We start from the raw sequence: 65,481 nt of genomic DNA, 5'->3' as shown, positions 1-65,481 counted from the left end.
AGCCACCCTGCTTTAGGTCAGAATTTAGGGTTTTGAGAAGCAAAGTTGATTGGAAGATCATTTCCTGGGTCACTTAGGGTGACTGTAGGCCTATCAGAGTATTATAGTGGTTCGAATATGGATGGCCGCCATAGTCTCATATGTTTAAATGTTTGGTTCTCAGTTGATGGGCTATTTAGGAAGGATTGAGAGGCACGGTTTTGGGGGAGGAGGTAGACCCTGCTTCACTTCCCTAATCCCAGCTTCTGTTTGTTGCCTTGGTATGAGGATTTAAGTGAGATGCGTTCCCAGCCAAGGTCCACCTTCTTCCCTCTTCCCTTCCCTCCCAATGATAGGTCATTCAATTGTCCCCCTCCCCCCCAAAGCAGAGTGTTAGGTAAGGAGTCCAAGTCATCAGCCTCTAGTGCTTAGCCAGATGTAGCACTACACAATATCACCACAGCCAGAGGCCACCAACAGTTAAGGGGAGCTAGCGCTGTGGGGGCAGCAGGAGATGGAGAAGCCTTAAATCAGAGCCTCTGCTGGAGTACACCTGCTGATGTGTGCAAGTAGGTACACCTGTGTGAAGGGATATAAATGGAGATGTTCATGATCTATTTCAGTTTGATGCCTTCAGAGGTTCAAGTAACATAAACAGCTTCAAATGTCCTAAGCAGGAAGAGGATTTACTATAATAAGTGCAGTCTTCAGCTGAGCTGATTAATCCAGAGGATCTGCTGTGTCATCAGAGACCCACGATCTCAGTTATATGTCTGCCATGTCACTTCCAGTATATTCTAGCTGCTCATAGGACACTCATAGGATGATGATCAAATTGGGCAATGTCCTATGGAAGTGTAAAGGACTCTCATTAAGGAGAAGGAAACTTCCCCAGAGTTCTCCTGGTAAACTGGATAATAAGTTATATGTCTGCTCTTAATTCAAGCATTGATAAGAGCAACGGAATTGGCTTGATTGATTCACGCCAGTCCATATTGCCAAGGGAGGGAAGCAACATGGAATCAGAGACAGAGACTAGAAGGTTCCCGGGAAACTGTTTAGGGTTGAATTGCCTGTAGCTAGCCTGGTGGGCCTCTCGTATAAGGAAGACAAGCTTGGTGCCTTCCTATCTAGACCAGGCCGTGGCAAGCCTAGACAGATGTCCTACCAGAATTCACTATTGAATGCACTCTACAGCTCGGGAACTAGGTATGAGGGAGACGGGATGGTACCACGGATGGGAGAATGGAAAGAAAAACACGTCCTCCCCACTCTTCTTACCAGAATGGGTAAGGGAAAAATGGAACCATTCTGTGTCTCTTGTTCTAGTGTGTTGCTACTATGTATGTCCCATCTGCAGTGTGAAAGCCATGGAAGTGACACTGGCCAGCTTGGGAAGATCTGAACATCTGAACTCCAAGAGCCTTGGCTTTAGGTTCTAGTAGTGTGTTGCTGATGGCAATATTAACTTATATTTCCTTCTGCCTCACCTTTTGCTGGAGACCCTCAGGCCACATCAATTAACTGCCAGAAGACTTTCTAAACTAGCCTTAGGAACAGACAGGCACACAGAAGCCCAGGAGCCTCTTCCCAGCCATGCTTACAGCCCAGAAGCCATCCTGCTTGACCCCTACTCTGCTAGTAGCTTCCTGTGTTTTCCTCTAAGATTCTGTCTGTCATGGCACCTTTCAAAAATTAACAGTCATTCCATCAAGTCTCCTCCTTTGAGACCGGGCGCCTTGTCCATCTGCCTCTCCAGAACAGCTCCAAGGGCAGTCACTGCTGCCCATGCTGGCCTTCCACTGCCATGATTAGAGCCCAAAGAAACTGCTGATTTGGGCCTTGCGGCGATTGGGAAGCCCGCTTTCTGCTGGGAAATGAGGGGCAGCTTCCCAAGAGCCATTGAGTAGCAGGGCAGGAAAGGAAAAAGTCTGGTGCATAAGGCCACCTGCCTGGGACTGTGACATTGGCCAATGTCTTACTCTGTAAGTGTCCCCTCGTAGGGTCAGACACTGCTGCTCACTGAGCATGCAGAACTTTTTATGAATGGTGAGACTAGGAGGGGTAATGCTCCTTCTGTTCGCCTGGTGCATGTAGCCGCAGAGAGGGAAGTGTATCTCCACATCTGGTTGCTCAGGGGAGGCGGGGTTGACTCAAAACAGATGTTGGTGGTTGATTTCATGGACTCCCCTGTGCATTTCCTCCAGGGTGTCTGGATCAAGATCAAATGCCTTCATGAGGTTTAAGACAACCGCCAAGGATGGCCTGTTGCTGTGGAGGGGAGACAGCCCGTTGAGAGCCAACAGTGACTTCATTTCCCTGGGCCTTCGGGATGGAGCGCTGGTGTTCAGGTAACTTCCGCCCAAGCTCTGCCTTCAGCGGCACCTTGAAGTCTCTTCTCTGACAGTGCGGATTGTGCTGAAGAGCGAGGCAGGAGTGACCCCCAACACACTCTCCTGGAGGTGGCAGTTGTCAAAGGCACCAGCCTCATTTGAGTCTCCTATTTTTCCCCATCAGCGACATCTATGCCTGTCAGGCAAATTCACACCACTCCCCAATTTTGCCAATTTATTCCGAGTTTTATCTACTGTCGTACTTGTTCGTGTGTGTGTGTGTGTGTGTGTGTGTGTGTGTGTGTGTGTGTGTGAAGTCTCTTACTGGGTTCAGGCTGCCATGGCACACTGGAGTAACTTCAAAGGGAACTGCTTGGCGAAGTCGCCGTATTTACTGCCTGCCTCTCTGCGGATAGAGCAATTCTGTGCAGGCTGTTGTCCTGTGTCCCTGCTGTATGCTCCTCACGTGTGGACTAGAGGGCGTGGAAGTGACACTGGCCAGCCTGGGAAGATCTGAAAATCGACTCCTCCGGGAACCTTGGCTTTAAGTTCCATCTGCCTGACTGAGCTCCACAGCCTTAGGGCACGTGCTGTTGTGAGGACAATGAAATGCAGATTCCTGTCTCCACGGAGCAACCCAACACCTGGATCTCCATAAATACTTGAGCAGAACTCATAAGGCCATCCCAGAAGCTCTCTGACTTCCTCTTTTAAGGATTCGCATCTTAAATTAGTTGTATTTGTGTGTGTGTGCTTGTCTGTGTGAATGGATGTTATTTTATTTTATTTTTGAAACAGGGTCTCACTACGTGGTCTTGGCTGACCTGGAACTTTTCTATATCTATCAGGCTGGCCTTAAATTCGCTGAGCGCTGCCTGTCTCTGCCTCCCTAGTGCTGGGATAAAAGTGTGGTGATATTGTGTTCCCCAATATATCGTGCACTCTAATAAATTTATCTGGGGTCAGAGAACAGAACAGCCACTAGACAGACATAGAGGCCAGAAAATGGTGGCACACACACCTTTAATCCTAGCCTTCTGGAGGCAGAGATCCATCCAGATCTGTGTGAGTTCAAAGCCACACTGGAAACAGCCAGGCATGGTGACTCACGCCTTTAATCCTAGGAATTGATGGCTGGAAGCAGAAAGGTATATAAGGTGTGAGGACCAGGAACTAGAGTTAGTTAAGCTTTTAGGCTTCTAGCAGCAGTTCAGCTGAGATTAATTCTGGATAAGGACTCAGAGGCTTCCAGTCTGAGGAATCAGGATCAGCTGAGGAACTGTCGAGCTGAGGCGGCTGTGGCTTGTTCTGCTTCTCTGATCTTCCAGCATTCACCCCAATACCTAGCTCCAGGTTTGTTTTTATTAATAAGAACTTTTAAGATTCGTGCTACATAAAAGCATTTACCATGCCTGGCCGGCAGTTCTCACCTCTTTTAAGTTAGTTTATATGGCTCTCCAAGTTGTCAACTGGATGGCTACACAGTAGCTAAAGAATCACTTGGACACTTTCTCCCCATCCTTCTCTTTTCTAGAATGAGTGGAGAGCTCAGTTTCTAAAGGGCAGGGGCTGTCTTGTTAAATGTGAAAAACCAGGGCATCAAGATTATGGAAGGTGCTTGCCACCAAGCAACAACCCCCTTGGGGAACTTGTTAAAAATGTCAATCTCTAGGCCCCAGCCTGACCTGGCTGCGTTGTAACCAGGAGGTTCAGATGCCTGCTGGGAGCCTCTGCTCTGGCTCTGGGTATTTTCCCCAGGGTGGGGGTTGTTTGTTAAGCTTTTACTCCCTTCGTCTTAGTACTCCCCCTCTCCAGTGAGAACCCCCAAGAGTACGGTAAATAATAAGAAATTGACAGGAAATGTAACAGAGAGAGAGAACTGACCTACAGACATGATGAAGACTGGATTCCAGGGCTTTGGCCCCTCCTGTGTGCTGTCCTGTGTGCTGGGGCTAGTGGAGGTCCTGCCGCCGTCTAGATGAGGTTAACATGAAGCTGTTTAATTTGAAGAAAAGACATTTTGAAAGGAAATGTGACTCTAACGCCACACCTGCTCTGTGATTCAGCCCGGTGATGGGGGACATTGTAGCAGTACGTAGCTGAAGAGCAGATGTTGAAAAGCAAGGGGTCCCCCGCTCCTCTCCAACTGTGCCTGCTCCCCGACCAGTGACCCCATCACCGTTCCCCACTCCTCATTGGCCCAAAGGTCAGATGAGGAGGAGCTCTTCCCACCCTGTCGGCTGACTGCTTCAAAGCCATTTCTTTGTGGTTTTCCTGTGGTTAACCTCACCCGGGCCTCAAGTACTTGATTGTACCCAGAAAGGGGAACTAAAACGGTAGCTAAGTGGAGGGTGGGGGTGGCCCAGCTCCCCCTCCACTGCCAGCTGAATTCAATGCATGGAGACCCGAGAAAACTGGCCACCGGCTGTCACCAACTCAGCTCTCACTCCAGGCTCTGGAAGAATCCCTGTCAGCCCCTTGTCACCCCTACCACCCTTCTAATAGCTTGTTCCAGCTTAGATGCATACCCTAGGTTACCAATTCTGTCTTGAGTTGCTGCAGCTGTCTGGGGGATTTCTTGTGTTCTGTGTACACTTCCGGGGCCCGGGCGGGGCTACGATTGGCATCCACATCTGGAGCCACCCATCACTGCTCACCGGGCACTTTCATCTGGGTGGTTTTCCTGCTCTATCCATCCATCCAACACAGAGGCAAGGGAAGTCTAGGCCGGGCTGGGAACAGGCAGGATTATGATAAAGGCAGGTGATCTAAAACAAACCAGCACACACTGAAGAGCTTGTCCCAAAGGTAGATTCCTGGGCTTGCCCACCCCCAGGCTTTGATGGAGTTAGTGTGGGTGCACACTGGGATCTTATTAGCATCAAGCACCCCCAAGTCTTCTAGAAAGCACACCTTGAGAAATAGAGTCTGAAGGATCTTTGAGGTTCCACACACTTGATCCCCATGGCTGTATGATCTCACGCAAGTCATTTACCTTCTCTTAGCCTCTGGCTCCTCTTCTGTGAAAGACAAAAAGGCTTGTTGGGAGAATTTTGTGAAAATGAAATGAAGTCATTTTTGTAGAGGCCCAAGTGCATGGTCAAACACAATCAGTTTTTAGTGATGACGAGAATGCAAATTCTTACCTCCATCAAGTGTTTTCTGGGCTCTGCAAGCCTCGGCCTCTGTGAAATAACCTAGCAATGAGGCCTTATATAACAGCTCTGCAAAAATGTAGTCACTTACATATTGTAAGGTCCGGACCTTACTAGGGAAGGTGTGGCTGAACTCAACTCTAATCCCAGCTCTTCCAAGGTGGAGGCAAAGAGATCAGGAACTCAAGGCCATTTTCAGATTGATAATGAGTTCTGGGCTGTGTGAACTCCGTGAGTCCTTGTTTCAAAAAAAAAAAAAAAATCAGAACAAAAGTTTCTGGCCTCGAGGATGTTGCGTCAGTGAGGCCTAGCTAGAGTGTACACTATTCTCTAGGATGCACAAACCTACTCTCAAGCTTGCAATGTCTCTATCACAGATGGGAGAGAAATCCTGAGATAACAGGATGCACTCTAACTTTCTACACTCACTCGAATTCAGGTCCTTTGCTCTCACTTATCCTGGGAATTCCTGCCAGAGAACTGGGGTGAGCAGGGTAACGGAGCTCTCAGCCCAACACCCTTAGTTCAGAAGTCGATTTGAGCTCAGAGAAATCCAAGTGCTTCTCCGAAATGAGCGTGACTTTCAGTTTTACCATGGTTTGTTTCGTTCTAGTCTGTCATGTGTGGAACACAAAACCAGTCAGGAAGCTTTATAAATGTCACGAGATGCTCTTCCCCACTTATTTGGACCACTTAACACTTTCAGGCACCAGAGAAGAGGAAGAGGTCAGACATTAGGAAGGTACCCTGTACCATGGTTTGAAAGGGATGTTACCGAAAGTGTTACCACACGTGCGGGGCCTGAAGACGACCAAGTAGTTTTCAAAGGCCAGACTCAGAGTCACTTCTGGGTTGTCCACCTTGTTGGCTAGCCTGTCAGTCATTGGTGCACGTCAAGTTAGGTGGCTTGGGAGAACCTAGTCACAGCAAGAGTCAAATAACATTGATGGAGCAACCAGGCAAGCATTTATTCATTGCTTTTATGGCTTGAAAGCAAGGCATAACTTCACAGCAGTGCACATCTGCTCAATGGACAGCCTGGTATATGTATATATAAAGATGTATATATTATTTGTTTCGTGTGCTGCATATGCATATATGTATATATGTCTATGCATATAAAACAAACAATCCAGGGAGAGTAGGAACAGGTGGCTCTTTGCAGGGCCTGAAACTATTGAGACCGGGCTGCAAAGGGAGGTCATAAAGAAACCCACGATGTTGGAATTTTTGTCTGCCAAACTCTATTTCAACTCCCTTAAGCATGTTCTTTCCCTTCAGGTGAGTAAGAGAGTTATTGACTTCAGAAAAGAATGACGCTCACCCTTGTCCCACCTGGTTCTAACACAATGGAAATGTTTTCGTCACGGGCACACTGACTGGCACATTCAGGTGTAGCTCCCTGCAGTTACACGCAGGTCACCTGAGTGTAGGACCTGGGCATTCTTGACACTTTAGTTATGTGTTTACCACTTCGGGTCCACTCCCCCACAGGGCTCCCCTCTCCTCAGGGTGCATTTTCAACCTCCCGAGTAAGTGTCACCAAGACCCACGTTTTTTGGTACAGTGACATCATTTGTTTAGTTCCTACTGGGTGCTGTGTTGGTTAACCTTCCCTGTAGTCCTGCAGGGAAAGTGTCTTACCTGTACTTGATAGAATTAGGCGAATCGCCTAAGGTCACAGAGCTGGTAAGTTGACCTGCCCAAGGATCCAGGCAGGTGTGTAGAATTTGAGTATCCATGACATGTCACTCATGCTAATGCTCAGCAAAGCTATATGCAATAACTTAGCCCACCCACTGGCCCTGCTTCATGCTCATTCCCCTTTAATTATTTAATTATTACATTTACTTCCCACACTGTGCATGTGTGTGTGAGCGTGCACGCGCCATAGTGACATATGGAGATTAGAGGACCTTCTGGCTATTTTATAGGAGACACTTGATGTGGGAAAGTGGACTAGAAAGTGGTGCAGATTTTAGGGTCGGAGTGGCGGCTCTGTCCCATGGTTTGTCAAGCCACCACAGCTTCTATTCATGGTTCAATGCTGTGGCCGTGTTGTTTCTTTGAGACTTTGTTATGAAATGAATGAGCAATAGAACTTTCTCTGGGAAAACCAAGTGCTTTCTATTCTCACTCTGTTCTCAGAACAAGGGTCTCCAGAGCTCTGGGGGGAATCAGCGTTTCATTTGAGCCTTCCTCTCCCCCCGCTATCATGTACAGAGAACTCCCCTCTCAGGATGAGGGCAAAGCTGCCCCTGTGGACCCCACTCTCTGGTGGCCTGAGTGCGTGGTCAGATTGTGTTACCCAGGGAAAGCCTAGGCAGTTGGCTCCCTGCCCAGGCTAGAGTAGTCACTCACTAAATATTTGCTGGATGGAATTAAGTTAGAATAACTGAGTAAACAGTGGGTCATGTTTTCTGAGTCCTTGAGCATTTCAAAGTATCCAGGAGTTAAAATGCTACAAGGTAGAGCTGACATCAAAGGAAGTGAGGCAGAGGATACGAGAAATTCAATTCTTTATCTCGCCTCTGGTTTCAGACAAATTCTCCTCAACTCTTTAGAGTTCAGCTTGCTCCTCAATAATGTTTTTTCCTTCTTAAAGTGAAAATGTTGCATAGTTTCCTAGGACTTTTGTAATAAATTACCATGAATTTTATAACACTGAAGAAATCAATGTTTATACAGTTCTGGAGACTAGGAATCCAATATTCAACATGTTGCCGGCACCGCTTCCTTGGCAGGATCAAGGGCGGTTCTTTTGGTGCTTCTGGCTGGGGTTCTGGTGCTGGCTGGCAGTCCTTGGTGTTTCTAGCTAATAGATGTATAGCTGCAGCCTCTTTATCACCACATACCCTTTCCTTCCATGTGTCTCTGTATCCAAATGTCTTCCAGTAACAGTACCAGTCATATTGATGGATGGTCTCTCTCACCCAGTGTGGCTTCATTTTTAACTAATTGCATCAGACCCTCTCTCCAAACAAAGTCACATTCTAAGGGTCAGGGTGGACAGGAATTTCAGGGAAACACTGTGCAAGCCAGTGCATATGATAAACTCTTCTCACTCGTCCCAATACTGTAGCTACGGATGCTTCCATACATGGGCCTGAATCACCCTGATGACCTTACACTATGTGAAGGAAGGCCCTCACAAAAAGGCAGCTGTCATGGGATTCTGCTTAAGTGGGTATCTACATTAGTCAAAGCCAACAAGTAGGAGAGTGGTGCTCAGGGCCTGGGGAAGGGGGAGCTAGCGCTCTGCGGCATTCATTTTGTAAGATGGGAAGTACTGGAAATGTTAGTTACCCATGAATATTCTTAACATTCCTGAAATGGACACTTAAAATGGCTTAGATGGGTGAGTGTAATGTTTATCCTCCCGCCACTGAAAATTGAAAAACTCATTCACTCATGTGTGAACCTGGAAAGAGACTCCCTTTTGTGCCAGCCTTTTTTACTTGGAGTTAAGGACATTGCATTCTGGGTGAGCTTTTGTAGTGAGAGCCTTCGTGAATTGGCAGCTTCCTGAATGTCTGTGTTTCATTGATTCTTTTCTTGTTCTTCCCTAATACCCTTAGCTACAACCTGGGCAGTGGTGTGGCTTCCATCATGGTGAATGGCTCCTTCAGCGATGGCCGGTGGCACCGAGTCAAGGCTGTTAGGTAAGCACCTACCACGTGGGAGACAGAGCCAGGCTACAAGAGGGTGGATGTGTGGCCAGCTTCCTTTCGGTCCTGCTGTCCTCTAACCCAACTTTACCTGGCAGCCTCATGTTGCCATCAAATCCCACCCATGCCCGCTACTGACACCCAGGGGCAGAAACTGAACCCCTGCATCTGCTCTGAATGGAAGGAGATGGCCTGGAGAAAACACTCAACAAATTGTATTGTGCATATTCACTTAACATAATTCACATACTACATAAGAACATTTTCATACAAGTATCTAATGTATGCTGAGCACATCCCTGCCATATGTCCATCCTTCCCTTACCATTGGCCCTCCCTTTGTTCCCTTAGACAATTTCATTTCTGCTTCCATGTCACATGTCCATATGTGATTTTATTTATCTATAAATAAAGAGACCACAAAAGAGGAAAAAAAACATCATATTTGTCTTTTTGAGACAAGTTTGATTTTGATTAATATGATTATCTCCAGGATCATACATTTTCCTTAACAATATAACTTTTTCCTTTCTTTATGGCTGAAAAAAACCATATATATATATATATCACATTTTCTCTAACCATTCTTTGGTTATTGGGCACCTGGGTTGCTGTAACTTAGTTATTGCGAACAGCGCTGCAGTAGACATTAATGGACAAGTTGACATGTAGGGTTGGAGTCTTGGGGTTTTACCAAGGAGCAGTACAGCTGGTTCATCAGACTTATTGGGGGATCACCATATTAATTTCCATAATGGTTGAACTAGTTTACATTCTTACTAGCAATCTATAAGAGATTTGGTCCATATCATTTGGTCCAAAAAATTTCCTTTTGGTCCATAACCTTGTTAGCATTTGTTGTTGTATGCAGAAAGCACCTTTTAGTAGCTCAATTGGAGAGGGGCCTTAAAAATCTTACCAAGTGAAAATCTGAGGGCATGAAGACATTAAAGAGTGCTCTAAATGTGCTTGCATAGGCAATCCTCCCCTTCATAAGAATGTTTTCTGAACATGAGAAGTCACGTATGTTCACCTAGCCCCCACGACATAGCCGTGCCCTCCCAGTGCCAACTGTCATCCTGACTTTTGATCAACCTCGGGCAGATTATTCCTATGTCTTTATAATTTTGCTATGTGTGTCCTTATTCCTCACAATACATTTTCGGAAATCAAAAAGCAAGTCCAAATCAGTAATGCCAGTACCGCAAGTTAAATGAGCCCAAAGTAAAGGGAAGCTGAATGGAGATTCTGATGGCAGCTCCCTGAAAATGTACGATAACTCTTGCTGTACAATCAGCAGGTGATGGACAGTGTGAGGCCCGGGGGCCATGGGCACTGAACATTGTCAACTTCCTCTTCTGTTTCCCGGTAGGCTGTGTTAAGATCGTCCTTATTCAGCCCCCTGCCCTAAGCACCTAACGGTGCTTGCCTTGGAACCTCAGAAGGTGTTAAGACACAAAAGCAGACCTATGTTTATCTGCTGCCAGGCAGCCCACAAAGCCCAGATGTACGTGTAGGGATTTTAACAAAGTCCCAATTCTAGTTGTTGAAAAAAACAAATGTTTTTCCATAATGCATATTTACACATTTGGATCTCATTTTTTTTTTCTAGAAAACAAGTCAAAATGTAGAGTCCAACCTAACTTCAAAATATTCTGAAATGTTCACCTTTGAAATGACTCATTTCTCTCTCAATCATTTACAACGGAGGTTGCACTCAGACATCTCCAAAGGAATGTGAAATGCTTTGGTTCTCAACTCCAACCACATTCAATCACAACTGCTGCCCCAGGAACATCAGGGAATATACCCTGCTTATAACCTTGGGTCAAAATGTTTGGTGGAATAGTCACACACTGTAGAAGAATTTAAACTTTGACCGTGACTGTGGTTTGATTGTGTCTATGAAGATACACAATGGTGAGGATACCAGTCCCTTCCTAGACATCTAAGGAAACATGTTGAATGCATTTCCCAAAACTGTGTAAATTGCTGTGGGCAGAACCTAGATCAAAAACATTTCTGTTCACCTCGTGATGCAGCCCACACACAGGGATTTTCAGATGTTTGGGAGAAACAATGCAGTGGAATGTTCCCTCAGAAGAACTTCATATGCCAGATCATCAAGCTTGGCATGTATAAATAGCTCAGTAGACATATTAACATTGACATCCTCCCTATTGACATCATTGATCTCATTTTTAGTAAGCCTTGGGTTACAGTGAGGGCTGAATAGGAGATGAGGCCAGGAGCTCGATGGGTTGGAAGTGTCTGTGAGTTGTGAGCAGACAGGCCTCATGGGAACTGGGTCAAAGCTATAGCTATCACATATGGCAAGAAGGACTGGATTGGTATCTTAATTCTCTGTGGAAGGCTCCAGGTCAGAGACAGCAGAATGAACAAAAAGGGAATCACTAAAGGGAGGTGGGATGCTATGTGCTCTGTGTTGCTTTGGATGACTTGTGGTCTTGCAAGCATGACACCTAATAGAGTAGAAGAAATGTCTCATTTATCCAACATCTTATGCCATATAATTTAGACACAGTGCTTTACAACAGCTCATATTCATAGGAATTTAAGATCTGTATTTTTTTTCATTTTTGTGGGCAGAAACAATCATATGATAATACATGTGTAACCATAGCAGCACGCCCCTTGGCCAACCTCAATAGAGCAAGATGTGTGTCAGGTACTCTGCTCTGTGCTTTGCATGCATACCAGACGGTTTCCATAATAGCTTTGGAAGTTGATCTTAATTATTACAATTTCATAGAAGGTTATTTTGAGCCATACACTATTCCAACACCTGAGACACATCATTGAGGAAAACCAACACTTTGCCTTGGTGGTCTTGCATTCCTCTGGGAGGCAACCAACAATGGGTAATAAACAATGAATTATGCATTAGAAGTTAACTATACTTTTTTCCAATCTAAGATGCCATTGATTAGAAGGTATATAATTCTCATAACTGATGAAATCAAGTAAGTGGGAATAGTTTAGAGTAATGGGGGGTGAGTGGCAGGGCAAGCAAGACAAAGTGGGAAGGCCATTGCCCATCAGAGCATCAAGGCACGAAGGTCTAAAACTTATTTTTAAAGTATAGAGGACACAGCAGGAAGAAATTCTTGAAAACTCAATGAATGAAGAGCTAGTATCAAGAAGTGAGCCAGGGCTGGTCCTGTAGCTGAAGTTTCCCTGTGTTCCACCTGACCCAGGGTCAGGACAAATCTCTCTCACCTGTCGGTCCCGCAGCTGCTTGGACACAAGTAAACACACAGAGGCTTATAATATTTACAAATGGTATGGCCATTAGCTCAAGCTTATTATTGACCAGCTCTTTCACTTAAGTTAACCCATAATTCTTATTTATGTTTAGCCATGTGGCTTGGTCCCACTTCCCATGGGGCTGTAAAAGCTGGCAGTGTGCGTGCGTGCGTGCGTGCGTGCGTGCGTGCGTGTTTCACAACCTCATTGCTTAGCACACGGTAGGTACTTTTATATCTCTAAATCCGAATGATGGAATTAACACCAAAGATGGTAGCTTATTTCGTTTGGTTTTGGTTTGCTTTGCCTTTGCAGAGATGGCCAGTCTGGGAAGATTACGGTGGATGACTATGGAGCCAGAACAGGCAAGTCACCTGGCATGATGAGGCAACTTAACATCAATGGGGCTCTGTATGTGGGTAAGTGACCTTGACTAAAGCTCAGTCTGTCGGGGCTTTTCCTCGGGAGACCTTGATTTGTTGTCCCTGGGCTGTGTACTCAACAGGTTCAATCAAATACCTGGAAATCAGGAAGCTGTCCAAATAGTCCATTCTCCCATGTTCTGAACTTGTGACTCATGGCCGAGGAGGCAGGAAGGGACTCACTCACATTGCTTTTGTGCTCTGGAATCATCCACCAGGAAAACCTCGCTTTTCTTGTTTATAGAACAGGAACTTTCTAAGTTTAGCCACATGAGTTCTCTGTGAGGAAGGAGGATCCGGCTTTGTGTCCTCTCTCAGAATAGAATGAGTAGAACTCCTATAAATGGGTAATAATCTGAGACGCAGACAAAAAAAAAAAGCATGAATTAATACCTTTTGTGATTTCTAAGTGAGCTTAATTGAAAGCAGCCAAGACAGTACCTGTTGTTGACATTATATAACATTTCAAAATCTGCTGGAGAGCTGTTTGGCTTTAAGATTGTCATTTGAGCCAGAAATCACATCTGAGATCAGCCTTTTTAGTGTTCAGAGGTATATTCAGTCGATCAAATCAACATAATACATGTGATGTCTGGACAGTTAGGCCTTGGCCAGGGGACATTCAAGTGGACCATAAAGAATCTCCCACTAGTGACACCTCTTCTTGCCTCCTTCTCTCCCTCCCTCTTTGCCTGTTTGCAGGTGGAATGAAGGAAATCGCTCTTCACACCAACAGACAGTACATGCGAGGCCTCGTGGGCTGCATCTCCCATTTCACACTGTCCACTGATTACCACATTTCCCTTGTGGAAGACGCTGTGGATGGGAAAAACATCAACACTTGTGGGGCTAAGTAACACCAGCTGGCCTTGTCCAAGGGACATAGCCTCTATCCTGAACATCCCAGGGGCCCAGAGATCCTGCCTGATGCTGCACACAGAGGTCTGGGAATCAGGTGTGGTTCCTGTCATCAAGGACAAAGTACACCCTGATGGGAACCAAGACTGGAGGCCCTGGATGGCCTTCTCTGCAAACGCTCTGTGGGCCAAGCCCAATGAACTACTGTGGATAGGAAGCATTGGACTTTGTGGTTCAACATATAGAGTCTGTGAGAGATCATACATCGCATCAAGTTCCAGGGACTGTCTGCTGTAACTCAATGGCTATGTTGTGTTAAAGAATGAGAGCAAGACTGAGTGAAAAAGAGAGTGAGTGAGCAAGAGAGAATCAGAGAGAGAGAGAGAGAGAGAGAGAGAGAGAGAGAGAGAGAGAGAGAGAGAGAGCCCACAGAACAGTATTAAAATACTTCTGCCCTTCCCTGACTTCTGACACTAGCAGACTGATTGTGTGACCCTGAACTTCATACTCTAATCTTGGCCTACGGATTGTGTAGATTAACCCCTTCCATCCCTCACTGGCTGACTCAATGTGCTCTCACTAGTCCACAAAAATAAAGGTTTGGGGGAAATTACACATAGAATCATAATCATCCTGTGGCTCATACTGTGGCCCCCTTCCCCAAGCTTACCTCTAATGCAAAAGTCCTTTTTTATGATGCAAATTGAAGAAAATGGGCAGCACCCCTCCCCCCGATTTTGTAGCTGTACTTTTGTATGTGTCTATTTTTATAGCCGCAGACTGTCCACACTGACAGTGTGCTTTTTTTTGCAAGTGAAGGCGGATGGTCTTAACTATGGCACACTTTCCTAACAGTTTTCTGGCAAATGAGATAGGTTTGGGCCATGTCAATGAAGGGGTAGAGTGACTATGGAGGGCCGCTGGGAGAGGTGACCACTTTCTTTCAGTGCCTGCTGAGGGTTCAAGGGAATGGATGTGATGCTGTCCGGAGTGAAGAGACTAAATGGAACGGCATCACTGAGGTGGGGCACTGCCACGTTGTTTTAAGAGAGGGCGAGTATCTGTAATAGACGTGAATAAAGGGGATGAGGAAGAGCTCGTTTGTGGAGATGTGACTGATTTTGCAGAGGCCATGCCCACAAAGGCCCAGCAGGGCTACTTAGAGAGTCCAAGGTTGTGTGGGGCTTGGGATATGCCCCCAGCAGGGGCGGAGGGCTCAGCCCAGAACAGTTTCTGGACCATCAGCTGTACCCTGTGCTATTCATGCACAGGACTGCAGACAACTGGCTCCCTGGCGGGTCCCCATGACAGGACTTACTCAGGGAAAGGTGAGATGAATGCCGCCCCTATAAGTGGAAGGAAATACGACCCAGCTCCTGAAAGAGCCTATAATTAGTCTACGGCGTGATTCTATTCTTGTTTGTGTAGCATCTTGTTTGGGTTGCACCCATTGAACTTGGTGCAAAGCAGAGTTTCAGGCCTATTAAGACTTCTAAGAGATAGCCAAATAAGCCAGAGAGCTTTGATTCATGCCACAACATTCTGCCGCTTGTGTTTAGGAGCTTTTGATGGCAAGGATTAATATGACTAACAACAGTCAGAGTGACCTTGGTCTCCTGTCCATGTCACCTGGTGATTGCGGTCTCAAAAAAAAAAAAGGGGGGGGGCATGTGGTAGACCGTGGGCCCCACTACCTCTCAGTCACCCTCAACCCAACACTTTTGCCTGGAGGAGGCTCCTGGGGCCAGGACTTCCCAAGATAAAATAGAGTTGCTTTTATAGCACATTTTGAATGAGTTTCCTCTGGAAAAAAGATAATCATTGTGACTTCAGCAAAATATCCAGCTGAATGGAGGCCAAGGAATTGTCCTGCAGATGAGCTGTTGTTCTCTGCAAGTGTTATCCTAGGACTATGCAATGACCCAGGAAGGAGGGCCCGGGAGTGCGCGTTGACTCTGAAGACCTCGCTGGGTGGGAAGCACATGGGGTTAAGGGGAGGTGGTGACAGGGACAGGGGGGTGGAATACAGGCAGTAAGGGTCCTATAAGTGCCAGGGCGGTGAAGTGGAAGGACTCAAAAGGGCAAAGGGTCTCAGGGTCTGGGTACAGAGTAAGAAATAAAGTATCACGGCTCTCCCACCCTCTCTGTGGACAAACCCCGGGCACTGTGGAATGAGTTTATAGCAGACGTAATTATGAGGCTCAAGTCTTTAACCTTTAGCTGAGGGATCAGACCTCCCTTGGTACTAATGAGCAAGAGGACTGGGAAGAGCTTAGCCTGGGCCAGGGGGTAAGTTGCTTTGATCTCTAAGTGTAGCCATTATCTCTTGCTACAATAAGGCTTCCTCACTAACATCCATGTCCCATCCCTGCCCATGGTTCACAGCAGTAAGTTGCTCCCGTGCCTTGAGAGGCTTTGGTGAGCTTGACAAGATTATTCTCCAGGTCTTTGCTGGAGTTCCTCATCTGCAGAATGGCTGTGATGGTAATGTGACTTGGATCTGCTGGATGTACCCCTCATTTTGCTGGGAACAATTGGCTGGTGTAGATAAGCCTGCTTCATTGACAGTTGGGGAGAATAGGGACACTAGAGAGCCAGAGCCAGGTCTCTGGGAGCCCAGGTTCAGAACTGTGATGTATTGTTTCCCCTGCATCCTGTTAACATCAGCAGATTCAAGAAATAGAGACAGTTTCCCTCCCACAGTGAGAAGGGAACTCCTCTTCATAGAGAGAGGACCTACTAAGTGAGTCACCATGGATACAAGAAGGGGTGAAAACGTCAGGACCATTAATGAGTTGATTCGCCCTAGAAAATTATGTCATTGAAAGACGTGCCATGGAGGTGAGGGGTCCCTGACGACTGACTGCTTTTCTGTAGAAGCCTTGGGACTGATGGCGTCAGAGCTATGTGAAGCTACCAGTGACTGGACAGCCTCAGTTCATGTGGCCCTGGCCTCTCCCTTCCCCCTATCTTCTGCGCCTCTGTCTTGCTCGACTACCTACCCTTTTCCTTGCCTGATATATAGCAGCTGTGTTTTTCTGGGGGAGGAACTAGCAGGACCGGAGCCTTGGCTTTGTGTAGCTGCTGTGGTGAGAGACAGGTTGAGAGGTCTGGCTGGGAGGAAGGTTCAGGGAGTGGTCAGGGAATCAGTGTAATCCCATCTGAGGAGAAAGGGTAATATGAAGCATCAGTTCCTGAAAAGCTCCCTTAACCAGAATCTGGGAAAACATGCTCAGAACCTTCCACTGGTCCTAAGCGGGGATGACGGGAGCAGAGTGCAGGCCAATAATACCCTGGCTTTTTTTTTTTTCTTTTAACTAAAGTGGACTTTAATAACCTTGTATATTTTCTCTAGACCCACCTCCAAGATCTCCCTCAGGCAAGTCTATGGGGTTGTCTTTGTCCCTGTGCTGGCCCCAGAATCCTGTCAGGCGTGTCTGTCACCGCTCTGACTGGCTTCCTGCTCACTGCCTTCTTATTTGCCTTTCATTTCCTGGTCAGTCCCATTCAGATCTTGAGCTGCTCCAACACAAACAGGCCCATTGGTTTGCACACACCAAAGGCCCCAGGTCCACAGTAACTGGCCTTTCCTTCCGATTTCCCTCCTCCCTTCCCCGCCTCTCCAAGTGGGAGGAAGGATCTAGGACATATGCCCGGAGCTGGCAGGCAGAGTGCTTCCCACTTGGAGGAAATGCTGCATTTTTCACCTTTAACCCAGAAAAAAAAATATGGTTCTCAGAAAGCTTGTTTTTAGCACTGAGCGTTCCCAAAGGAAGAAACGTGAGAAGGAGGGGCCTGCAGCCCCTCACAGCGGCCTGACCACAGGGGTCCTTGCCCCACTGGGCTGCTCATCCTGGGAAGGAATTGCCCAGGGGCAGTCTGCAGAGCCTCAGCTGTTGCTGCATTCACTTGGAGATCCTATTTGCAAGTGTGAAGAGGTTAGGTGGACACGTGGACACAGGGGATCTGGACAAAGCATTAGCTACTTCCCAGTCCCTCCTTCCCATCCCTGCCTCATCCAGCTTCTGCCCAGCCCGGGAATGTACAGTAGCTGGCCATGAGATGGAAGTCTGTGAAAGCCTGGCCCACCCGTGCCAGGGCACTTTCCCTGCCAAGAGGAATGGAGTGAGGTTCATTAATTCTCTGGAACTTTCCCTCTGAGGGAGCCCAGCGGGGAAAGAGAGACACCAGCAGGAATCAAAACCACAATGTCAAGTGCAGGATGTGTGTGGCTTCAGTCCAGTCCCACAGTGGGGTCTCATCCCGGAGTCTGTCTTTCAAGTGCATTGTAATTGGGCGTGCACCTAAAACAGACTAAACCAGGAAGGGCCTGATGGAAGCTACTGCCCCACTCATTGGGAGGCCATAAAAGGCCAAGCTTGGAGGTCCCAAAGATGGCAGGCAGGAGTGGAGGTGTAAGGCTGTCCTCAGGAATTTCTAGATTACAGGTGACTCCATGGAGGCTAGCATACGACTAATCCAATTGGATGTAGTGGACCAGCTTCTGGCTAAGCCTTCTGAGTGATCAGTTTCAACCACATGTCCAAAGAATACGTGTGCATTTCATCTTACCGGTTGTGCTCCTAGGATGGACAGAGCGGGCAGGCTTGTTTGACTTGGGAAGAAGAAAGCTATGCAAAAAGATAGGTGATGGACTGGCCAGTTTCACGTCAACTTGACACAAGCTAGAGTCATTTGGGGAAAGGGAACCTCGGTTGAGAAAAGTACCACACTGGATTGGCCTGTGGTACATTTGTTGTTGTTGTTGTTGTTGATGATGATGATGATGATTGATGTAGGAGGGCACGGCTTCACTGTAGATGGTACCACTCCCGGCCTGGTAGTCCTGGGTGCTATAAAAAAGCAGGCTGGATAAAGCCAGAAGAGCAAGCCCCTAAGCAGCACTCCTCGGTGGCTTCTTCAGTTTCTGCCTCCAGGTTCCTGCCTTGAGTGCCTACCCTGGCTTCTTCCCTGGATGAAAGACTGCCAGCTCGAACGAACCCTTTCTTCCCCAAGTTGCTTTTGGTCGGTGGTATTTGATCACAGCCTAGAAAAGTAACTACCATAGGTGACTTGTCAGGTTTCAGTGAGAGGGCACAACCCTGATGCTGCATTGGGAACAGGACCCTAGGGTTCTAAAGGGGCCTTCTGGGACTTCTTGGGGTTCGAGGTCCTGGCAGTACAGGGAGGGTTGGGTCTCCTCGTCCGTCTTTTGTCTGAATTCATTCAGGGCTCTTCTATTGCAGGTGTGAAAACAGCTTCTCCAGCTGGGTGGGATTCAGGCCCCTCTACAGGCAGCTAAGTCTGGATTCAATTCTTTTCCCTCTTCTCCTTTGCCTCCACATCTAGAAATAGCCTCCAAAACTCAGGGGAGTTGTTGAAACTATTTCTGGTTAAGCACCAATCCCTGGGCCCCTGCCTCGCCCTGGCTTCAAGCACAAGGCACGCCAGCCGGCAACGCCTCTCTGCCTCACCTCCTTTTGCTGCTTTTCCCTGCTGAAACATCTTTGTCCTAGAAAGTGCGTAGCTCCCAGGAGCACTAGTCCTTTCCTGGAAAGACAGAGAGGAACATCATGTCTTAGCATTTGGAGGAAGTCTTTGCTATTCATCTATCTTCTTGCTCTGCTTTGTCTAAGATCCAACGGGTGTCTGAAGGCACAGAAGTTTCCCAACATGGAGTGTGGTCGTCCCCCCCCCCCCGCGCCCCCCCCCCCCCCCCCCCCCGTTGTCCCAGTTGCCCACTTCTAAGTGGGGGAGGGGGAACAGCCTGGGGCTGCTGCCTCCTTGGACAGTCTGATACTAAGGGGCCGCAGCTCTGACTTGGCTATGCGCAAGATGACTTGGACAGGAGTGTCTCTGAAGGAAGGCCAGGGAGGCTCAAGGAATTTGCAGTTTATACTCACTTAATAACAAAAGTTAGGGGCAGCAGGCCAGAAGATTAGCTGAGGAAAACCCTGCTAGGAAGCTGGCCGAAGGAAAGCAGAGTCTGAGAAAAAGAAGTGTCAGATAGAACCAAGGGAGGAGAGGCTGAGGGGTCCCAGGGCCCCTGCATGATGACCTCAGTGCCTGTGGCAGACATGCCATATTCCATCTGAACTTGGGGCAGGGGCGAGTGTCAGAGGAAGCTATGGGAAAGAGGTGTAAAACGGGGGGGGGGGGGGGGGGGCGGGGAGTACTGCTTAATAGACAATATGCCCACTCCTTATCCAGGTCACATTCACATGACCTCAGACCCGAAAGACGTCTGTGTGATGGTTGGCTCCGGCCCGCTGAGCACACTGATGGGGTAAATCCATTTGCCGAGGATGGAGGTCTCACCTGGTGATCTCATCCTGGCCAGCCTGGAAACTAAAGCTCCTGGGAGTTGGCTCGGAGGCCTCAGGTTGTTGAGGGTCCGCAGTCGGCTGGGTCCTCAGTGGCCTTGCTGCAGAGCTCTCCCCAGGGGGCCTCACCAAACCAGACTCACATCATAATCATTTGCTGAGAGCTTGTTCACAGGAAGCTGGTGAGAGTGTAAAACAGAGCCAAAGGCTTCAGGGTAGAGGTCTTCTGAGGCTCCGCCTACCCTCTATGCTCACTGGCTACTCCATCCTCTCAAGGCCAGTGGAGGTCATCGCCTATGGAAGGGTTGCATCCTTTCTATAGTACCGCCTCTGTTCAGTTAGGCACTTGGGATACCAATGTTTTGTTAACTTTAAGACCACTGATTACTAACCTAACCACAGGAATAATGTTTCATCTTACTCAGTCTGGGACAAGAACCCTTCAGGCCAGCTGCCAAGGATCTCAGGGGCTTCTTGGAACCCTGCCTGCAGATACCATTTACTATTACATACTAAGAATAGCGCGCTCATTTGCCCATTTCCCTAAACAATGAGTCAGAAACTCATAGGATAGGGAAATTTCATATTCAGAGACAAAAAATCTATTTTAGAACTCCTATTTATAGTTGACAAGAATCTATTTTCTTTGAGTTACAAGGATGTATTTCCAACGACTGCTTGTTCAGGGTGGAGTGCTTGTGTTGGCACCCTGGGGACCAAGGAAACTGAGTCATGAAGTTGCCCTTTCCAGTTGTCACTCAGCATCAGCCCTGGAGAGCTCTGGCCCCGGAGTCTGTTGGCCACATCTTAGAGGAAGTGGCATATGAGTAGAACTCTGAATTAGACCCAAATCCTCATTAATCAGTTAGTTGTAAAAGACCACATTTTACGGCAAAGTGGCTTTGAGATGTCTCACATAGATGAGTGGCTACCAGTGTAAGCAAGTATCATTTCTAACTGTGACCAAACTCAGGCCAAGTATTTTTGACGTTCAGAGTCACTTGCCATTTTGTAAAATGATGGACAATATAGAGAAATCTGTTATATAGAATTAGATAATCCATCTATCATCTACCTGTTGGTATTTTATACATCCATGGAAGAACAGTGTCTTAAAAGTACTGTTGATACGATTTTCAAGATATATTAAATAACTGAACCAAGTGCCCAAATAGAACATACACCATGTTTAAAAGGACAAAAAGTAAAATGTTAAAAAAAATGGTCAATATTGCCCAAGATTATATAAATGCCTTTTATCTTTCTAATTTTTCTTTGGTATTGATTTATCCAATCAAGGATTGCCTATAGGCATCACAGGGCAATTTTTAGTTCAAGGACAGAAGTTTAATGAGGGTTCTTCATCTTTCCATGGTTGGAGACTGCTCCAAAGGAATCACCCTGTGTAAAATAACTGGGGACTGCCCCTGTCCTTTCTCTTCCCTCAAGGCACATTGATTTGCCAAGTCTCTAAATATGGCCGCTACTGCACCAAGCTGGGATTGTAAGAATGTCAGGTCTCCTCCACCCTATTTGATTTCCAAATGAAGCCCCCTGAGGCCTTGGAAAGGTGCATGGTGCCTCAGAAATGCAAGGACTGTGGCAAGCAAAGGACTGAGGACCTAAGGACACTGGCAGAAGCTCCCATGACCCAACGATAGCTAACCATCCCACCGAGACTGGAGGGTGGAAGAAGTTACCTGAGCAAAATGGGGCTCCAGCAGAGCGCTCATGGAAACAGATGTCAGGGGCTCCTTCTAAGGCTTTTGATGTATGCTATCAAGTTCTGGAAAGTTGAACGGTGCAAGGGAATGTGTGTCCAAACTAATATGCAAGCATTTACACCTTTACAGAGCTGGCCAGAAAGAGGGTTAGGTTGAAAGCAAGCATCTATCTTGTAGGGAATGTTATGCGCTTGGCCTATAATAGCCTTAGCATTCTTTTGTTGTTTGTTTGTTTTTTGTTATTTTTCAAGACAGGGTTTCTCTGTGTAGTTTTGGTGCCTGTTCTGGATCTCACTCTGTAGACCAGGCTGGCCTCGAACTCACAGAGATCCCTGTGGCTCTGCCTCCCGTGTGCTGGGATTAAAGGTGTGCGCCACCACTGCCCAGCAGGCTTAGCATTCTTGTGATACACATTGAGGCCCAGGTTTTAAGATGATTGGGATGTGAGAGAGGTTGAGCATCCTCCAGTATGGTCTAGATGACCAGTGATGAGCTCAGGAACCTGGATAGGACTATGCAGCCTCACACAAAGGGACAGCCTTCAGAGCAATCTTGAAAACAGAGAAACCAGCCCCAGCCAATAGCGTCTGTGGTTCAGGAGTAATTAAAACTCTTGGTTCTCTTCTTCTTCTTTTTTTCTTTTCTTTTTTAAAATTTTTTTCCTAGACAGGGTTTCTCTGTGTACCAGTCCTGGTTGTCCTGGAACTCACTTTGTAGACTAGGCTAGCCTCAAATTCACTGAAATCTGCCTACTTCTGTCTCCCAAATGCTGGGATTAAAGATGTGCACTGCCCCCACCACTGCCCGGCTTTTTTTTTTTTTTTTAATTATTTTTATTTGATGTGCGTTAGAGTGTGAGGTCCCCTGGAACCGGAGTTACAGACAGTTGCGAGCTGTCGTATGGGTGCTGGGAATAGAATCCAGGCCCTCTGGAAGAACAGTCAGTGCTCTTAACCACTGAGCCATCTCTCCAACCTCCCTTAGTTCCCTTCTGATAGGATACGAAAGCTGTCTGCACTGTGACTGGGCAAGCAGAGTTGAGGGCAAGCCATCTACTCTCAATACTGCTTCCTCAGCCTCCATGTGTTGGTACCATCAGCTCTTTGAGGGGGTGGGGTGATGGCGAGGAAGAGAGTTCAGTGATGCCTTCCTCTCAGGCTGCCTGGCACACTGATACACGTCTGCAGTGGTGACAGGCTGGCCAGAGCCATAAGGGGACAGATGGTTTAAATCTGAGCTGGAACTTAAAAATTATTTCTCCCTTTCAAGCATTTAGCCACCAGAAAGATGAATGCACTAGGATTTCGTTCATTCTAACATTATTTCTATTTGACAGCTTATCAAAAATCATTTCCCAATGCTTTTCTTATTCCCACAACCTGAGATTGATCTTCTAAGAATAAAAGTCATCTCCAATTTAATTTTGAATCAGTTCAAGTCATCTCTCATTATCTCAATTTCCCTGGGTTATAAAGACTAAATGTCTTGAAATCAGTTTTACTGCTGGTCATTCATGGGGAGAGGAACTGGGCCAAATGTACAGGTCATTTAAAATGAATTCTATAGTTCTTTTGTAAAGGACCAAGGTTTGCTAGCCAACGCTGTACCGTGATGTTGGAGATCATGCGTTACCATTTATTCATCCATCTCTTATGTTTCTTTTTCCTAATAAGCACATCCTTCTTCTCTTTAGCCTTTCAGTTTCTGAAGGTAATGGCGGTATACATTTTGGCTCCAGAACTCACCTTCTGGGAACAAGTTCTGCATTGAGAATTCCCCAAAGTACAGAGCATATGTGTGAGCTTTTCTAACACTTAAATATTAACATGTGTTTCACAACTCATTTACAACTGACTTGCACTTTTACAGGCTAAAGTCAGGCCCATTCATGCTCTGGCTGTTGCTCCTGGTGAGTCTGAGCTGGCTCCACAGGACAAAGAACTTCATTTCTCCCTTTATAAGCCTCTCATGGCACTGCATACTTTAAAATGACTAGAATTTCGCTAAGTCAGTGACTGTATTTCAAGATTCAGTAAGCTGAAATTTTAATGCCTTCCCAGAAACTCCTGAAATATTTGGCTGTTTTGGGAGATGGTAAATTAAAACCTTTGCTTTAAGAATCAGCACTTTTCTCTTCCTTCCTCCTTCCCTTCCTTCCTTCCTTCCCTTTTTGAGACAGTATGTAGCCCGGGCTGGCCTGGAACTCAGAGATCCATCTGTCTCTGCCTCCCTAGTGCTGGCTGTACCACCATGCCTGGCAAGGATCTTATTATTGGCTAATGCTGCATTCCCACTTTCTAAAAATTAATTTTATTTAAAATGTAAGATTCTCTTATTAAATCATTTTTCTTCTATAAATATAACACTCATTTTATAGAGCAAGTAGAAGGTGCTGTCAATAGCATAGGCATGTCATCAAATACCAAGAGCACAGCTAAAGTTTCTGTGATTGCTTTAGCATCACTGTGATTTTTATGGGATAAAGTAAAAAAAATAAATAAATAAAAAAAAGTGAAAGCCATTTTTTCTAAATTTTTGAGACATGAGAAAAAAGACCCCAAACCAATAAAGTCCATTACTACCACAGGGTAAGATGTAAGAAAATACATTTATTTCTTTCCAAGACAATACTATGATAAAATTGTTAAATACATGCATGTTTTAAAAACAGACATAGGTAACATCTTTATAGAATTAACAGTCAAGCGATACTAGTTTTATATTTGTAGTGTCTTAGTAATAGGCTATTTACATATTCTGTGTTCTTGTGATAATCATGTTTCCCAAAAGACATGGAAGCTAACCTCTGGAAATTACGATACAAAATGCTCAAATTTCCCATTCTAACAGCAACATAATTTATATCCAAAATTTCACCAAGACTGGAAATACTTCAGTTATCAATCTCTGTGAGTGCTGTTTTTTTCCATACTCAACTCAGAATTCTGTGAGGCACAGTGAGTCACAGAGACACACACATCAATCTGGTTTACTTCCTGTATATGCATATGTAAAAGACTCCTTATAGGATTAAACATGATTTTAGGTATTGCACATCATAACCGATGATTTGTGTTAACACAAAAATGTCTGTAGTGGTAACTTGACAGAAAATGAAAAAGGGTAATTATGGAGACTGCAATGTCTATCTTCTCTCGGCTACACATACACACACCTGATCAAACAAAAGTTAGTAAACAGTTACTACTTATAAAAACCTAAAAATATTTAACACAACACCATCTTAAAAAAAACATTCATTCTACCTTATAAAAGACAAAAACTTATATCTGTTCACAGTATGTGTATTTTGTAAACAGTAACGCACTGTAATGCAAATCTGAAAGGAAAAAAGGGCAATTTCTTAGTGTTACAGAGATAATGGCTTATGATCAGCTAATGGAAGATTTGGTAAAAAAAAAAAAATCATTTTGAAAACATCTTACTAGGAACACTGAGTAATTTTAGACGGCTTATTTTACCTTTGCACACACCCGTAAGTTGGAACCATCTCAGACTCAGGATATCTGTCTTTCTATCCAGAAGAATCCTTTCATAGCAGCTCTGAATGGAAATATATTTCAGCAGCTGCTCTGTCTCAGGGTATCCATAATACCTACCCCACCACAAAGAGCTGAACAGGGTTTACGCTTCAACGCTTTACCGTGGTATTTCATATGTTCTTAAATAATATATTGGAAGGAAAATTAAATAGAAGGAGCCAGGGGTTAATAATTGACCTACTAGGAGAAGATGCATAACAATATTTGGTTCAAACAGGGAGACTATCATCTGAAAACTATTATTCAGCATTCTGTCCTACAACTACCTACCAAAGTACTAAGTTGTCCGTGACTTAAGGAAGACAGGATTATCACCTAAAAATATTTTGATATTTAAGGATCTGCTACTGGAATATCTGGAAGTGAGTTCAGAAGTTGAAACTGCCCATTTAAAATGGAATAATTAAAAATAAAAGTGCACATAAGGAAATAGAGCCGGGCGGTGGTGGCGCACGCCTTTAATCCCAGCACTCGGGAGGCAGAGCCAGGCGGATCTCTGTGAGTTCGAGGCCAGCCTGGGCTACCAAGTGAGTCCCAGGAAAGGCGCAAAGCTACACAGAGAAACCCTGTCTCGAAAAACCAAAAAAAAAAAAAAAAAAAAAAAGGAAATAGAATAAATTTAAGTAGCCAGCAAATTAGACATACCCAATATTTTAGGCATAAGTACAGCAAAAAGTCTGTAATACTTTCTTTTAAAGTTCTGATTGACTAGTAGTACAAAGGTGATCTTAAAGACATATTACATATGAATGTAATAAACATTAATTTCATTGTCATTTTCTTCTCAGCATTTTTTTCATTTTTAAGGTATTCAGTTCTAGCAACCAAAAAGTAATATAAATTATTATGGATTTATATTTAGTTAATGTGCAATCAGTTATGGTTTATTTATAATAAAAGTATACCACAGTGAGAATTTAACTTAAGCAAATTCTATTTACACCTTGGACAAAAATTATCATTCATAATGCAGGGAGAACAGGTACTACTCTGGTTAAAAACAATGGAATCCAGTCATAATCTAATATCATAATTAGAAACATGTGGATATTCTAGAGCAAATAACAGCCCCAGAAACTCTAACAAGATGAAACAAAACTTGGTATTACTCAGCTGAATGTCGTTCTCCATCCTTTATGCCTACATTTAGAAATAATTCATCTGTAATATAATCAGTATGAACATGATCATGCAGTTATCAAGATAAAAGCAGTAATTGAAAAGGAGTTAAAAAATCTAACAACCCTAGTAAACTGAGAGGTTTAAACAGCATGAATCGTACTGGGGCAGAATCATGATTTAAGCTAAATGAATTTGAAGGATATTCCAGGGTTATATCTAAAAGGTCAATGTCCTATAAGTTTGGCCACACTTCCCCCCACCCCACCCCTTCTGTAAATTTTTTTTGGTTCTGGATACGAGAGGGAAGACAGATATGACAGTATGAAACTGTTTCAGCAGAAAATATCAGTTCAAATATCTCACAAAGAGAGTAAGTTCTGCTATGAATCAATTAAGCTCACATGCATCGCTCGCTGTAACATATGCTAGATTGGTACAAACACGTCTCCAAATGGAGTACTCTTCACATAAAAGCAAGCTCTACACAGTTAAAAGTTAAAAGTTACGCTGACAGTGTCTAATGGACTGTCTGGTGAGTCCTCTCAGTTGTTCCTCAAACTGTGGGGCCGTTTCCATCGTATATTCAAATCTTTCAGACAGATGCAAGCTACATCTTAATCTTGATCGTCCTTCCAGACAGTTCTGCTGAATCTGTAACACTGGAAAGGGACTCCATCAATACAGCCACAGAGCTTTCACTGTGTGCCCGGCATTAGCAGCTAATGACCCTTCCCCCCGTATTTCACTTGGGAAGCCAAGAATTACACTTTCAAAGTCCTTTCGAAAGGAGTTTCACTAATTCTAACACAGTTTGAAACGAGAAAAAGCAAAAGTTACCTTAAGTGCAAACAAACAAGTTTCACCAGATGAAGTGCCTGAGCAGTCAGAAACTTTGAGATAATACTTTCTGCATACTGACATATGAAGAAGTTCTTTAATTGAAAAATACCACGACACTGATTTTGAATTCCCATGGGGAGGGGATATTCTCTAGCCTTTCACTAAATTACATTTAACACAGAAAGGACTGTGCTATTTTGATAAACACAGACAGTATTCCTGGGACAGGAGACATTTCTAAACAAGACTTGAGTCTGCAGGAAGGTCTAAGAATGGGACTTTCTACCATTTCTGGGTACGACGACGGCACTGGGTGTTCTGAATGCAGTCCTTCAAGTCCCATGAGCCATGAAAGCAATGCTAATGTGGAAAATGAGGCTGACACTTCCTCCCTCGAGTTCTCCAATGAAAGGCTGCTTCTGTTGCCAGCAGCAGGAACAAAAGCACCTCTATCACACATGGCACAGAAACACAGCTCAACTTTGCAGATGCACGGGACGACCATCTCCAATCCAGGGCAGCACAGGTCCAACAACTGGGAGGACTCAGAAGGGACAGATGTGCGAATCAATGTGGCACACGACTCACAGCCCTCATGCCAAAAGCCTAGTTAAGTGTTTGAGAATGTCTTTAAATTAACTATGGTTTAAAATGGCCACTCACGAGTATGATGAGACCCCCCAGTCTCCATTGCTCACAAAGGAATCTGAATGAAGCAGGCATACAGAAGGGTGACAACATGTCCTGCGTGTCCCTGTCCCCCCTGTTCTCTCACTGTTTAGTCTCCTGCATGCACAACTCAGGAGGAACTGCAGAGGTAACCATACTGCACAGGGATGGAAAGACAGCACCCAGCCACATTTCCCTAAAACAATCCACGGGTACCCTGCTTCTCCTAGCCCAGTGGTCCTTGAGGATGAGATTCAGAAGCAGGGTGAGATGAGCAGGATTCTAATGCCCTTCACTCTAGACGCCCACATGAAAGGGGCACATTTGGATGACAGGATGAGCCCATTTCCTCTGGCCTTTCTTTGTGTTCTCGGATTAATGTCGTTCAGGACAATAAGCTCCTACCTCCACAGACACTCGTCCTCATTAGATGGAATATAAAACTGATAAGCTGTGACGGGGAACGAGGCATGAGCCGAGGGCAAGCAGAGCAGAGCTGTAACAAGATGTAGCAGGGCGAGGAGGCAGCCAGGGCTCAGAGTAGCTGGGTGGAGGGTCAAGAAAGGAGCCAGAGAGGGCACAAGGAAGACAAATTAAACTCTTCGGAGGTGCTTCTAGTTTGGAGTATTTTTAATTACTGAGAATTTCTAAGAGTTATTATCTACCTTCTATATACTATATAGATGCATGACTAATTGTATTTCATTCCACAAACCATCATATCACGAAGCTCCAAAATGTAGTTGAATCCTAGGGTTAAAAACAGGACCATGCATTGACTATTAGATTTTTGTCCCTGGTCATCCTGCAATTTTTTTTTCCCCACATGACTTTAAAAAGATAAAATATGAAGCCAGGCATGGTGGCACATGCCTTGAATCCCAGCGCTCAGGAAGCAGAGGCAGGTGGATCTCTTGTGAGTTTGAGGGCAGCCTGATCTACACAGTGAACTCGGACAGCCAGAGCTACATTTAAAAAAAAGGAAAAATTAAGATTAAACATGAACTAACAAAAACAATACATTATCTGCAAAATTTGGGGAACTTCAGATGAAACAAAACAAAGGCTTTCTACTCAGTGGTTTCAAACTGTCACGTACTTTGACAATCCAAAGGCAGAGCAAATACACAACCTAAATTTTAGGTTTTCACTCTGCTTTTCTTAGAACCACATTCACTGTCCACATTGCTGAGAAACCAGGGTAGATGGACCCAGCTCTTCACGGCTTACAGAACCACCACAGGCTACTCCCCACCAATTCTATGAGTTTTAGGACTTCTATTAAAATCACCCTTTACTAGCTGCTCTGGGGAGAAATAATCTCCCTTTAGGTTTAAGCTTATGGATTTGAAGATTGGGTCTGAGAGTCTGGACCACCAGTTGCTGAGGATGGAGGGGCTGTGACTCACGAGCAGTAGAGAAAGCTACTGAGAGGCCCCAGAGATCATCATCAGCTATTGGTCAGGCTTAATGGCATACCTTCTCAGGGGAACTGAGCCTTAGCAGAGCCCGGCGCCAGCCTACACGAGTAGCTATTCTTAGTAGTCATCTTACATAGTAACTCATGACAATTATATACTTGTGAGTAATGTTGAATTTGCTCTTACAAAGCAGACACTGCAACACAAAACAAAAACAGAGAAAATTTGGATAGAGTTCTAGAAATGCCCAACATTAGGACAATGGGCCACAGAACGTAAGCCAGCGTGCAAAGCTACGTGATAGGAGAGAGGTCTTCACACCCCACTAAAGCAGGACAATGTGATTCTGATTCGGGCTGGTCAGTGTCACACTTGTTTTTCCAAGTTTGTACCCCTGAGATAACTGTTTGACAACCATGATACAGTAGGCAGAGAAATCAGCGCGCTCCATCAACTGGAATACCAGCTAGGCACAGCCATCAGCACACTCTATCCAACAGAACACCAGATCGCTACTGTTACATTAAAAACTAGATTTCCACTTTTGTAAATGCTGTGGATGGAGACATCATAAAAGTTTTAAAATCTGTGCTTGGTTTTCCTCTAGGCTGCAGTAAATGTCAGGCACACTAACATTATTTTGACTTGTACATTTTTCTTCCTTGCCCGTAAATCCACTTGGAATTCCATAACATACAAAGAAGAGAAAAACCATTAACAACAGACAGTTGTGAGATTTGTTTTGCATATATGTACTAGGCAGAGTTAGTCGTGAAATCCTTCTGGAGGATTCTTTGGCTCAATCAAAAACAGCTTCAAATCTTGAGTTTCCGTGGCTGAGGTTTCTGAGTCACTGTATTTTGGCTTTAGGACACACTGAAAGCACAGTAACACTTGTAGTGTCACTTGCCGGGAGTGAAGGTCCCTGACTATCAACATTTGCAGGGTCCCTCCAGGAAGGCCCCGGCTACTGCCGAGACACCAGCAGTGAGAGCTTGAGATGGCGGACTGAAGTGACAAAAGGTGACTGGTTAGTCGTTTGGTTTGTTCTGGAAAAAGTTTGTAAAGGACCACCCTCCTCCGTTAGATTTTGGAGAGTCTTCATCTTTAGGAGGAATCAAAAATTGCCTGGAATTGATGGAGCATGGACTTCCAAAAGAGACAATTTCACTGTTGCTGTCCGTGGACCTTGGGGAATCTGGAGAGACCAAATTCCAAGTATTCACATTGGCCTGAGGTCTGTAACCTGCGGCCTTATCTGCCTCGTCCTCTGCTGTTGGGTCCTCCACGGCAGAGTTAATGGGGAGGCGCATCTGTGGCTTATAGCCTGCCACCACCCCGGGGTCAACGTCCTGTTCCTCCTCTGGTTTGGCTTGAGGCTGATACATGGATTGAACATCAATGTACACGACCTGGGAAGTCCCTCCCGCTTCATCTGCTGCGGGGTTTGCTATTTCCTCCTCGATGATGGGTGGGCAGTAAGACACAACCACGTGGTTCTCAGGGTCTGCCTCGGAGCCTTCCCTGGGACGCTCCGCCACTGGGGAGATGATTTCTGTATCTTCTATTTTAGGAACGATTGATCGGGATTCCAGAACTTCGACATTATTTGGGGTACAGGGATTCATTTCCAATGTTTTAAGAGCGTTGCTCCCCTGGAAATAAATTGGGAACAGTGGTTAAGACAATCCTGCATGCTCCAGTGAGCCTCCTTAGAGAAAGACTGATATTTTACTTTTTTTCCCCTTCACATCTGTTTATAAACATTGGCTTCTGCAGCTCTAGAGTTCACATGCAGAGCAAAGACACTTTTTTTTCTCTACATCAAAATTTTCCTTACTATTCATAGCAGAAAGAAAAAAAAAAGCATGTTGTAAACACTGGAGATGAAGACCTCTGAACAGTCAACAGATGTTAAAGCTTGCTACCTTCTCCATGCTTTTTCTTAGGCTCACACCTACACATCACAGGCTCCTCACAAAAGACAGAAGGAAGGAGCCCTTTTGTCCTCAAAGACAGGCACACGGAAGGAAAGCTTACCTCACAGATGCTCTTCTGAAACTGTAATGCTTTACAGTTTTCCGGGTTGGGAATATCAGGGTAGAACGTTTCCTTAATCCTTCAAAGAAAGAATGAATTCGATTAATAACTATCACACATCGATCACGTAACACAGTGAAGAGGTCATTTGGCTTGGCTGGAGATTTTTTGGTGACAATGTCCATGAGCATCTGAGACACAGACAAGCTCTTTACCATGGGGCCATTCGCTAGAGATTCCAGCACGGGACTCCAGTGTGCACGCCTCGGACCACCACTACAAGGCCTTATTTGGCTCAAGAAAATGAAAGTAAATAATTTACAGTGATGGCTGCCATCATGCCTCCCGGGAAATACTGCCAAATTCTCACTGCAAGCTGGATTGAGCAGGGTCGGTTACTCAAGGGACCTGTCTGCACAAGCTGTATTCTGCTCATCACAGGGTCTGGACTGGCATGCTCAACTAAGATGGGCAAGCATAGTGAGTGCTTACATTTTAAAAAATTAATTCTATTTTCATTTTTTTGTTGTTGTTTGTATTTGTTTGTTTGTTTTTGGAGGTAGAGACTCAGCCCAGGCTGGCCTTGAACTTGTGGCACACCCCCCTGCCTCGGCCTCCCTAGTTCTGGGAGTCACCATGAGTCTACAGCCATGAGTCGCCCATACCAGGTTAAAAAAATAACAGAAAGCACTAAAGGTAGCAGCCATGAGTGACAAGGACAGGGCCTGCTGAGCTAAAGAAAATAAAAACGCTACAAATGTCAGATAAAAATTCAACATCAGGGAAAATGAGGTTTGCTCAACGCCCTGTATTTTTATACTCAGAACTACTAAGGACTCCATTATTTGGAATTCCTGAAGAAGAGTGACTACGTTGACAGGAGTCTGAATATTCTAGCTTCCAGGCATCTTTTTTTTTAGCTGACATTTTTGCTTTAAAGTTGGAATTAGTTGCCAAAATAGGTTATTCTGTTTGCGAGTATGACTGTTTTCATTCCGAAGCCAGGACTGTCAGGACACAGTCTCTCTGTCAGCAGCAATGGCATGTTAAAGAGAGTGAAGCGCGTTCTGTGCTGACTACAGCCTTCTGTCCCATCCCGGTGAGGACAGCTCCTGGCAGCCAGCTCGGTGCACTCTGCTCTCCTCTGGGCTCGTCTGTTTCGGCCCTCCCTCCGGTACCTCTCTCGCACTTCAGCCAATCATACAGGGCCCCAGCTTCAGAGCCTCACTGAAACCACTCTTTCTAGAACGGTCTTTCTCCTCTTGTTACCCTTCAGGGCTCTCCCACAAGGCAGCCATCCTGCGCGCCTCTTCCTTCCCAGGCTCCCTGCTCCTCTCTTGCTGGGTGTCCACTCACACTCTGGAAGCACGTGTTTACACATGCCCATGCTTTCCTGGCCCTTCTCTCACGGTGCTGTGAAACTCTAAAGTCCAGGCCTTGCTTTATTCACAGCCATAAGCCCTTTCTCGTGGAAGGGGCGTTCATACGTGGTAAGTGAATGAATGGGTCATCGGGACCTGTGCGATTTTAATCATTAAGTTCCATCTAATCCTGCAGATGGCAACTGCCAATTTATGTGTGAAAATATCTTTGAAGCAAATCTGCCATTACCACAAATTATTAGTAAAGATGGCAGGGGGGGAATGTACCCTTCTACTCTAGGAGTTCTTAACTATTTTCAATAGGATGCCATATTCTTACTTGATATTAAAGTCAACGGTCTGAGTAAAAAGAGCATATTTGACCAATTTGCATAGCATGACTGAATAATGAGGTTGGCAAACAAACAGTTGAATACAGAGGTACCATTACCATTCTCGCTTCCGATAGCAAAGGATGCTTGTTACCACCCCAACAATGACAGCCACGGCCACTGGGATGAGGATGGCGATAATTAATCCCACCGCTGGAAAGAAACAGTCATAAATATCAAAAATCACCACTGGAAGTACTGAGTACATAGTCAACTTAAATTAGAATACACTGAAATTTATTATTCGAAGAGACAAAAAAAAAATCTAAGTGATCCAGAGACACTGAAAAACAGAGTAAAATTGCTTAATCCTACCACTGGCGACATGTAGGCCAGATGTTTCTAGTGTGAGGAGGGGTGGGTGGGAAGGGCTGTCCTGTGTCTGTGGGAGGCTTAGCCACATCCTGGTCTCTAACCATGAGATGCCCATAGCACTCCAGTTACAGTCAAAAATATCACCAGAAATTGCCAAGTTGTCTTGGAGGGGGCGAAATCACCTCCCACGGAAGCACTGCTTCAGTGCACCACAGCCTCGTGGCTCTGTACTTCAGACCTGGCCATGAACTCCATCCTGGTAGAGGGGAGACTGGAGCTGAACCGAAGCTCTGTCTGTCATGGTAAAGGGCAGCAAGGGCTATTACCCTTGTCTACTGCTCCACCTCAGACTTAGAGGTGTGGCGTTTTACTAACGCTTAAAGAATGTTTCTTACATATTTCCCTAAACATTAAAATCAAACTGGCTTGGGAAAATACTTAACCTGGATTTGACTGGAGATCTTTGGGTGCATCCCCGAAATTAATTAATTTCTTATATACTCATCAGGAATTAATTTGAAATAACTGACAGGAAAACAAAATAAAAAGTCCTCTCATAACCTTTTAACACTTTCCTCTTTCTGACATAAAAAATGCCAATATTCGAGCAGTGGTTCTCAACCTGTGGGCTGTGACCACTTTGACAAACTTCTGTATCCCCCCACAAAAAAAATTTACATTATGATTCATAACAGTAGCAAAGTTATAGTTATGAAGTAGCAATGCAAATAAATTTAGGGTTGGGGGTCACCACAATACGAAGAACTGTATTAAAGGGTCGCAGCCTTAAGAAAGTTGAGTATCACTGCCATAGAGCTCAGAACAAAGATACATGGGCAGTCCCCAGATGCTAGAGACACTATCACTTTAGTGGCAAAGGGGTTTCTAGGGCAGTGTTGAACTTACAGTTTTCCTTGGTCACCACAAACATGCTTTTCTCTGGCCCCAGGCCACCATGTGTATAGGCTCGCAGGACCAGGTGGTAACTGGTTTTACCCTGAAGATCAGCGATCCTCAGCGTCTTCTGGGATATGTCAGTGATATTCTTGAGCTTGATGTCAGAATGACCTAAAGTGAAGAATATTCTAACTCATTCTAAGGTCACTTTATAAACACTCGGACATCCAGCCAGGCACCCTTTGGAAAACAAGTCTGGCTGCTGGCCACACCCAGCCAAGGCTCTGGGGCCACATTCACTTCTGGCCTTGCCAGTCACACCTTCTAAATTACTCTAAACTCAGGCTTCTCTGACTCTGCAAGGGAACAACACGGCTTGGCTCCCAGGGACCGGCAAAGTTTCCAGGCATACTCTTTAGAACAATGCCTGGCATACGGCAGGCAATCCATAGAGGTCATTTTCCTGTCGGTGACTAAGAGAAAGCCCTGAAACTCCAAGGCACCCAAAACAGACCCTTCGGAAGCAGCAGCAGCAGAGGCTGGACAGGGCAAAGGTGAAGAGCAGCGGACGTGACCTCAGCCCTTAGGAAAGGACCCATGTGATGGGAATTCTCAAAAAGAAGACGCTGTGAGGATGTGTTTGGGTCACTTCAAAGGGAAGGGTGAAGATCGTTTGACTGTTTTATTTATGAAAGTCTCAACCAAAATAATGCAGGATGAGAGTTTAAAGAACCACGCAGTAATAAACAGCGAGAGGCAAAACGAATCGGTTTCCTCTTGGTCCCTCCCTCGCCTCTATAACCACTTAGAAATCAGGTATCCCTTCTTGAAGAGTTTACAGGGATTTCAAAACAGCAAGCCACGGTGGCCAGCTCTTGGTCTATTTGTGTTCAAAAAGGTGGATGAGGATTTAGCTCCTTTAGACTACCCTTGCCCCTCCCCCACCACATTCACAGAGAGGCATCACCACACTAGGTGGGTGAATTCAGTGCTCACATGGTTATGATCACATCAAGATTAGTCACTGATTTTTTTTTTAAAGCTACTTGGTATATTTGCATTTTTGTTTTCCTATTGTAATTGCTTTCCACCCTCTTTTGCTCAATTTTCTTAAAATTTCTATATACTAAGTTCTCAATTCTTCCCATATGCTTCAGTGAAAGCTCAGTACATTCTCCACGTATGGAAACAACCCACCCTCAGGTTCTCGCTTCCTTCCAATGGGGGCTGCTTCTCTAGCTACCCAGGCTCATGCTGGACTCTCCATCTACCGTACCTACTCTCCAGCTCCTTTCTGGACCCTGGCTCATGCTGGACTCTCCACCTACTCTACCCCACTCTCCAGTTCCTTCTGGGTGTTCCTTACTTTTTTTTTCCACACTGCGGGGTCTTCTCCCTTCTAGCAGATTCCAGAGAAAAGCAGGACAGGGGAAGGAAACACTCACAGCCTTTGCAAGTCTAGAAAATCTTCATTCTATTCTGCTACTGACCAGCAGAGAGGCAGAGTGCAGACTTTGAGGTTGAAAATAACAGTCGCTCAGTATTTTGAAGACATTGCTGTGGTACCATCTAGTGTCTGTTGGCTGGGAAGTCTGCCACCATTTTGATTCCTGATTATAATTGGGGCTCAGAAACCATTCTTTTTTTTTTTTTTAACTTTTTTGTTGTTGTTATTGCTTTTCTGCCTCTTTTGTTATCAAATGTGAAATCATATTAAAAAGTAAGTAATATGCTATGGTATGGTCGCCATTCGGTGGGACTTATAAGGAAAGCATTCAAAAATATGTGATTTTGACTTTCAAAGATTTACATGCTGTTTATCGTACGCCTTTTCAGATAGTTTTGGAAACTATTATTTAGCTACGCATCAGCCTTTCCTTTGTTTTATGGCTAGTGAGGTCTTTTTTCTTTACACACATTTTAGCACTGTAACCAGCGCAGCACTGAACTCACCTGTCTCGAAACTCCTTGTCTTAGGCGTATCTCTCTCTCCTTTCTGGAAGTAAAATAAATACCCTCTTAAGAAGCCCCGGAGCTCTTCCACGGGGATGTCTTCCCACTTTACTAATATCGAATCTGCAGATGTATCTTCCACGGTAAAATTTGGCGCAACAATGGGAGCTGTCAAAACAAGAGATCACTTGCTGAAGGGTGGGGCAGTCACAGTGCTTGGGATGTCTGGCTTCAGCGACACCTGACCTGCCTAACCTGGGCATTAAACTGTATTCGTCACTCAATCATGACCTCCGCAGGCCATGGAACCACACTTCTACACTAACACTCAGCGGAGCTCAGGAAGGAATCTCAGCCGTTACACACGACACACATCCAAGGGATAACCTGTGCCACATCTTTAAGTGACCACTCAAACAGACTTCACACATAGTCTCCTCTTTGCTAAGTCCTAGATACATTTCCAAGTTTAAGCTTCTGTAAACACAAACCAAGTAGTTTTGACAGCCATGATTTACCTTTCTCAATGTCAATACTGAAACTGAAATAATCAAGCAGGTGGGGAATAAATAATTTTAAAAAATCTAAATTTGTGATAGAAATAATTTATCTTTTTTGATCTAAACAACTAAATTCAATATATTTTGGGGATTATCTCTCGCTATTTGCGCATTTATAATTTCTCATCTTTAAATAACTCACCCATTTAACTTACCTAATTCTTCTATATATCCAATGATAGACCGCAGCAATTGATATCCCTGATTAGTGCACCCATAGAGGTAAAAATTGTATCTTACTCCTGACTGAAATTGATCTGTAGGGTGAACAAAATCAGTGAACCTTCATAAGTATACGTAGGTAAGCAGGAATATTTAGTTTAGAAGCATTACAATTTATAACATGCTAAAATTTCCAAATGTAACTGCAAACAGATTTATTAGAAGAACACATGGGTACTTTTTTAAAAAATAAAATTGGTGAAAATTTAGGAGTATTAAGCAAGACTTGAACACTGTCACTTCTAAAATAACGAAAAGCTTCAAGATCATGGGATGACATTTCTCGGAAGAGAAAAAAAAGGTCACTGAGGCTGACTGACATCTTGTTCCCGCCTCCCAGAGGCCATCCGGCCAGTTCTCTGTGCATTAATAAATGCCTTTGCTTTCTTGTGTGTAAAAAAAGACATCTCTCCCCTCGTCCCAGAGCACTAAAAACTCCACTCTAGCTCAAAGCTTTGGGGACAAAGGAACCAGGCCTTGGGAGTTTGCTTCTCTTTGTAACACTCACTGAGCAAGACACACAAGGAACTATCTTTGGGTTCTGTTTAAATTAATATTTTAGGTTAGCACACGCAGTGAGTCATCATGGCATCCTCACACGTTCGTCCTCACATTTGGGTCTCTCACCCCACCTTCCCTTGTCCACCCCCCACCCCCTTCTAGTTGATTCTCTTTCTTCAACTCATGAAGCACCTTTTAATGTCTCATCAGTTACACACCTCAACAAAACGTGTGAGACGTGAGAAACACAGAAACGCACAGGGCCATGTTCCCAACATGGAGGAGTTGGCTAGCATGGGGAAGAAACAGGGCAAGAGTAGCCACGGTTCTCACGTGAGAAGTTGGGGATCTTAGGTGAAATACTAATCAAGTCCACGAAGATCAGAAAAGGTCATTCAAAGCGAGCTCTGAAGAGGCCAGTGAAAAGCAGTAAAGAGGCTCATCTTGAAGACAATGCCTTAATAACGTCCTAACAAGGCAGGGGGTATTAGTTCCTGTGTGGAACAATCACTCCAGTGTGCTTAATACAGCAGTCCTTTAAACCACATGCCCAAAGGTCACCTAGACTCCACAGGTCACAGCGGGGTGGTCGACCTCAAAACTCCATGCTCTAAGGGAGAACTGCGACTCTGTCTCTATTTAATTTTTCTCCCATCACTGTTTTTCCTAAAGTGCTTGCTACGTGCTTCCAAGTACTAAGTAAATATTGATGGAAAGTTCAGCTCCGCCAAGTGCATTCCATTTTGTGCCTTTCTTCACTGCGGGAAAGGTGTCCTTGAGGTTACGACTGTACACTGCATACAAACCCATGCCTCATTTTATGTTAAAATTACATATTATCAATACCGAATAGAATATGTCACCTAAAGGGGCCTGGTGGGTGTTACAGTATCATAAACAAGAGTTGAAGGAGAGGAAACCGCAGAAGAGAAGAACAAGAGAAGGGTTCAGACCAGAAGCTCAGCAGGCAGGTAATAAAAGTCAAGAGTCCCGGCCTTTTGAAGCTCTGAGTAGTTCTGCATTTGTTTTTGTTTTTTTGGTTTTTTGTTTGTTTGTTTTTCGAGACAGGGTTTCTCGTGTAGCTTTGCACCTTTCCTGGATCTCGCTCTGTAGACCAGGCTGGCCTTGAACTCACAGAGATCCGCCTGCCTCTGCCTCCCAAGTGCTGGGATTAAAGGCCACCACCGCCCGGCTAGTTCTGCATCTGAATTCTGGCACCACTGCACTCTGTGTGACCCAGAGCGCTCTCCCAAGTACTCCGTGCCTCTGTCTTCTCAGCCACCACAGAGACCCTGCTCACACACAGTGGCACTTACCACAGCGGCTTCTCCCCACCCTACGGGATCTCAGCCACAACTTGTTCTCCCAGAAACACTGCCTCCATTGCCCCTTCCCAGTGTACCCCATTTATTCCCGAATCCCAGGACGGAGAGACCAGAGGCTCAGTCACCTCAGCCCCACGTGAGAGGAACGAGGGCAGGTGTAGGGATGAGAAGGACGGAGAGAGGTGGAGGGGTGGCCAGAGGAGAAAGGAAGTAACTCAGAAGACCACCACGACTTTAGTCAACTGCAGAAGTGCCCGAGCAGAAGGAAAAACACCTGAACTTGTGTGTGGTTAATCAGTGGGGGACTCTTTCACCGTTTGACAGCGCTTCCAGAAGGAAGACCCTGTCTTAGGGAGAGGAGCCGCTGGGGGCCCATGACTCCATGACTCTCCAGCTTGCTTCACCAACTCATGAGGAAGGACCAGCAGTTGATGTCTCCAGCAGCATCATGACCCACAGACCCGGTCCTGGCCTAGGAAAACCCCACAGGCGTAGGCACATGCTGCTTCAGCAGAAGGCATGAGGGCAACGCAGGGAGGGAGTCTCTGCTTCCAAAGGAGAAGCAGGGCAGGTCTGGGGGATCCAAAGCTCCCCGGGTGCCTTGCTTCTCAGGCTGCCCCTATCAAGGGTGGCTTACATGACCAGGCTCACAGGCTCACGGGCCGTGAGGCGCTCAGTGACAGAGCTGCAACTACTCCGTGCTCATCACAGTCGCCTTCTGCCCCCATCTTACGGAAGTGCTGACGGTGGCAGCGAGGCTGTCCAACGGCCTAGGTCCTGGACAAACTAAGGCAGAGGGGCACTGACTACGCTGTCCTCTTTGTTCGGAAGTGTTTTCTCACGTCGTTTCACATCTGACGTAACTGTTACTCCTACCGAAGTCTATTTTTATCAACGTACCACCCTTTATTCCCTTATCTGCTACTTATCTGCAATTCTCAGATTACAGACAACGCTATGGAGAGCACTTCCAGAGCTGGGTGTGGTGGAGCACACTTTTACTTTCAGCAGAAGCAGCAGCAGGCGATCTCTGGGTTCGAGGCCCTACCTCAAAAAAACAAAACCCACAATTCCCCAAATGAAAATCTATGGTGCTCTGATGACCTATCAGAGTAAATTCCTGGACAAGGAAAACCCAGCTCCAAGAGTGTGTCTTTTCCACACACATGCCACGTGCTACATCAAATTAAAGCCGGGCATACCTCTAGTATGTCATACATCTAGTCACATCTGTGTGGCTTTTCCAAACCCCGCTCCCCTTGAAGGCCTCAGAGAGCCATGAATTCTTCTTACCAGATTCTATTACAGTCTCAGTGCTGTTTGAAGGGACCTTTATCCAGTCCATGAGGCAGGGCTCAGAACGAGATGAGTTGCACCATTTAATGACGTAGTCACAGGTCATGTTGGGATCGTGATGCCATGAGAGGAAGATCCTCTTTCCCATGCCAACGGCTTGCTCTACTATGATGTCATCTTCAGCGAGAAGAGAAGGACATTTTATTGGCAGTCAGAGAAATACCAGAAGGCAAGCCTCAAGAAAACGGACAGTAGTCATAAAAATTATCTCAGTGTACACAAATTCTAAAAAAGTAGTTGAGCGAGACGTCAACGTTTAGCAAAGAAGTGTTGCAGTGTTAACCTTATTGGAATGACTACAGCATTTACCTTTATCCAGAAAATAAATTACAGGGAAGCTGGGGAGAGAACAGAAGAGCTTCTAGAATCATAGACACATACTGGGGGCTAGCACCGGGATGAGGACCACAGCACGGCCATGTGGGGTGAGAGAAGGAGGCAGGAGGCTGGGGAAGGGCCAGGAGACAATTAACACTTGCTCTCAACATCCATCATGAGCAGAGTCTATGGGAAAAGGAGTCGCACAGAGCATGCGGATAGAGCACCCAGAAACGGACGAGCTGAGCATCTGCGTTCCAGGACTCCTACATCCCAAGCCAAACGCTGGCCTGAGGGGACTATCTAGGGGAAGTGCAGACAGTGGGAAATGGCTGATGCAGCAAATCGTGAGGTGAGAGGACCAGTGTGGGCAGAGGTATTTTCCAGAGAACGTGAGACACTAGGGGAGTGGGTGTGTGTGTACACACTGGGGAGTGAGGGCAGGCACTGTGGCCGTGGGAAGTTTACTTTCCTTTCTGCTCAACCTGGGCCTAAGGGACAAGTGAGGATGGAGGGGAAGTGTGAGGGACCAGGGTGGAGAACAGCACAGTATGGTAAGGGGGCGGGAGTGTCCCACAGGGACATGAAAAAATAATGACCTCTCCAACTAATCTATATGTAAGGGTTTGGTTTTTTAAAAAGCCATATATCGGAAGGTTTTCCAAATAAATGTGTGTTCATAAAGCAGCTACTTCTGAACACAAGATGAGCCTCTGGTTTAGAATATAGGAGGGTTTGGATGTTAAGACAGCTTTCTGGCTCAATGTGATTACAAAGCCGCAATGTGAACGTGAGCTGAGGCTGTGTAGCCTCTGATTCTGGGAGTGAGAGCTGTGGGCCACAGGATGGTGAGAGCTGACACCAGTTAGATCTACCAACCACCTTCTCAAGGACATGCAGATCCTACATTCTGATGTAGGATCAGAACGGTCCCGTCAGAGTCAACACAGTAACTAAAAAGGACACACCACAACTCAGTCTGCAAAAGGACCAGGGCCAAATGAGGGGTCACTGGACACCTTGCTCTGACCCCTGCTTCCCTGCACATGCCACACCATCCATTGCCTAGGTTTAGGGCTGTGCTGTGGGCTGGGTGTGGCCAAGTCTTTGAAACAACCCTGCTATACATTCCTGCTTCCTAATTCTCTGTGGTCACTGCCGAGGACAAATCAATGAACCAGGTCAGTACCAAGAAACCACCTCAACCAAGCCCTGAGAGACACTTGCGGACCTGACCGGACTGTTTTTCTTTCTGCCAGAGTGGACTCATAAAAAGCTGTCCCCATACTGGGGAAGGACAGGAAAAGAATACAGGAAGTAACTGGAAGAAGAGGTGGGCATGGCCATTTACTGGTGACTCAGAAAGTTGTCCAGCTTTGAGGGGAGGGGAAGGCTAGCAGGTGTGGGGGGGTGGGAATTGGTGACGGTCACCAGAGGGTAAAGATGATCCAAGTACGTTATGTATGCATGTGTGAAAATGGCAAGTTCGAACGCACTACTTTGTGCACTTAATATATACTATAAAAAAGTCCATGTAGAAGCTGAGAAGGCACGTGACAAGTCACTGGCAATCTGTGTACAGTTTAGAGGAAAACACTGAAACTTTAAAATTACATCATGTGGATTTGTGGTTTTCAAAACCCTTATTAATGATCTAACTTAGCCTTTAGAAACTTTCTTATCATAGAAATATGAAGAATTTCTGTGCTGGGTTTGGAGGCTGGAGAATCAGGAGTTCAAGGTCATCCTTAGCTACATAGCAAGTTCCAGGCCAGCCTGGACTCTACAAGACCTCGCCTATAAAAAAAATTATAAACAATGACAACAACAAAAAACACACAAGGGAAAAAAATTATCAATTTACCACAAAGCTGCCAATTAAAACAAGTGTCTTTTCCCTTGCCCGGCAGGCTGTGAAAACACACTGACTACAGAAACTCTTAGTCTTGGAAAGATATGTTTAAATGGTCTTTGACCAAACAGTTAAAGTATTTCTTCCTAAGACTACGATCCTCAACAGGAACTTTCCATTACTCTATGACGAAGCAATTATTATCTTTCACGCATTTATAGGCTTCAAGTCAATACTGAGGTCACCCAGGAGGCTGAGGCAGGAGACTGCCTGTTCCAAGTCCAGCCTGGTTATCTAGTGCGTTCGAGGCGAGCCTGAACCACATAGCAAAAATCTTGTCTCAAAACAAAACAAAAATGACTCCTGACTGTATCTCTCAATGAAAGGCAGACACTCATGTATCTCTCAATGAAAGGCAGGTCCTCCGTATGCATAAAAATGCGAAGAGCATGGGAGGAGCAGGTTACTGAGGAAAGCTGGCACTGAGTGAGAGCAAGCCACCCCAACGGTTCCCATTTCCATCTGGTCCCGCGAGTTCCCCGGAGCGCTCACCATTTGGGATTTCCAAACTCGCTATTTTAGAAGGTGGGGATGAGCCAGCGGAGTTTCTTGCCACCACACTGATGATGCAGTCGTGTCTGTCAAGCCGTATCTCGGCTCTGTGTTGAGGATCCAGGATCTCAGAAAGGGACCGTGTCTCCTCATTTGATGAACACGACACATTGTAGGAAAGTATTTTCCCATTAGCTTCATTCATGGGTAAAGGCTAGGGAAAACGGAAAAAAAACAAACTCTGTCATTCAAACCTGCAAATGTCACAAGGCCTGGGTGAGGTCATCAGGACTAAACTGGGGCTAAGTTCCCAATAAAGAGTGACAAGAAACTAGGAAGCTATCAGTAATGTGAAACTCAAAATTTAAAATCCACTGAGATTATGGTTAAAAAAAAAAAAGGCATGGAATACTAAAAAAGAGCCACACTTGTTGTTAAGTATTAAAAGTTCACAGTAATTTAAACATTAAATAATATAAAACTGTTTATTTTTATAATTTCCAGAAACAAAAATGTAAGACGTGGCCTGAAGGACTGATCTACTAGAGGAAACAAGGCAGGATGGTGTTCTAGCATATGTATTCTTTTCCCCTTTTATGTATTACATGACTGTTACAAAAACACTAGGAAATACACAAAAATCGAAAAACGGGTTGGCCAAGAGGGCTCAGCAGGTAAGGGGGCTTGCCGCCAAGCCTGAAGATCTAAGTTCAATCCCTGGGATCCACAAGGCAGAAGACCCAATCCCCACAAGTTTTCCTCTGAACTCTCCACACGCGGTGTTAGGGGCCTCATAAAATCAACGTAGGGTGCTCACGACTGAGGCAAGACCCTCTCTCAGTGCCTAGGGAATCAGGAATGATGAGAAACATGGGGTTGGGAGATGGCAAACTTAGCCTGTCTGGGAAGCCTCAGCTCCTTGTACACATTTCAGTGGCTTTGTGTTTCACGGACCATTTGTCAGTATAGCTCAATATGACATGAGCAAGTAAAATGTAAAGTATTCACAAAAGCCAAGCTACCACTTGTACATTAAGCATTTGGGCAAAATAAAAAAAAAAAAATTAAGCACCTAAGGCAACAAAAGATATTTACCTTCCAATAGATAATTAAGTTTTTTCCATCAGAGCTCCACTCTCTCCAAGTATCCGGTGCCCTTGAAGGAACTAGGAAAGAGATTTACAAGTCAGAATTTGAAGACACAAACTGCAAGACAGTGGACGGTATCCGTGACTAACATGGGGGTGCTTGGAACTTCACTCTAGGGTAGCTAGAATTATCCATAACGTGTGGCTTCCGTTTATCAAGTAAAGCAACAGAGAAGTGCTAAATGAAGCTCAGCTCTCAACTTCTACAGAACACAAGGGCCTAGAAAATGGGTTCAAGTCACTCTCCTGGCCACGTGACTGTCCCCGGGCATCTCCCTTTCTTGTTGCCTTCTATCTCCCCATTAATAATTAACCACATCACTTAACTCACTGGCTTCTGTGGTTATATGCCGCTTTCCATTGCTCCACTTGCTCCATTTCCAGAAAGTTTCGGCAGAACAACGCACCCGGAAAGTATAGGTAGTATATGGATTTAATTTGTCCACAGCCATAAGATAACTTGAATCCTCGGCTCCTTTGAATGTGGCATTCCGCTATTTGAAGACAAGTAAATAAATATAGGTGCTTATATGTATATACCATGTGTGTATGAATACATAATATGCCCATACACATTATACTTTTTGGTAAAAAAAAAAAAAGTCTACACTTATAACCTAATCCAACCACATGGCACACCAATTTGCAATTAGAACAGTCGAGTTTATGGTATTTTAATTCTTATGAAATACTTTGTCAATACAATTGTGTTCCATAGTGAATGAAAAGGAGTTCATGACTGCTCCTAGGTATGTATGGTTGAGAAGAAGGTTTTTACTGTAGATATGGGGGGTGGTGCACTGCCAGACTGAATAGCCTGGACATGGGGTTTGGGGGACGAGAGAGGAAGAGAAGAGAGAGGGAACAAAGACAGCACGTGGGAGCCAAGAGAGCATGCAGCCAAAATGGCTGCGTTATCTAGGAATAAGAGAAGCTAAGGGAAGGGAAGGGAAGCTCAGGGGCTAGAGAGGCTTAGGGTAGGGGGTGGGGCATGCCACCCAGGATGACTCTGTAGCAGATATTGTGGGTAGGGACTGAGTGAGTCTAGATACTTGCTCACAGTCTTTAATATGCTAATAGGTGCCACAGCCATAAGTTAAAGGAGGACCCATATGTCCCTTCTGCCAGAGATAAAGAGAATGACTTCTTTTAGAAGGAAGAACTATCTTCTTAAATCCCCGAAACAATGTTGGCTTTTGTCTAAATGCCAGTCTCTGGAAAAAGGATTTATCTCGGGACCTAACACATAGTAGCCAATAAAATACTGGGATGCATTTTTAATCTAATTATTAAATCTAAATAATAATGGTCAGTTAAATTATACAGATATTGTACTGATAATCAGTTAATAACTAGTGATCATTAAACTTTAACCCACTTTGGTAATAAGGGATGAACTTGAGGATTAAATACATTAGTCCATGGATACTGGAAATCATCCTGGAGGGAAATGGTATGGTTTATGCGTGTGTCTACATCACCTAAAGCCTCTAGGATGGTACTGAACATGTAGTAAATGACAAAAAAAAATTTCAATTAAAACAAGTAACATTAAAATGAAGCAATTTTACACAATTTGAGGATGAGTGTGCCAGGAAAATCTCAGAACTTCTAGCTGCTTGTTACAAAGTGGCTTTTCAGGTCACACTGTGCACTTCTGAATGCTTTTACAGAAACCAGTGAATTTCCAAATTAATGTTCAACTACAGAACCATTTATTTCAGAGTTACCACAAATTACAAAAGGGTACAGTATAAGCCAATCTAATTATTTTAAATGTATTTTTAAAAAGTCCTGTTTTGACTTATAATTACCAATTACAACCTGCTTCCACTGATGCACTTAATAATTTAAAATTCCCTTCTACTCTCTGGTGTCAGTTAGTCAAAGGCTACAGTCAAAGCTAATTCTTTTTTTTTTTTCTTTTCTTTTTTTTTGGTTTTTCGAGACAGGGTTTCTCTGTGTAGCTTTGTGCCTTTCCTGGAACTCACTTGGTAGCCCAGGCTGGCCTCAAACTCACAGAGATCCGCCTGGCTCTGCCTCCCGAGTGCTGGGATTAAAGGCGTGCGCCACCACCGCCTGGCCCAAAGCTAATTCTTAATCACAAAACTTACTGCATAGCAGCTATATATGCGTACTACACACTAAGCCTGAGAACGTTCGGAATAGCAAAAGTTGAACTTATAGTCTTTGCTGTCCAGTTTTATAATTGTTCCAAAGGCAAATTACAATGTTGCCATTACATTTGTATGGAAGGTCTTTGCTGGTTTAGTGCATCTCTGTAACAAATACTTTGAGAGTTCCTATGTGTCAGTTTGCTTTAAGTATTTTTGAAACCGAGAATCTCATTCATAATAACCAAAAGGAAAGTTTATAGGAGAATTTTACGTACCACTTCTTGTTCTGAATTAGCTTTATGAATTTCAATTTGACATAAGAGATTAATCTTGGCAAAATTTCCTGGTAAATGCCAGAAAAGTATAACAACTGTTGAATTGATGTCCTTCACTTTCAGCGAAACAGGCACATGAGGAGCAACTGTAAATAGGATCATAAAGATTAATGCTGTAAATGTTTAGGGTGAAAAGGTTTCCCTAGCAAGAACAATCCAGAACCGGAGTGTATGTGTATGTGGTAGGGGCAGAAGAGCAAAGGGGTTATCACTACTGCCAAAAAGCAATACAGTCTGTGTGGAGCCCACAAACCTTATTTTAGCTGTTGGTATCACACCAATGCTCTCAGAGAACCAACTGTGCTCAAGGTTTTTCATCTGGTGTTGGGAATACTAGGGGTGGGGAGATCAAAATACGTTGAAGAGACTTGTAGTGTACACGGAGAACGACAAATACAAAGAGTAACGGACAGCCATCTGTCCTACGTATGTGTGTGGTAATGATGCTGACTGCTACAGGACTTCCGTGTGGCTCAGGATCGGGGAGTCTTACAACGACTCTGAACTCTGGGGTACAAAGGAAGAACCATCCATCCACAGGGAAAAAGAGGGAAAAACTGAGGGCAGGCAAATGCAAGCAACAGCTTCAGCTACAAAATGCTGCCTTTTGACTCTAGGATGAAACAGGAACTAATGATGACAGGACGGAATAATAGATAAAAAGGAGGGGCTGGAGATAGGTCAGTGGTTAAGAGCACTTCCTACTCTTGCTGAAGCCCTGACTTCTGTTCCCAGCACCCACACTGGGTAGCTCATAACCACTTGTAACTCTAGCTACAGGGGAATCTGACTCCCTCTTCTGGCCTCTGCAGGTACATGCACGTAAGTGGTATACATAGCACATACCTACCCACATAAATAATACAAAATAAAAAAAAGCTTGAAAAAATTATAAAAAAGTAACAAGGAGGCAGTGGGACCCTCCCTCATTCCCTTGCCAGACTGATAAAGTACTTGTTTTTAGCACTTTCTTCCAAGAGTCTCTGTGAGGTCTCAGGATTGAGATGAGCCTGGCATGGAGTTAGTATATTTGTGCTGATGATGGGACAATCATAAAAAAAAACTACATGTATCTTATTTCTATTCTGAGCTACATGTTAGTATTGGCCAAAATAAAAAAAAAATCAGAAATCACTGATATAGAAAGACATTAATAACTAATAACAAACAATTTGGATGTCTCTCAGGGATATCATCTTCAGAAATGCCAGCCTCAAATCATTATACACTGTACAGTTTCATTTATAATAGACTCAAAATGACAAAGATGGGTTTGAAGAATGGGTAGCTGGTGCATTTGACAGAGAGACAGAAACAGGGACAGACAGAGCGACGGGGTGTATCTGTGTAAAGACACAGGCAGCCACCATCACACTGAGATACACACTGCCCAGACAAATGCAAAGTAACTTGCCCATATTGCCCCTCCAGCACGTGTAAACACACACTGAGTAAGTGCACACAAAACTGAGCACGCTGAATCATCTAGGTTAGCAGACAACCTTAGAACAATCTTACTGGTTTTCTTGTCACCACTGGGGAAAGACAGAAGGATTCACAAAGTTGCAACTCCTTATTTTTGCAATAACTTCTGAGCCAAAAAATATTGTAAAGTCAATATTTTAAAAAACTGTTCAAAAAAAGATGTCCAGAAATCAAGAATGAGTAGACAAAGCCATGTATAGTTTCCATCTAAATGACTCAAATTTTTACATCAACGGGAAAAAAATTGTCAAATTTGAAGGTATTCATTTTAATGCTTTAAGATAAAAATCATAAAACATATGAACTATAAAAGTGAAAAAACTCCAAAGAAAATAACCAATAAACACTAATCCCTGTAGTCACTTTCCATGAGTCCCAAGGTGTATCACATGTTATTTTTATTGTAGTTATTTATAGACACTGGGCTGGCAACAGGGACTCACCTCTTTCAGTTACATTGATGATTACTACCGATTCGGCCTGGCCCAGTGGATTCTGACCAGTCAGGGTGAAGTTATAGATCTCTTGGTCTGGAAGTACTGGGAAGACTAAACGATAACTTTCATTTGTAAGCGTGTCCGGTCTCTTATGTATGATGATTTTTCCCGAAATGCTGTCAGTTAAAAAGAAAAATAACTTCAGGATCATAAGACACAAATATTGAGGAGGGGGAAAAAAAACATGGCAAATTTCTACTAATCTTTGTAAGAAGTTTGTTTCCAATTAAAGACTGATCACAATATAGAAAATGACCGGGCATACGCCACCACCTTGACATCCTTTATCCGGGGCCCTTCCTGTGAGGCTTCGAATGGAGGAGGCACAGAATGGCAACTGTATGGTGGCCAACTGCAGTTGTTACAGGACAGAGGATGCCAACACAGCCTGGTCACTTGCATGGCAGCAGTGTACCAGACGCCCTATGGCACTCAACAAGCCCTTCTGAGGTTCTAGCCACCCAACGCTCTCTCTCCTGGCTACCATTACCTTTCAAATAAAGTGTAATCTGTTTCTCGTGGGCCCACCAGACCTGTTGGCCTCCCTGGATCCCAGGTACATATAATCTCTTTGAAATCATGTGTCTCAAAATTCAGCTTCTGGGGAACATCAGGCGGATCTAAAAGGAAAAAGAAAAACAAAGTAGTTACATATATTTTCTCCCAACCTGCAGTTTCATAGTATGTTAAATGAGATTTTGCATCACTCCCTTAAAATAATTTGCTGTTTATACATCTCCTCCTCTGAATAGTGCGGCAATTATCACTGTTTCTGCACGATGGGTTGTTACAGTTTGTATTGCATTAGAAATAGTAGGTTAAAATACTCTAAAGAGTGACTCTCCACTCTGGTGTGTAAACTCCCAACAGCAACTTGAGAGATGAACTAACTTTCCTTTTCCTTAAACTTGACCTCAAAGTCTTCCGAGTTAAGTCCCCAGAATCTACAGCTTGGAACGACTGTCATCTGGCATCTGTTTACACACTGTGATTGAGAAAGAAGTATCGAGCATGCCAAAAGTCATGGCAGATACAGAAACAATTCGATCTGCCTTTACTTTGGGGCAGAGAGAAAAGAAAAAGGTCAATTCTGGGAGGAAGGTGCAAAAACTTTAAAGTGATAGCTAAGAATGCCACAGCCTGACTGTAGAAACTGATCTCTCTAGTCATATGTCACCAAACATACACAGACACGGATCTATCCTAATGCTGTATGTACACAAATAGTTCTCATTTTCTGTGAGAGTTAAAAACTATGTGTTTGCCTGGTGAAATATTCTGTAAAAGTAATTTTGTTTTCCAAAGGAACTGAATTTTTCAAGTAGTACCTAGTTGTCAACCAAAATAGAATTTTTTCCGATACTCTCCCTAGAGGTCCTAGGAATGCTTTAAGTTTTTTGCTTATTAATACTGCATGTGTGCGTGACGGGTGCGGGCATTTGTGCTATGGAGCCTGTGTGGAAGTCAGAGGACAACTGGGTGGAGCTGCCCCTCTCCCTCTATCTTTATGTGGGTTCCAAGGACCACAGTCAAGTCACAGGATTGTGTGGTGAGTGTCCTCATTTGCTGAGATTTCACAGGCTCCTCCAATGACATTTTAGCTAATACTGAGGATAATTAGTGAATGTTTCACTGACAGTTTTATAATTAGACAATTAAATAAACATTGGTATGCTTATTTTGAAAGTTATTTTAAACCTAAGGCAAAATTACCCACCACTTTATTAAAATTACATGTGGAAATCTGGAATACATTTAGAATGATGATTATTTTAGGATGTGGAGTATGAACATTTAAGTAATCTATTTAAAGTCCAAATAATAAGAATAAATTAAAAAGAAATGGGGGTGTGACAGGAGAAAAAAATGAGGGGAAAATATTTGAAATGTATTGATTTTCTTATCAAACAAATTAACTTATAAAAGAATTAAATTGAGGTTAGGTAAATCTAGATACAAATTACCTGTTTTTAATGCAGCAGCAAACATAAAATGCAATTTTTTAAAAAGCTTTTAAGTGGGGCCATGGTGGCACACACCTTTAATCCTACCCTCTAGTAGAAGCAGGCTGATCTCTGTGAGTTCAAGGCCACCCTGGACTACCTAGGAATTCCAGGCCAACTAGGGATACACAATGAGACCATGTCTCCAAAACCCAAACCAAAGCTAAAGTAACATACAAAAACACCAAGTAGCTAGGAATAAATCAGCCAATGATATCCAAGGCCCTGCAGTGCTACAATAGTTTACTAAGTGACAAGAGAGAAATCACTAGAAGAGACTAAAGAAACATCAGAAAATCCTCCCAAACTGTCTCATGTGCCTTTAATCATGAGACCCAGAGACCAACCTTAGAACTTACAAATTCACAGTACCAGAAACAAGGACATCATTGCTGCAGGTGGCACCATACAGGAGGAGGTAGAAAGTTCAACATCAAAACTAAAAGTCCCAAACACGTAATTATCTGAGGACACTCTACACAAGCTGCATGGGCAGAGCAGCCCACCACTACAATATCTAGACACATTTTAGGCTTCAGGAGTGATCAATCACCTTAACAAAGGTCTTCCTGAGCAAGGGCATCCACAGTACAGGCAGACTACCTGAAGAATAAGACTTCTCACCCTTCATCTTCAGGTCATCCTCAAATATGCTACTTAAAGGTTGGGAAAGATACAGAATGAGATCAAAATCACCATAATATTTAAACCTGGGTACTTAAGAGGTTACATTGGTTAAATGGGAAACTAATTGTATGAAATTATTCCTAAGCGATATCCAATTAAGAAATACTACACATACTAAGGACTTTGAATCAACTTTGAAGTTAGGAATTTAAATTCAACTTCAGTTGCTAGATGTCTCAACCTTAATATGAAACTTAGAACTGACATAGAAATAGGTATGTAGGAAATAAAGTTCCAGGCTCCTATACAAGGGTTCTAGAGCCTTTGTATAGTATTTGCATTAATGACAAGGAAATATGGAAGAAAGAGAATCAGTTAGCAGAAAAGAGATTAAGGTTGGACGAGGGCCCACACAGGCTAGAAGGAACTATTTAACATGATATACTTACAGCCTGCAAAGACAACCGTTCCATACACATTATCGTCTGTTGTGAAAACCACATTTGTTCCACTGTTCTCAGAAACAGAAATATTCCGGATATGGATCGCAACACTTTCCCCATAAAGATGGATAAGAGTTTGAGGTGTACTGCCAATCTGTCCAGACTTCACTTTCGTTGGACTTACACAACAAAATGTTATGTCTGAGCCTGCAAGAATCACTTTGTCTTGAGGAAAAACAATGCTCTCAGAATTAGGAGTCCCTAGAAAGAAACAAGAGGAATTTCAGACATCTTTTCCACAAAACTATCTCTTTAGAATGTCTTTTTTGTCTTCTATTTTCAATTATTTATTTACTTACTTATTTTTATATGTGTGTGATGTATACATGTATTCATGTAGGTGTGTGCATGTATGGAGCAGAAGTTGACATGGGGTGTCTTTCTCAACGTTTCTCCACTTGACCTTTTGAGATGAGGGCTCTCACTGAAGCTGGGCCTCATCAACAAAGCTAGCCTGAAGAAAAAGCTCCAGGGATCTGCCTGCACCCAACCTTCCAGAACTAGGGTCGCAAATGTTACCACGCCCAGCTTAGGTGCTAAGGATTCAAAGTTGGGGGTCACAGAACTGCTTGAGTGGCAGGCACTTTACCTACAGAGCCCCTTATTTTTATTATTCTGAAACAAGGTATTATTCTGTAGCCTAGGTTTTCTTCTTTCTTTCTTTCCCCATGGAGCCAAGGCTAGCCTAAAGCTTGCAGCAATCCTCCTGTCTCTGCTGAACAGTCATAAGCCTGTTGACTCCTAAGATGAGCTGAAACTGGTTCAGTATCTACAGGATGTATCATAGATGTGAAATAACACAGGTCTCTCAGGTTTCTAACCAACAAGACACAGACAAGAAATGAAATTGTGGCCTTATTTACTTATCCAGGGACAGAAACAGATCACAGGTCAATCTGTTGATGGTCATAGGTTAATGTTTAAGGGTTTGTATAAACACGGAAAATATCACTCAATAGGCAAGTTTATTTCTTGGAAACTACCCTGTGTTTTTAGAGCAGATTTAGTTCTCATCAGCCAATAAGTCGGAAGCACTCTACATCCTAACCAGCAGCTGGTTCTTTAATCACAACTCTGCTGGTTAAGGTCATGAACCCCAGCTCCACGCCTAACAGCTGATCTTTATACAATGGCCTCTGGCCATCTTTCTACCCCTCACTCTTCCCTGCCATCTGGCTTCCACCTCCACTAATCTACTAGAGTGGATCACTGGTCCCATGTTTGATTCAAGGGCCCCTTCTGATTCATCATCCAAACTCCCTCCTCTCTTGGGTTCCACCATACTAAACTTTCTGGGCTACTCTTAGTCCTCAGGCTACTGGCCTTCCTTCAGTATTTCCATAGACAGGAGAGCTTCTAAGTGGAACCTTCCAAGCTTTCAATTCTCCTTTCCAGAGATACATTGGCCTTCAGATCATATACATATTTGTGATTCCCGAAGGGGCATCTCCAGCTACCTGTACCATGTCTCTGGATGCCAGATTGACATCTCCAACCTCTCTACTTCAGGCTCAGCATATTAAAGATGAAATTGTGCTTTCCTACCCAACTGGTTCCTATATTTTGCTTCTCTGTGAACAGCCTCCCCAGCCACCCAAAGTAACAGACACTGTGGGTTCAGCTTCTCTCTCTCCATAAGCACCTACTCCCCAAATCAGATTCTTCCTCTCACATCTCATCCCTCTTAGTTCTAAACTCAGCTGTACTGAGTTCTATTTACAGTGTCTTGCTCAATGGCCAGATTCTCCTTATTTACCCAGCTGCTTCCGGTCCTTCCTTATCTGATGTTGCTCCATAGAGTGTCCACCTGTAATGAACACCACACATTTTCTAGACCTCATTTTATTGTCACTGATGACCTTGGCCCCTCACTGTCAGCATTTTCCATCCATCTGTCAGAAGAGTTCTAGTTAACAGACAAATGACTTTTAGCACAGTCTTCTGGACCCAGGCTCAGACTTTAATCCACAGTTCTGGGGTAGCCACTTCAGGAGAACAAAGAACAGATTCGAACCCTTACTCTTGAGCCTTCTAAATTGTGAGGAGCAAGGATCTATAAAGGTAAGCTTACAAGAAACGGTCTTCAGCAGGCTCCAGTCACTCCACCCCTTAGAACCAGAGAACCGATGATAGTCAATGTACCATCTAATGCCCACAGAGTGAGGAGCACATTCCAAGGGCAGGTCTGAGGTCCAATTCCAGTGGTGAACTGTATCTTTACCATTTAGTGTTGTGTTGAATGACACCTAAAAATAAACACAAAATTATATTTCCAAATAGTGGTAGGTTCCGTCTTTCTCCAGGATAAACAAACAAACAGAAAGACCTCATAGGATATGTGTGCAATCAGCCCACAGAGGAATCTTATAAAAGTAAATGGTCTGCACTTTCGTACAATGGCCTGTTTTTTATAAAGCAGTGGGTTCTCAACCTTCCTAATGCTGTGACCCTTTAATACAGTTCCTCATGTTGTGGTGACCCCCAACCACAAAATTATTTTTGTTGCTACTTTACAATTGTAATTTGCTACTGTTATGAATTGTAATGTAAATATCTGATAAGTGGGATAGCTGGTATGTGATCCCTGTGATCTCAAGGGGTCATGACCTACAGGTTGAGAACCACCATTATTAAACTCTAACAAGAAAGTTAGACTAATACAAACATTATTCAGTTATGTTCTCTTATCGACAGTAGGTCCTACTGAATTACCATACAGGCGTTGACACTCATCAAAACATTCCACAAGCCAACTAAGGAAATATGTTGCTATAGAAATGATTTCCAAAGTCTCATAGACGAAAAACTGTATCTCGAAGAAGTAAAGCCAAAGAGAAGGACCACACATAGAGAAAACAGAGCAAAAGGCAGGTGGGAAACCGGAAAAACAAGACAACCAGAAAACTAGTGTGACGGCCCATTTCCTCAAGGAGAAAGGTTCGAAGAAAAAAGGAAAAAAAAAAAGAATGGGAAACCAAAGGAATAAAATGAGTTCCTAGGGTAACAGGTTAGACTATAGTGATGTAGTGAGACCCTCGGTGCTCAGCAATGTGGGCGGAGCTACATCTACACCGGTAAGGAGGCGAGTATTACCTTCAAAACCTTGATCAAACTTCCCAACCTGCAAACTACATCTATTTAAACGAGCAACCCTGCACAAGACACGCTGTGTCTGCCTTTCTCTTGCTAGCCTTTCACACTTCCAAAAGCAACAGCTGAGACTTCCAATTGTCACCTTCTTCATCATAATAGCAGGCGTGTTAATCTTCGGACAATTAAAGTTAAAACCACTGCCTCGGCGATTTACCACGCTGCTATAAAAACGCCATCCGCGTCTAGAGAGGAGGGCCGCAGATAGATTTACACACAAAGACAAACAGAAAAAAGAAATACCTCGTATATTGGAACACTCTAAGGACATTCATATGACCCACAGAGAAATTGGTATTGAATTGATTAAGTAGAAAAAGAAAACTTAGTAAGATACAAGAGGTTCCACAGAAAAGGGAAGGTTGAAACTAGTATTTATATAACTGTAATACTAAGAATATCAGCCCACCTGTAATAGTTCAACTATATCTGAAGAAGTTAGGAAAGTGGGGTGGGAATGAAGAGAGGAAGGAACCAGGGAGCCAGGAGGCCAGGAGGCCAGGGAACCAGAGACATGATGAGTTAGTAAAAGAAAGAAGAAAGGCCTCCCATCTTCCACTGGGGCAGTTAATGAAACCCTGCTGAAAACTATAAAGAAATAGCAATGTAAGTATGTTATTTGGGAGAATAGAGAGAATTAATGGAAAGGATCAGCTAATGGAGTTAAACACAGCTGTAATCTAGCAGTAGGAAGGTTGAGGTGGGAGTATTGTAAATTACAGTGGTGCCCGGTCTCAGTATACAAATACAAGCTTGTTCCGAAGGAGAGACAAGTGGGAAATGGGGGAAGAGCAGTTCTGGACAGCTCAGGGCCTCCCTCTACCCATCTTGGGGTGTATGGAACACTGTCTGTAGTTGTATACAGTATGTGCCTGAAATAAAACACCACTGCTTAGCACTCCTCTCATGCTGGTATCCACATGCCGCCTGTCCGGCTTTTCATACCTGTCCCTCTGTCTTAGAATAAGAATAAAGTAAGTGTAAGTCATAGAAAACCACTGAAATAGCAATTGGAGAGAGGAAGAAAGGAAAAGTACTGGATATAACGATGTTTCAGACTGGTAACTTAAAGCTTGCTGATTTCTCAATTATTTTATTGTTATTATGGGTAAATGTTTTAAATATTTATTTTATGTATAATAGTAGACAAAGATAACAGATTGAATAAAATAAACTGAAAATAAGCTTTAATTTCATGTATGCAAGGATGTGTGTATTTAAAAGGCTGGGCATTTATTGTATCCAAATGGTAGAATGAGGGAATAGCTCTCCCTTAATTTCTTAAACTTTCTATTACACAAGCGATTTTTTAAAAATTATTTCTATTGTTTTTTTTTATTATTATCTGTGTGTATATGTAAGTGTGGGCACACATTTGCCACAGTGTATATGTGGAAGTCAGAGGACAACTTCCAGAATTCGGTTCTCTTTCCACTATAGGTTACAGGGATCAGACTCCAGCAGTCAGACTCATGCTTATATGGCTCATGCTTTCATCCCCAAGCTATCCCGCCAGCCCACGAGTGGTTTTTAAAGAACCCTGAAAGATATACGATGTATTTCTTCAATAACCTCCGAACTCGGGGGTGCCGCCTGGAAAGCTTTAAAAGCTGTGAGGTTTCTTTAGTATCCCGGGGAAATGTATTTTTGTCCCAACTTACTAATTTGATGGGTTCCGCACTCGTATTCTGGAGGACCTTAATTTCCCAGGTGGCATTCGAGGGGTGTGGCAGGGCAGAACCTCCGTCATTCCACTTCAGGAGTAACGTGGAGGTCGAGAAGTTAGCAGACAAACTCAAAATCTCAGGAGTCGCTGGAAATAAAGCTTCAAATAGGAAAAGAAAAGCAAAAACTTTTAGTCAAGTAAGTAATGGATCTTTCATACTGTACTTCAATTTATCAGTGACTTCTAAACGGGGGCAGGGGGAGAGGGGGAGACAAAAACACACAACACGTTTTTATTTGTACAGCCAGCTCCCGGTGATTAACCGGACAAACCTGAGAAAACCATCAGCTGGCTGCTTCAAAGACCTAACACATTTCCCACTGCAGAGAGCAGCAGGGTCCCCACAATACTCCAGTGTTACCTCCTCCTCCTCCTCGCAGGAGACCTGCAAGAGAGCAGTGAAGAAAAATGGACCGCTGGGAAAGGGTCTATGTGCTCTCGCAGCTTCTCACTTGTCTCCCAGCAGCTGAGCCCCTCATATGAGGAGACACCACCCACTTAAAGAATTCAGAGGGCTGCTCCAAGCTGTGGGTGTCATTCAACACCAGAGACTGTTCGAATGCTCTTGGCACCGAGCGCAGAAGCCAAAGGCTAACTGTGAAGAGGGGCGGCGGACAAGGAGCTGGGAGAGGCTGACTCGGCAGTGTTCAGCACAGTGTGCAGGGGCCTGCGATAGACACAAGCCGATCAGCCGGGCCAGTGCTGGAGAAATCTTGGCTGGAGCCGGAGGCTATGGGTTATAATGTCAAATAAGGGAAAAGACAGAAATCTGCTTGGAAGAAACAACTGGATCGGGGGAATGAAGGAGTCGCCATGAGGAGAGTGAAATAATGAAGATTTCTCCCCGAGGTCCCCACAAGCTCCCAGGAAGCAGCAGAAAGGAAATGGCACGAAAGGCCATGGGACGATGCCAGCTGTTGGCTGGGGATGGCAGCGCCAGGAAGGAGAGAGGCGGGCAGAATGTTCTGCCGTCTGCTCTGGGAGAACAACCAGCGGAACCAATGTATGGAACCCTGAGGAGCTTGCTGGGTGGGGCTGAAGAAAGGAATGTGGCCACAGATATAAAGGCTTTAAGGAGTTGGTCACACCAGCAAGAATCAGAGATGGAAAGAGCTCAAAGTGGAGGAAAAGAGATGAAACGCAGGACCACGGAGCTGAGAAGCAGCAGGTGTCAAACCGTCCAAAGAAGACAGCGTTGGGGGAGAAGGAAGGCATGCATACAGACAGGGGCGAGGGGATGGTTCCTTTGTACAGCTGCTTTTCTGCTGCTGTGTTCAAACACCTTGGCCAGGGCAACCCGTAGAAGGAAGGATTCATCCGGGCTCACTGCAGGAGGTTTGGGAAGGCTAGGGCTCTCATACTAAATTATAGAAAGTAAAAGATACCTCAAGAACTTGGGCATGGGGGAAGGGAAGCTGTAAGTGAAATGAGGTATCAGGAAAAGTAATCCTCATGTCTTCAAAACCCCAGCCCACCGCACATGACCAAAAGCCTCAGATCAGCGGGGAATGAGATCCACGTGTGACCTCGTCCATGAAACTTGGGTTCGCCAGGGGCAGAAACAGAGCTACAGATGTTCTTGCAAGATTCTTCCTCCAGTGTTAGGCATGTGAAGATAAGTTAGAGGAAGTCCAGAGACGTGCCCTTTCTTCTCTCGCTTCTAGTCATTTCTTATGAAATTCAAGGGCCACTAAATAAAGTCACGGTAAGTGAGAAACCGCAGGAGTAAATGTTTAGGGTAAGTTGGCTGGCTGCCAAACACAGGGGGAAAAACAGCAGAATAAACCATTATTCATCTGTCGGTCTTGGAGCCTAAAAGTAAGTTTGTAAAATTTTGTCTTATTAAAATCTGCTGCACACAGCATTTTACACCAGACTTAATATTTAGAGCCCTCCGTGATCTGTGGTGTGTGGATTTAAAGTCTGCACTATGTAACCAAGTCAGCTGCATGGAGCACACTTCACAGAGAACCCCGAAGTAGAAGCTGCATGAGAAGGTGAGCACATGAGTAAATGAGAAGCACAAAGTGGAGCTGGTGCCGAGGGAGGGCTGGTTCAGGGGCCAACATGATCAGGACAGAGCTGACAGCATCCAAGGGTGATTCAAACTATTAGTGTAGTGACTTCAACACGACGAAATGGCATCCTGAACTGTAGCAGTGACAACCCAGGAAGGACGCTTTTTTTCCTACAACTAACACTAAATGCCTTTTGACACGCCATACAGAAACCTACCACTGTAGAAGCTTCCAAAAATACAAACAATATATGAATGGAATTGAAAAGAAGCCACCATATAATAGGGCAGACAATGCCCCAACCAGACATATTATGCCAACAAGTAAGTAAAACCTCCAATTCTAGAACTGGGTTATATCTTATTGAGTCATTGGCCAAAGAAGTCCCACACCCACCACCCCAAACATCACAGACTATTGCCAACTCTATTGGTTACCCTCATAATGAGATGGCAAGGCCCCAATGCTGAAGATACAACTTCCTTATGTCATAGAACATGGGGAAATTGAGCTGTACCCAACTAGAAGTTTCACCCCTACTAACTAGCATTTGTGGTACTGGAAGATACTTTTGCACACTACTGGAGGAGAAAAGTAATCATAAATTTCCAAGTACAAGACCTGTGACCTACAACAGCAACCTACCTGCAAGATACTCTGGTACATTAGTGGCACAAAGGTTATAGGAGTAACCAACCACATTCTGATTGGAATTTTAAGGCCTACTCCATGAGATGGAACCCATACATGGCATTCTAAAGTGGCAAAGAACCTGAGACTAGGTAAGTCACGGACCTAGGGAAAAACCTACCACTATTATTCTCCTAAGGATCATGGCAATAAAACGACTTATTGCTATACCCATAGATGAGAGCACTGCTCAATGCTCATCAGAAAAGCTTCTTCTTGCGGTAGATAGTAATTAACACAGAGACCCACAACTGGACAATGTTCAGAGAGTGAGAAATTTTGGAGCACTCAGTACTAAATGGGATGTCTTTATCAAACCCCTCCCCACAAGGATCGGGGATCTATGTAAAAGCAGAGGCAGAAAGACTGTATAAGAACCGGAAGTGGTGGACTGGCTGAAGAAAACACCATCTTCCAGACACAACAGGACGGAAGCATGTATCAAGTCAGAGAGTGACCACATGCATGGGATCTGCACAGGTTCACACTAGACAAGATCCCAGCACTGAGAAGGGGAAGTAGACACAAAGCCCCACCCCCTAATCAAGAAGCTATTTGCAACTGATACTGGATGGGAAAGGGGAAACCAGTGTTCTCCAGTGGAGTGTCACTGGGGATATCACCCACACCCCGGGGCAGGCTCCAGGTCCAGGAAGAGTTGTCCAAAACAGAATGGACTCCATGTCTTTTGTGCGCTTTGGGAGATTTGTTTTGATTTCTTTTTTTCTTTTGTTTGTTTGATTTTTGAGAGAGATAGAGAACACAAAAAAACATGAATTAGGGTGAGCAGAAAGGTGGTGATCTGGGAAGACTTGGGGGAGAAGAAAGATGATCCAAATACATCGTTTGAAAAAGTATTTTTAAATAAAACATTTCAATATGTAGAGCAAAAAGAAGAAAGAAAAGATCCTTCCTTTCCTCAGAAATCCATGTAATTTACTCTTTAGCAGGTGGGTGACTGCAAAACATAGGTCACCCTCCCTATTTCCACTGAGGGACAGTGAAGGCCATGATTACAAATGAAAGGATTTCAGAGGGAAAAACCCACTCTTCCTCCCCTTCTCCTCATAACAGCAAAGCAAGCTGCCCAGGGGCCGCATGAACTGCAGTCTACCTGTCATTTGGACCAAAACAGACATCCGAGGACAATTTTAACTTGCTCTCTAAAAACTCAGAACTGACCATATAGAAAGAAATTTAAATTGTAAAATGTCCTGGATAGCACCCCCCTCCCCGCCCCCTCCCCCACACAGAGACCAACACACATGTGCAGGTCAGAGGACAACTTGGGGAATCTATTCTCTCCTTCCTCTCTGCCATGACTTGGGAGACTGAACTCCAATTGCCAGGTCCGCATGGCAAATGCTTTACCTCCACCAGCCAGCAGTCAAGAGCGACTGTGTCGGGAGAGCCTCTGTTATTATTCTTTCCAATGCCTAGGTTGACAGAGATCTTCCCTAAGACAGAACCACTCCCCAGAACTAGAGTTAGCTTGCTTTCCTTCTTACCACTGCCTGTAAGTCAGTAGCCTTCTACGGTTCATCATGTTATTACAACGCCACCCTATCACTGGTCACAAACTAACGAAACTCTTTGCTGCCATGTGAGAAACCCGTGAATGTCAAGTTCCATCTCTGTCTCCCTAAGTTGTCTCTGTGCTTCCTGTATACCGGTGGCCAATGTCCTAGCTGTTCAAATACCTGTGCACAGGGCAGAGCACAAAGTCCCTGTCCCTTCCCTCAAAGGATATACTTCCTGTGGAGAAGACACATGGTACACATCTAACATACACATTGGACTACGAATTCAATTGAGGGAAATTGCCACAAAGAACTACAGCATGCGCCGGGCGGTGGTGGTGTATGCCTTTAATCCCAGCACACGGGAGGCAGAGCCAGGCGGATCTCTGTGAGTTCGAGGCCAGCCTGGTCTACAGAGCGAGATCCAGGACAGGCACCAAAACTACACAGAAAACCCTGTCTCGAAAAACCAAAAACCAAAAAAAAACAAAAAAACAAAAAAAAAAAACTACAGCATGCCCAAATGTGAGTGAGCAGTGAGTGGGATGGGGTCACCTTTGGGGCAGCCAGAGGCTACACTCCTAGAACAAAGCACACCCGAGAAATGCCGGGACATATGCAGGCATCGAGGCAAAGTAAGCCAGGCCAGTAACTAAGTGAGGGAAGGACCTCAGCGTCACCTACTGTGGCTGGAAGACACGTTTGCTTCCTTCCTCAGCAAGGACACTGAGTGAGTGGAAGCAGCAACATAAAATGAAATTCAAATAATCACAGGTTTGCGCCAGCTCCCCAGCACCACGGTATTAACAGTGACTTCGTCCCATTTGAAACTAATTTCCAGCCAGCGTGGAGACAAAAACCTCTCCTCCTGATCCTCGGAGCCTGGGGCTGGAAATCACCAACTCAAGGCCAGCTGAGATACATAGCAAGCTCTCGTCTCCAAGACCAAAAGCAAGTGCCCGCGATGATAATGAATCAAACAACACTCTCTTTTAAATACTTACAAACATCTTTTTCATTCAGCGTGACTTTACTTTGAAAGCCATTTATGTAATTTATGGTTACGTCATGATCGCCAGGTAAAAGAGCTGGAATTTTAATGTTTGTTGTCTCTAATCGACGGCAAGAACGGAGCCTGTGAGGAAAGAGATGGAACTTTAAATAGCAGATAAACACAGGGCCGTGCTCACAAAAAACTGACTAGCGTAACAAGCCCTAGAGAATACCCTACACCTTTGTGTAGTGTTGGGTTGTATGTACTATATGCTAAAACCAAACAGAGGAGTTCATGGTAACAGGAGGAAAAGTAACCAGAGAGCACAGGCAAGCAGAGGTGGTTCTCTGAGGAACCTTGACGTCTTGGCACTGTTCAAATCCCACCTCAGCCTTGCCAGGGCAGCCTCAGCTCCACATGCTGTTCCCTTCAGCACAGAAGATGAAGGGACCATCACACTAGAGGCAGGGCTCAGCAGAGGCCGGGGGGAAGAAGAAAGACTGGACACAGAGGTCCTTTTGCACACACCCTCTCTTCTTACCCACGGCTCTGCGTGGAGTCAGGGTTTTCTCTAACAAAACTTCCCTTGGCTTTAGAAAGGTCTCTAGTCCCCTCTGGACCGAAGAGTCTCGCAGACAACCGCTGTTCTCTTCTCTGGTTTCACAGTCCTTGTTTCTCTGTGGGCCGTATTTCCATTCTTACTTTTACTAATAAGAACTTCCCAGGCCTCACCGGGCGGTGGTGGCGCACGCCTTTAATCCCAGCACTTGGGAGGCAGAGCCAGGCGGATCTCTGCAAGTTCGAGGCCAGCCTGGGCTACAGAGTGAGCTCCAGGAAAGGCACAAAGCTACACAGAGAAACCCTGTCTCGGGGGGGGGGGGGGGGGGGGGGGGGGGGAGAACTTCCCACTGATGACAACCCTCTCTCATTATTTGCTTAGACTTTGGACTTGACCCTCCAGGCTTGCTTCTTTGACTTATGACCCGAAGCCATCAGGAGTCTCTAAACCACTCCATTTCGTGAATTCATCGGGGGTACGACGTCTTGCTCTCTTTCTGCAAAGGAAGCTGCCCTTGTGTTTTCTGTCACATTCCATGGTCTCTGCTCCTTTGAAAGTCACGTTCCGCTTCAGTCAGCAAGCTGCCCACAGTACTGCTGTGACTTGTGAGCCCCTGGTGAGCAGGACCTAAGTTTCTTCCCAGTGTGCCACAGCCAGCCTTCATACCCAGGGTTCCAAGATCTCCTCCCCTGGACTCCCTGTAAGACTGTCCTCTGCCCCTCTGAGAACAAGGAATGGCCGTGTGACTTTACGTGGCCAGAAAAGTCTGAATCAGAGTCACAGTTACCCACTTCAGGAAGAAAGTTCTAAAAGTTAGCATAAACTTTACCTCTTCTCTTCCCTTCCAACAACCTCCTAATACAAAGAGGCTTGCGGTGGAAATCCCAGCTGACATCAGAACATAAGCAGAAAACAGCACTTCATTTTCATGAGCAAAACATAGGGGTTTGAAGGCTGTTTCTGCAACCCTACTCCAACTCCTCTTAACTGATAAATCATCCCAGTGCTTGCAATAATACTTAGAAAATGCACACTGAAGGAGAACATCTAACTGTGTTTAAACGCATTATGTCCGCTTATATCAGGACCACTTGTTAGCAAACTGGGACTTGGGGAAAAGCTTGCTGTGATAAGTGATTCATTGTCTGGCTGGGATTTTGGAAAAGCTGGGGGCACTGTGTAGGCCTCCACTCTACTGTTAAGCCCACTCAAGATTTACTTGAGCTATAAGGAGATGTTGAGAGCCTTCCCCTACCTCCCAAGACCCATTTCACATGGACCCACTGCTTACTGGACATTGCCAACCAGCTAGGAGAACTTATCTCCAAGACTCTTGAGGAGCCAGACTTATTAGCCATCTGACAAGATCTGGCCAGTGTCAGCCTAAGGGTTTTGTGGGACTTCTTATGAGTCTTCTAAAAAGAAAACCATCCTTCCTTTCTTCAAATGCAGGGTTGCTTCTCATGCATCACCTTGAACCATGAGATTGCAGGCAAAAGATGGCAAAGGAAACAGCCAGCAAGGACAAGCTCATCAACAACTGTGCCAGCCCTGAACTGCCCACACCCAGGCCACGTCCCTGAGAGTCAACATCTGTGTGTGGAGCTGCTGTCCCTGTTGCTGGCATTTTTCTGTCAGACACAGACTTAGATGTGACAGAGGCAGACACCGGCTTGGAGTTGACCTGTACAGCACCCTGAGCAGATCAGTACACTGTGCGTGGTGCTCCACTTTCACTCTGCATACAACGAAAGAAACCAACTTTTGGCCAGAGGACTTTTGTTTCCATCTAGACTAGTGGGAGACTTAGAATTTTTAGGAAATAGAAGATTGAGTGAAAAACATCCTTTAAAGATCTAGGAACAAAACGGTCACAGTCTAAAATAGCCAGGGAGGAAGCTGTGGATTGCAGCTTTGGATGAACCCCAGGGTTTCATTACCTGTCTTTAAAACAAACTTCTTTAACAGTTCCGGGGCTGACCCCAAAGAGTTCTGTCCATGCGCAGTCCCACACCTGCATATTGTTGGTTGTACATTTGAAATCTTCAGTTGCCCCTACAGGAGGAAAAACAACATGTACATGTACAATACAGAGCACACAGAGGGACTCTCTCGAGGACACTGTTCTCGGGGACACTGTGAGCGTCTCAGTGGTGAGAAAAGGACTCTCTGGGCCTACGAAGAAAGGATCTCAGCCGTAGCATACTACTTTATAGCTGTTTCTTTCTTTTTTTTTTTTCCTGGAGCTAAGGATCGAACCCAGGGCCTTGCACTTGCTGGGCAAGCCCTCTACCACTGAGCCAAATTCTCAACCCTACAGCTGTTTTTTTAACTCTTCTTTTTGTGGTTTTTTTTTTAAAGAATATATTTTTAAATTTCTTAAGTTATAATACAACCATATCACTACCCCCTTTCCTCACCTCCCTCTAAACCTTCCCAAGTATCTTCCCCTTGCTCTCTTTCAAATTTATGGCCCCTCTCTCTTCAATTGTTGCTAATTGTTGTTATATGTATTTGTATGCTATATATGTATGTTACATACATATGTTATATATATATATATATACACATATATATATATTCTTGAATACTTAAGTGCAACCTCTTACTCAGTCCATATAACATTACCTTTATGTGAAGTTTTCAAGGCCGACCATTTGCTGCCGGTTAATCAGTTGGTATGCTCTTCCCTGGGTAAAACTATTTCTCCCATTCTCACAAATATTGGCAGGAACTAAGAGCTCTCTAATTGGACTCAAACCCCACTCCACGAGAGGAAAACCATGCCTGCCACTGGAAATCCAGCCAACTGCCCGGAGCTCCTGAAATCAGGGATCATTTAGGACAGCTGACAACTGCCACTTCATTAAACCAGCACACAAGCCCCGACGACACTCTAAATGTGCGTCCTTATGCTGCTCACAGATAAGCACAGAGAGTCCTTATCCCTCATCAAGGAAACGTCTCTTCGCAACAGGTGGAGACCATTAAAGAAAACCACAAGTGATCAAAACGAAGGGCTAAGAAACCCAGTGAGGTCTGAAACATTCACAAAGCAATTCCTGCACCTGCGGCTCAGGGGTCGTTGCCGAGGAAGGGGTGGAAAGACTGTAAAGGACAG

At 44.5% G+C, this 65,481-nt stretch overlaps 2 protein-coding genes across 2 annotated transcripts; one reads left to right on the top strand and one right to left on the bottom strand.

Annotated features, from left to right (window-relative positions):
* The first annotated feature begins 2,190 nt into the window (after positions 1 to 2,190).
* On the top strand, positions 2,191 to 14,564 carry LOC131902114 (pikachurin-like). The gene is made up of 4 exons (XM_059253147.1): positions 2,191 to 2,330; positions 9,046 to 9,129; positions 12,718 to 12,821; positions 13,527 to 14,564. Exons 1-4 carry the CDS (start codon positions 2,215 to 2,217, stop codon positions 13,679 to 13,681), a joined length of 459 nt encoding a protein of 152 aa, XP_059109130.1. The 5' UTR covers positions 2,191 to 2,214; the 3' UTR covers positions 13,682 to 14,564.
* Positions 14,565 to 25,900: 11,336 nt separating this feature from the next.
* Lifr (LIF receptor subunit alpha) lies at positions 25,901 to 64,415 on the bottom strand (the record flags this gene model as incomplete). The annotated part of the gene is made up of 18 exons (XM_059253146.1): positions 25,901 to 30,999; positions 31,385 to 31,463; positions 33,197 to 33,290; positions 34,359 to 34,520; positions 36,303 to 36,470; positions 37,018 to 37,119; positions 40,204 to 40,383; positions 42,989 to 43,202; positions 44,084 to 44,154; positions 44,468 to 44,630; positions 46,529 to 46,674; positions 48,517 to 48,686; positions 49,061 to 49,190; positions 51,650 to 51,904; positions 53,775 to 53,949; positions 56,515 to 56,678; positions 61,812 to 61,942; positions 64,301 to 64,415. Coding segments are annotated over 18 exons (3,143 nt in total), but the record flags the coding sequence as incomplete, so codon positions are not given.
* Positions 64,416 to 65,481: the final 1,066 nt, after the last annotated feature.

This window comes from Peromyscus eremicus, unplaced genomic scaffold (genome assembly GCF_949786415.1).
Source record: "Peromyscus eremicus unplaced genomic scaffold, PerEre_H2_v1 PerEre#2#unplaced_2347, whole genome shotgun sequence".
In the NCBI taxonomy this organism is placed as follows: domain Eukaryota; kingdom Metazoa; phylum Chordata; class Mammalia; order Rodentia; family Cricetidae; genus Peromyscus; species Peromyscus eremicus.
The sequence above is the reverse complement of the archived record's forward strand: the minus strand, read 5'-3'. Positions and strand labels throughout refer to the sequence as shown.

What these genes read in the sequence shown, in the direction of transcription:
- LOC131902114 (XM_059253147.1), top strand. Translation starts at nt 2,215, where the DNA reads ATGAGGTTTAAGACAACCGCCAAGGATGGCCTGTTGCTGTGGAGGGGA. An exon ending in CACCGAGTCAAGGCTGTTAG is followed by an intron (nt 9,130 to 12,717) that starts GTAAGCACCTAC and finishes TTGCCTTTGCAG; the next exon opens with AGATGGCCAGTCTGGGAAGA. An exon ending in CAATGGGGCTCTGTATGTGG is followed by an intron (nt 12,822 to 13,526) that starts GTAAGTGACCTT and finishes GCCTGTTTGCAG; the next exon opens with GTGGAATGAAGGAAATCGCT.